We start from the raw sequence: 72,089 nt of genomic DNA on the forward strand, positions 1-72,089 counted from the left end.
TATGCAAAAACTCTGAACTGGAAAGTTGTTTGTGGCAAGGTGTTCTACCTATCTACAAGTTCGTTGAAGTATTTTCAGCAAACGAAGACAGAAATACTGCAGATTTTTTGAAAATAGACAAAGAAATACCCAAAAATACATAGCCTTGTAACCCCGAATTTGAGCTACGCTCATCCCGCTAACCTGATTTTGAGTGAGAAAGGTTTATTGAGTTTTACAGGATGACTACCCCACATATGGATGATCCTATGACTGAAGATGACTTACCTGAGCCTACCATGGAACAAAAGTTGGATCTAATCATGCTGCAATTGGAAGAAGAGCGAAGGGCTAGGCAAGCACTGCAAGCGCAATTGACAAAATTACAAAGAGCATCCACCGACAAAGAAGAACCACAAGCTGAAGATTTGATTCGACATACCATGGACGCCACCCTTGAAGCACAAACCATTCGCAAGGAATCCAAGATAAGTAAACGGAGTTTCAAATTTCGCACTTTCAATGGCATATGAGAAGGAAAGACTGTTTTATCATTCATTAGCCAGTTTGATGACTATTTCCATGAGGAAACTTATCCAGAAAAAGATAAAATCAAGTGTGTTACTAATCATCTGATAGACAGGGCATCACTTTGGTGGACTGTAGTCCGCAAGAGTATAGAATGTCCTGGTACTTGGGAAGATTTCAAGAAGAAGTTCATGCAGAATTTCCTTCCACCGCAATTTCATGAGAAGGCTATCAAGCAATGGGATTTAATTCAACAACGGGATCGTGAGCCTATTCCACAGTACACATAGCGTTTTTGGAATGCACTCCTATAGCTACGCATGCTTGAAGACGTACCAGAGACGACCCATAAGCGGAAGTATATGTCTGGACTTCTTGGACATTACTACGCTGAAGTGAACATGTTCAAGCCTGCTACCCTTGAAGACGCCATCGCACTAGCTCACGACACTGAAGATAAGTTACACGGAAGAGACAGATGACCACAGCAATTCCAAGCCAACGGTAACTATGGATCTAAACAATTCAATTCCAATTTTAGAAGGTTTAATCCAGGTCGTTTCTCATCACCATCTTTCCGCAAGAATTGGGCTAAACCACCTGCATTACCATCCACTGTCAATCCAAATCCTAAGCCTATTCCATAAGCAAATCCAAATGTACCTAGACTTCCAGCCATTGCAAATAATGTAACCAAAGCCAAGCCAATAGTATGCTATAAGTGTCACCAGCCAGGGCATCTCGCAGCAAATTGTCATTCAAAGAAGCCACCAGCACATATCAACTATCTTGGAGCCATGGACGAAGACAAGCAAGAGGATATGCCGGATTTCACTGAAGATGAGGATGATCCTACTACTACTTCCGACACTTTACCAGGTATGCCTACTCCACATTCATTGTTGACTATGAAATGTATGGTGCATGGAAAGGAAAGAACTATCTTGCATGATGACAGTAGTACTCATGACTTTATTTCAGAAAAATTGGTAAAGGAATTGAAATTACAGACTGTACCTATGCATTATCGCATAAAAGCTGCATTTTTAGGCACTAGGTACAATGGCACACAAGAAGTACAAGATTTAGAAATTCAAATTGGTTCATATACTGAAAGAATAAATTTCTTAGTTGTTCCATTACAGTCAAGCGACATTATTTTAGGAATGCCTTGGAGACACCAGCATAATCCAAATATAGATTATTCCACACACACAATGAATATTAATTTTCAAGGAAAATCTATTAAATTATATGGTATGCATGCATCTAATATTTTTCCACTGCTTTCGCATACTCAAGCAAAACGTGCATTACGCAAGAATACTAAATCATATCTCATTTGGGTGAATGAATTGCACGCAAAGGAAAATCATATGCACCCTAGGCATAAGGAATTTCTTGCATATTTTAAGGACTGTTTTGCAGAAGACCTACCACCAGGTTTACCACCTTCACGTCCAGAAGACCATAAGATTGATTTGATACCTGGCACACAACCACCTTGCAAAGCACCATATAGACACAATCAAATAGAGCAAAAAGAAATCCAGAGTCAAGTTGAAGAATTACTAAATAGAGGCTTAATTCGACCTAGCAGTTCTCCATTCGGTGCACCTGTACTCTTAGTCAAGAAAAAGAATAATACCTATCGTATGTGTATTGACTACCGAGCTTTAAATAAGATCACTGTAAAGAATAGGTATCCTATACATACAGTTGATGACCTTATGGATAAACTGCAAGGATCTTCTATATTTAGTAAAATTGACCTTAAGTCTGGATATCATCAGGTGAGGCTAGATAAATCCGATATATTTAAGACTGCATTCAGAACACAATTTGGCCATTACGAATTCTTAGTCATGCCATTCGGATTGACCAATGCACCTGCTACTTTCCGTAGAATGATGAACCGTATCTTTCTGAAATATCAGTATTGTGTGATTGTTTTCTTTGATGATATTTTGGTGTTTAGTCAAAGTGAAAAAGAGCATTATGAGCATTTATCATTAGTTTTTCAATTACTGAAAGAAAATCAATTGTTTACAAATCCTGACAAGAGTGAATTCTTTAAGACAGAAATAGAATATTTAGGTCATATTGTATCAAAAGAAGGAATTAAAGTTGATCCTAAGAAAATTGATGCAATATTGCATTGGCCTGTTCCTAAAAATGTACATGAATTACGCTCATTCCTTGGTCTTGCTAGTTTCTATAGGAAGTTTGTACATAATTTTTCATTACTTGCTTTACCATTAACAAAACTTCTTAAGAAAGGAATTGTTTAATATCAATGGACTGAAAATCAACAGAAATCCTTTGATTTACTAAAACGTGCATTAACTAATGCCCCTGTTCTACAATTGCCTGACTTTAACAGACCATTCTTTCTAGTTGTGACCGATGCTAGCGGATCAGGAATAGGAGCCGTACTAATGCAATACAATAATCCAATAGCATATTCTAGTTCTAAGCTGAAACCCTCTGAGCTCAAATATTCCACTTATGACAAAGAACTATTAGCAGTTGTACAAGCATTAAAACAGTGGAAGCACTACTTAATGGGTTCAGAATTCATGATCAAGACCGACCAGCAAAGCATTAGACATCTACTTAGCCAACCCCAAATTTCTGACCGTCATATCAAATGGGCTTCCTTCATTCAAAGCTTTCATCCTATCATTCAATACCAACCTGGAAAAGAAAATGTAGTTGCTGATGCATTGAGTAGAAGACCTGCAATTCATAATATTTCTATCATATCTTTTGATTCTTTGATTGCTATGAAAGATACATATCACCAGGATATTACTTTTCATTCTAATTGGCAAAAATTAGTTCAAAATAATTTCATTCATGTTGATTCATTGTCATATAATGATGGATTTATGTTTTTTGAAAAGAGACTGTGTGTTACTATTCCATTCCGATCTTTTGTTTTGAATGAAATTCATTGTCCCCCATATCAAGGTCATAGAGGTATTATATCTACATTACGCATGTTAACTGAAGATTTTTATTGGCCGCATATGGATGCAGATGTATCTAATTTCGTTTCTGAATGTTTGATTTGTCAAAGAATAAAGAGACATCATGGTAAACAATATGGATTACTAATGCCTTTGTCTATTCCATCTAAACCTTAGGAACATATTTCTATGGATTTCATTACTGGTTTACCAAATACTAAATCTAACCATGACATGATTTGGACAATTGTAGATAGATTTAGTAAACAAGCATATTTCATTGCATGTAAGAAAACTTTAACAGCATCACAAGCAGCACAGTTATTTTTTAAAACAGTTTTTACTAACCATGGATTGCCAAAAGTGATTATTTCAGATCGAGATTTTAGATTTTGTAACAATTTTTGGATTACACTGTTTGCAAATCTAGGCACAAAGATTGATTTCTCATCTGCATTTCATCCAGAAACAAATGGACAAACAGAAGCCACAAATAGTACCATTCTAGATCTTTTACGTGCATATACTATCTCTAAACCTCAGACATGGGATACTCATTTGCATTTATTACAGTTTGCATACAACAATACACCGCACACATCTACAAAGAAAGCACCTTTTGAAGTCATTTATGGATATAGATTATCTACACCTGTTGCATCTTTGTCTAATAGAATTCAGACTGCTGATGATATTGCTACTATGCATATCAATATTTTTTATGAGGTTAAGGATATGATTGCTAAAGCCCAACAATCATATACCAAACAAGCCAACATGAAAAGACAAGCTATGAATTTCAAAGTTGATGATTATGTTTGGCTTAGAATAGAAAAGCGTAGACTGCAAAGTGTAGATAGACATCCAGTTGTCAAATTAGCTCCTAAATTTTATGGACCATTTAGAATCATTCATAAGATTAATGACAATGCATTCAAGTTAGAATTGCCATCTCATTGGAAAATTCACAATACATTTCATATCAGTTTATTGAGACCATTTAGAGGCCAATTACCTATCCACCCTGTTTATGAAAACCCACCTTTATTAGAGGAACAAACTGAAATACTTGAACCAGAAGCCATCATAGACACTGACTACATGACCACTAGAACTGGCCGAAGGTATTCTAGATATCTAATTAAATTTAAGAACCATCCTGTAGAGGAACCACAATGGATGCACGCTACAGACTTAAATGCTTTCCCCACTCTGTTAGCTCCACATTGAGCTAATAGCAATTGAGGTCAATTGCTATCCCACCCCGGGGGTATGATGCCAGGAGGCATATTCCACGGTGGATTCCGTGCCACGGTGGATTCCGTAAACTTAGATGACCGGGGCTCATACACAAAGAGGATTCTTTGTGCGAGAAGTTGATGGGGACGCCTGTCCTTTTCGGGCGTTTCATTAATTTAGTGTGTACATGGGTGATTCCGCAAAATGCATATTAAATTAATAAACGTTTATGAGTTTAGAGTGTGCACTCGTAATAAATTAAGTTTAGGATTTATTTCTAACTAGTTGATTTATTTATGTAGCTGAAGACTGCTAGGTATTCACTTTTGTCGGTTTAATTGTATTATTTTACTAACGATTGTGAATGCTTCAGTTGATGTGTAGAGATAGCAGCAGTGGCGGAGGAAAGCATTGGAGTCTAGCGAGTATTCGACCTTTGGACTATATTTTGATAGGCGCCACGCCTATATTTTGTTATGTCTATTGAGACATTGATTATTGATTATTATTTTATATGCGCCTATGCGCACGGATATGTTATTTCTATTTTGGACATTGAGATTGGACGTGCCAAACTCTATGGGCACCGTCCATTAGCTTTATTTCCTATTTTTGTAGAAAGCAAACTCAAAAGCTAAAAGCTTGTCATATTTTTGTAAATTGGGCTATTATTGAGCATGAAGATGGAAATATACATAAAATACATGCTTTGTGAAGCACTCACACAAGGCATGGGGAGAGATTGAACCCAATTGGTCTCTTGCTTCTTGTCGTTCATGCTTTTACATAGTTTTTTGTGCAAAATGGTAGAGTTCATTGTTCTTGGGGACCTTCCGGGATTCACTACGTGAGCATTCTGTGTCCGATCTGCGCACCACGGAGGGAAAGGGAGAGAAAGAGAGAAAGAGAGAGAAGGAGAGCTGCTGACCACCACCGCCGTCATCGTTGATGTTTGCAAAGAAGATGAGAAAGTGCACAAAGGAAGAAGAGGGGCCATTGTGAAGAGGAGATGAATAATCCATCCTCGGGCCTTTACGGTGAGTACATTGCTCCCTCTTGGTTTATTCTTGTTCTTTCTTCTTTTCTTTTGTTTGTTTTTATTGAGAATGAGGTGCATTGAGGGAGAAAGAGAGGAAATGAGAGAGAGAGAGAGAGAGAGAGAGAGAGAGAAAGAGGAGAATGAATGAGAAAAAACGAGGGGGTAGAGAGAAACAAAGAGAGGGTTTGTTCTTGTTCTTTCTTCTTCTTCTATTTTGTTTTTCTTGAGAATGATGTGCATTGAGGGAGAAAGAGAGGAAATGAGAGAGGGAGAAGAAGGAAAAAAAAGAGAGAATGAGAGAAAGAGAATAAACATAAATGATAACAAAGAAAGAGAGAAAGGGAGAGAGAGAGAGGGAGGGAGAGAGGAGAATGAGTAAGAAAATACAAGGGGGTGAAAAGAAACAAAGAGAGGGTTTTACTTGAGAATGAGGTGCATTGAGGAAGAAAGATAGGAAACAAGAGAGGGAGAAGAAGAAAGGAAGTCTTGATATTCAAGATCATGAGGCGTATCTTAATCAACGTGTGTCATGTGTCCTTGCTCTCAATGCAAGCTAGCAATTAGATGAAAGTGCTACTTGTCTATAGAACACGACAATGCTTCGACAAGTTTCAATCAGAGATCATTGATTAGGCAATCTTAGACTTTGAGTAAATGATAAGAAAACCATGTATCAATCATGCATTATATTCACAAATTAATTGAATATCATATACAAAAACATTAGATGTGGCCATAAAATTTGTACAAGGAGGTGACATCTTATCCCAAGGAGGAATGCACTTATTGCAGCCAATTAGAAGAATTGTGGGCATGCAATGGATGGAGTGCATAAGCCAATCCACCACCTGGAAGGCACTACTACCTAGTCTATACCATCAATACGAAAGGACACAGGCAGCCTTTCAGACTTTCCTACAATCTTGGAGCCTGAGATGGAGATAATGATCGATACGTTGATATCCATGGATGTCAAGACATTAAATTTGCTTTCTCCATCAAGCAGTGAGTGCTCAATATCTTTGAGTGAGAGACTAGGAACATCACTTAGTGTTGAAACAAGGTTCTCATATGGTTCATGATTAAAACTAGCAAGTAGCACTACTATTGCCTCATCTTCATCAATGTTCATTTAAAGAGTTGCTAGTTGAGTTTTAAGGCTCTCGAACTTATTGATGTGTATAGTCATAGATGAGCTGTCTTTTACATCCAACTTATAAAATTGCATGAGTAATTTTATATTTGAGTTCTTTCTTAGTCCCCAAGCAATGATGTCTAGTGCCTTGTTATTTATCTTCTTCCATTCTTTGGTTTTGAGTTGGTCTTCTTCAACAAACCCATCTTCATCATCTTCCTTCTTATTATTTGCATCATCTTCAAACAGGTCCCACAAGTCCTTTTGTATAAGGTGATACATGGTCTTCTCCTTCTAGGCATGAAAACCTTCACCATTGAATTTAGCTATTTGTTCAATCTCTGCCATGTTGATAAGCTTCAATTACCCATTAAAAAAAGTTGTATTTTAATGTGTCAAGAGACACAAGAGGATCGGTGTCAATTTTACACTAGTTGAGTATTAATGGATACTAGTCGTGGTTTCTCTCACGAACTTTGTGGATGACTTATGAGATTCCTTGGGCACTTCAAGAACTATAACGAACTTCAGAGAGTACTGCTTAGTGATTAAAATCACTTTTGATAACTTCAATGAGAAGAAACAGTGAAAAATGTCAAATTTTGAAGCTTTGGATATAGCTTCCTAGATTAGGGTTTTGACCCAGACCTGGTTTTTCACTGATTTCAGGAGCTACAGTGGATTATTTTCAAAAGTTTTTTTAATGGAAATGAGGCTCTCTTTATGCTCTATAAAAACCCTATGATCATCGTCTACACTGCTGCAAAATCATCACGCGTAGATCATGTAAACACATGTAGGGACATTTTCGGATAGAATTGACAATTTTTTGTAATGTTGCATTGAATGATGGATAATGTCAAGCTTTGATTATATAGGAGGGAGTTCCTTGATATTAGGAGGATATTCTTAGAAGGAATCTTTGAAGATATTGCCTCTAGAGAGAGATCCAAGTCCTCCATGAAGGGTATGTCTTGTAGGCCACAGACTGAGTTTATGGCAGCAACTGATAGAAGTGACAACCTTGAGCTCTAGATAGGGCAATGTTGATGTTTCAAGTGATACAGAGAAGCTTCAATAGCGGTCTCATGATGTTACAAGGACACAGTGTGAAAAAGTATGGAATGCATCATCATCCGACTTCTCTATTGATCTAGAGAGTCAATGTGATCTGAGCCATTAGTACTAGTGTGAGTTGCATGGATTATCTGAAAATACTAGATTTCTGGATAATTTTAGTCTATTTTTGATATTATTTATTGTAAAAATCTAAAAAAGTTAGAAAAAGCTTCTAGATTAGGATGTCATGCAAAAAGCTAATTGCATTTTTAGCAAATTAGGGGATTTTCACAAGAAGGACAGATTGACGAATCGTGCGCATTGCGATCGCTGTAAACAGGCTGAAAACTGCAAATTGAACTAAAAGAAGAAAAATGAGTGATTTGGGAGATCCGTGATCAGGTGGCTTGGGGTTTTACCCCCCTTTCAGAGCCAATGGAGCCATCAGATTTGGGTTTCAGACAGCAGAGAAAAAGCTGATTTTTCTGATCCACCTTTTTTGGTCTACGAAGGAGCTCCAGGAGAACTAATGCCTGGAGATTGCTTCTGAGTAGTGCAAAGATTCCAGGTTCTTTCAATACATATTGTTTCAATTCATTGTGATTTGTTTGTGTAGTATTTACTACTTGGATATTCTCTATCTTCTCTTCCATCTCCTATCTCTACTTCATTCTACTTTTGATCCCCGGTGGATTCGACCTTTCGACAAAAACCCCTCCGACATTGGTGAACTCGACGTGAAAGGTTGTCACAGAGGAAGGAAAGATAATATGGGAGAACCTTTGAATACAATCTCCAGTGATGTTTTGCAATAGTTGGTGCAAAATATGAATATGCTTATGCAGGTACAACAACAACAGCAGGTGATGCAAGCTTCAGCTCAAACAGAAAGTGTTATGATGAATGCTTTGCAAGAAATTGAGCATGAGGTGAAGTTATTCAATGGCAGGAATGTATCTACATATGTATGATAGCCTCCGATTTTATCACCAAAAAGGCTAAAAGAATGTGGTTCTTCATCGACAAAATATTTCCTTTTATCCAAAATTTTTGGCATACACATCTTTGTAAAATGCTTAATGTCATATTTTGTAAATGTTGTTGGCTCATTAGTGGGTCTACACATTTTAATGCCAATGCATACAAAACCTCTCTTCCTTTGGTTTATAAAGCTCAAAGATATAGCCATGTATACACAAAATTGAAAGCCTAAGCCTAAGGTTCAAAAATCATGTAAATGTTCTCATTTTGAATAAAGAAAAGAAAGAAGGAAAGAACAGTCGTGATTATGGGTGGTTGAGGAAGTTGTAACTTCTCTCTTCCTTTATCAACCCATGCATACGGTTCTTTCTCTCTCTCTCTCGCTTGGCACAACTTCTTTCTTGATTCTTATTCTCTGCTCTTTGTGCTCTACTGCAAGATTAATGGAGAGTGAGGGTGAGGATGAAGATGGGGATGGATTTCATGTATTCCTTTTGCGTGTCAGAACTTAGGCGAGGTTCTTGCAATATTTCATGGCTATGGGCAAAGCCCAAGGCATATACTTTGCCTGTTGGAAGCTGGGTTTTGTGGGAGTTTGGAAGGGATTATTCATTGCTTGGAAGGGGTTATTCATTGGTGCGTCTGCCGGGAGCAACTAAGCCATGAGTGCTGCAAGAAAAGAAAGCCAGGGGGCATGGACTCAAGCAAGGAAGTAGAGAAGGGATTGGAATTTCAAGGCGGAAGCACGAGTTCGAACGGGTATGTGGAGCTTCCCTGCGCTGGCGCTGTTGTACCAGTGCGACTGCTGCAGCATCATCGTCATGCTATATCAGTATTATTGGTGTTGACTTTAAAATTCACACAATAGAACTGGATGGAAAACAATAAAGCTGCTGATTTGGGATACTGCTGGGCAAGAAAGATTCGAGACGATAAAACCAGCAACTACTACAGAGGAGCCCATGGAATTATTATTATTTATGACATTACAGATCACGTTACAGATCAGGAAAGCTTCAACAATGTAAAACAATGGTTGAATGAAGATGATGCAGATATTTGAGAAGGCGAAGATGACACAGTTTTTTTTTTTTTTTTTTTTGCAAAGAGGAAGAAAAAAAAGAAGGAGGCAGGTTTTTTGTGAAACAGAAGAAGAAGAAGAAAAGTCGACATCTTGCCGTGCTGCTTCCGTCCTCTTCGTTGATTTCTTTTGCTGATCCTTCACCCCTTCTATACACCACAAAACTAAAAGGCAATACATTAAAGCTCAACTAATGAAAGGCAGATATACACTATTGCATGTATCGGGTGGAGCTCTTCAAGTTTTATCTTCTGCGAGGGTATACTACAAGATCGATTTTTTTTTCGGGGAAATTAATCCATGGTCTTTCCTATGGATTAGTAGACAATGTGCTTCAATGTGGTGCTTCTCATTCCTTCCTTGGCTCAAGATTGTGGGCATACTTGTGTTATTTTGCTAAGGGTATTTTGCCTTGCTCTTTTTGAAGTGAAATTTGGAGATTTTTACAAGTGTTGATGTGAAGAAAAAGTTAAAGATGAGTGTGAAGAATATGGAGTCTTTGGACGGGTACCGATTGAGGTGGTCCAATTTGAAGTGAAGTGAAGTGAAGGTTTGTAGTTTCTTCATCAACATAAGGTGCTTATTTCAAGGCAAAGTGTCTTTTCAAAGTGTTCGCGGGAGCTCACAAGCTAAGTGGGGGAGGAATGATAGCCTCCGATTTTATCACCAAAAAGGCTAAAAGAATGTGGTTCTTCATCGACAAAATATTTCCTTTTATCCAAAATTTTTGGCATACACATCTTTGTAAAATGCTTAATGTCATATTTTGTAAATGTTGTTGGCTCATTAGTGGGTCTACACATTTTAATGCCAATGCATACAAAACCTCTCTTCCTTTGGTTTATAAAGCTCAAAGATATAGCCATGTATACACAAAATTGAAAGCCTAAGCCTAAGGTTCAAAAATCATGTAAATGTTCTCATTTTGAATAAAGAAAAGAAAGAAGGAAAGAACAGTCGTGATTATGGGTGGTTGAGGAAGTTGTAACTTCTCTCTTCCTTTATCAACCCATGCATACGGTTCTTTCTCTCTCTCTCTCGCTTGGCACAACTTCTTTCTTGATTCTTATTCTCTGCTCTTTGTGCTCTACTGCAAGATTAATGGAGAGTGAGGGTGAGGATGAAGATGGGGATGGATTTCATGTATTCCTTTTGCGTGTCAGAACTTAGGCGAGGTTCTTGCAATATTTCATGGCTATGGGCAAAGCCCAAGGCATATACTTTGCCTGTTGGAAGCTGGATTTTGTGGGAGTTTGGAAGGGATTATTCATTGCTTGGAAGGGGTTATTCAATGTACATACCTATGCTCAGAAGATGGAATTCTTTGGAGTGGCTCAATCTACATGGAGTCGGTATTTTGTACGTGTTACTGTTCATGAACTGAAAGCACGGATTACTGAATTATACTTGCATGATCCTGACTGGGTAGCCTTCAAGAAGACACTCAGGGAAGAATTTTACATTGAGGACACCGGTTTGATTACGCGCAAGACTTTTCAAGAGTGGGTTATACAACCCAATAAGGGTCTTGTGGCTACGGAATTGTTAAGAGAATTTGAAAGTCGATTTGAGAAGTTGGATCTTGCAGAATAGCAAGCTCTTGCAAGTTAGAAAATTGAATTGTTTCTACAGGCAGCTGAACCTAAGCTTCAAGAGAAGCTTGATGATTTGGTAGAGGATTAGACTACAAAGACAGGTTTGAAAATAGAGTGGAGACATGTCAAGGAAGCTGTTACTGCACTTGTGAAGAAGCATAGAAGAAGAGAAATATTGCATGTCTCTAGGTTGCCCACTATTACGGGCAAGACATTTGATGTATCTAGTAAGCCACCTACTTTTGTGGCTGACCCTATGGCTGTACCTGCTATTGTTCCATCTATTAGGGAAGATGTCTTGGATGAATTGGTCAAAGGGATGCGGGATCTTCAATTGAAGGTTGCAAAATTGGACGAAAAAGGACAAGAGGAAAGGGGACGGGCAGCATCCCCTAAGCATGGAAAAAGATGTATGTGATGTGACAGTTTGCAACACGAGAGAAAGGATTGTGCTGCCTATCAGGAGGCCTTGGTATGACAACTTATCTTTTGGAAAGATGGCAAGATCCATGCACAAGAAACGGGATTGCCTCTTACTTTGAATTTTGGAAAGGGAGGTATGCAGAAGTTGTTGGAAGACTTGGCTGTCCGAAATGCTTATGCGGCGGTACATGCTTCTACTTTTGGTCTACACTTGGATAGAATGCATGGCCAAGTGATGGTTGATCCAGAGGCTGAAATATGGACACATGCTTTACATGCAATTGAAAAGAGAAAGGTCACTGATAGTGAAATGTCTCATGTAGGGCAAGACATTCATGGCATAACTGGTTGGGAATCACCGGTGGATGCATATTCAGTATATGCATATTTAGCAAAGGTACAAAACACGGATGTACTTGTGGAAGAAAAACGAAAAAGAGATGAAGATATTGCAGGGACATCTAAAAGAATGACAAGAAGAAGTGTGGATCAGCCTAAAGCTGCAAATCAGCCACCTCCTGAGCATGTTATGGAAGAGGTCAGTCAAGAGCAAAACCAGGATAACAAACAAGAGGTCAAAAAAAAGGGCAAGCAGCCAGGATATAAGTTGCAATCTGACATTGAGACAGCCATAGATCTTAAGAAGGTTCTTGAAGAATGGATCTTAAATAGTCGGGTGGAATTTACCTTGGGAGAGGTGCTTGGCATTGCCAAGCGAGAATTTCATGATGAGACCATTGACATAATTAAAAGGAAGCATCAGCTTCTTGGTGATACCACTAGTGCATTGCTGCAATTTGAAGAGGAAACTGGTTTGTTGGGTATTCGGGCTGAATATGAGCATGAAGTAAGTACTGGATTATCTATGCAGAAAGCTACTAATCAGTGGGACAACATGTGGAAAAGAGAAGAAAGTGGCTGAAAATGCATTGTGTTGTAGCAATATGCATGGTGGAGTAAGGCAAATGCAACAATATGGAGAAGAGACTCTAGGATTTATTCCTCGAAGTCACTACACAAGAACTCATTGGGCTAGAGCTACCATTGAAATGGTAGTGAAAATAGGGGAGCGTGAAACTCCTTGTGTTGCTTTCCTTGACCATGGGTCTGAGATAAATGTCATTGAGCGGGGATTGTATGAAAATGGTGCATGGCCTGTGGACACTGATCATGGTTGGCGTATGAGGGCTGCAAATAATTCTTCAGGGGAGCTCTATGCTGCATGTCCTAATGTAAAAGTTTGTGTAAGATAATTCCTCATATGCAGTGATTTTGGGACATCCCTATATTATAGGTGTGCGTATGGAAACAAAGGTGCTTGATGATGGTTCTTCTTATGCAAGAGTTAGAAGCAAGGATGGGAGAAAAGCAGTCCAATTTCTTACTGTTTGTGTTAATCATCCTAGAAATCATGATACGCTTCGAGATTCTCCTTTGGTTCCAAATGCAAGGGAATTCAAAGACCTGGATTTTCATTAAGCACTGCTGTAATGCGGGGCTACAGTAGTGCTGTTCAGAGGGTGTACTCGCCTCTTGATGAAATGAAGCATGTATTTACTATTGAAAATTCTTAGTTTACAGCAAACAGTTCATGTTGGTTTAAGCCTATGGAAGCTATGTGTAGGGTTGAATGCATACCTATGAAACAGGCTATTAAGAAACTGAGATCATTGGGGCTGTTAGCTGAAAATGATGGCATTTCAGGTATCTTTTATGGGCTGAATATTACTGGCACTATGACTGAAATTTCAGCAACTATACATGCCGAAAATGAGGCTAAAAACAGAGTGTTGTCAGTATGTTCTTTGGATATGTATGATGTTATAGCATTGTTTGCTCAGCAGGAAGGATTAAAATGGGTTGAAGCACTTGTGGAGACAAAGTATAAGACAGTTGACAAAAAGATGAAACCAATTGCTTTGCCACTTCCACTAGAGAGTGAGGGTATGTATGAAAAGTGTCAAGGTAGCCAAGCTTACGGGATCCTAAAGATATAGGTCATTAGTTTACATCTAAAATATTACAGGAATTGAAATTTGGTGCAGAAGGGTTTCTTTTGCCTGTTGAGAGAAATTGTTTTATGCAGATGTTGGCTAGACATGGGAAGGCATTTACATTTCAACCAAGTGAAATAGGTTGTGTGGATCCAAATGTTGTCTCTCCTATGGTCATATTTATTATGCCACATGTACCATGGAACTTGAGGCCTATTCCAGTGCCTAAAGCTTACTTGCCAAAGCTGATGGATTTGCTAAATGAAAAGATTTGCATGAAGATCTTGGAGCCTTCTTCAGCCCTGTACTCAAATCGTTGGTTTACTGTGCCCAAAAAGAATGGGGCTTTGATATTTATTCAAGACATGCAATCGGTCAATAAAGTGACCACAAGAAATGTGGGTGCAGGTCCTGTGGTTGATGAATTTGCAGAGGCTTTTGCAAGCAGAGCGATCTATTCTTTGGGTGATCTTTACTCGGGATATGATCAGTTTCAGCTTGCAATTGAAAGCAGGGATATCACAACCATGAAGACTCCTTTGGGGTTAGTACGCATGTGTACTCTCCCACAGGGTGTAACAAACTCAATGGCACACATGACAAATGCTATGAATAGGGTACTCATGGATTTTATACCACAATTGACTATGCCCTTCTTGGATGATGTTCCAATCAAAGGGTGTGCAGTGGATGAAAAGAATGAAGAGATGGATGCTCATGGATGCACAAGACATTGGGGAGTTGAAGGAAGTCTTAGCTGAAGGTAGTGGCCTCAAGATCTATTCAAAATTGATACGGTCTCCATTCCATCCTAAAATGCTGCCATAATGCACTATCTATCCACATGAGAGATTGGAGTTGCTTTGTCAAAGGCTGAAAAGAGGAAAATTAGGCAGCAAACCTTGAAATTTGCCTTGAATTTTGCATAACACTATATCGACAAGGATTCAATGATGCTTATCACCAATGTGTCATGCTTGATGAAGTTCCATTTATCTTGGAAGAGTGTTATGACTCCACTTGTGGAGGGTGCTTTGGTGGATGATTAACTATACAAAAAGCTTTGAGAGCTAGATATTGGTAGTTGTCTGTTTTCTAGGATGCATTTGCATATCCTTGACCTCATGAGAGAGCTTTTGGAATATTTTCCTTAGGAGTCAATGATAAAGCACAAGTACTCAGAATTGATCTAATAATTGAAGTAATCTTCCAAAAAATTGGAGCATTCACTCTCTTGAAGATCATGGAGAGCCATGACCACTTTTGAAGCTCCAATTCTCTTCAAAAAGCATTGGTTATTAAATCTTGAAGCTCTTTCATAGTAATATATGGCTACAATGGATCAACATTGCAAATTTTGATGCTTGTTAACCCTCAAGAGGCTATTAGGAACCACAAATTGGGGAATCTTGGCTCTATACCTTCATTCTCACTATTGAGCATCTCTCATAGTGCTTGCATCTTGGACATTCCTCTTCCTTGAGTCTTGGATAGTTGGACACTTTAGTACTATTGAGGCTTCAATCTTCCTTGTGGATCCTTCATCAAGTAACCAAACTGCATTACTATGGAGCATTGCAACTATGGTATACATGGGAGTGCATGATAAGTGTTTTGATGCTAATTGGTCTATGGATGTGGTATACTTATGCCTCAAAGATTCTATCATAATTGCAAAGGATATTGACACATTGACTTCTTTTTTTAGCAATGACACTTATGGTGGCATTGAGAGCTAATTTTAAAGTACAAAAGTGGCCCGATATCCCCCCAAAAGAGGGGTTTCTGGTGAAAAATAAAGCAGTCATGGATCAAGGAGCTAGAGTTTTCCTAGATGCATTTTGATGCTAGGAATCCAACACGTGTTCGTTCATCGATAGGAGTCCATTTGGCTCCCCATTTAATGCCCACAAGATTTGGCGTTATGAAGCAACTATTGGATTCAAAAGTCAAAAAGCACATGACAGAGTCCAAGTTGATAGACTTTGATGTTAGAAAGTCACCTATCCAATCGACTCATGATTCTGAGGCCATTTGCCTCTAAAGTACACAGTCCGATAAAGGATAATGCTAAGAAAATGACTAGGTGATTCGATAAATCGGGAGATAAAAGATGATTCAAAAGTATAATTGCACATAGATTGGGTGATTTGGGTGCATTAGTGGTGGCTGGAAAATAGTGTCAGTGGCTCCACTTTTTTGAAATACAAGACATACCTAAACAGAATTTAGAGTAAGCAACTCTTATTTGATGTTTATGATGAATCGTTAGTGCATATGATAGAAAGATGATTAAAAATAGTTGAAATATATTTGTTAATATTTGTAAATTTAGAAATTCATTCATTTTTATTTATAGATATTGAAAATAATAAAACTGTAAAACTTGAAATATAGGATTTAATGGAAAACGGCATTGTTTTTGGGTTTTGGAGATTCAATGATATTCATATGGCATCAAAATGTGTATGCTAATGGATCGCACTTCAACTAAGTCATTCAAAAAAAAAAACTCAAAAAAATCAATAATTTATGTTGAAATAGATTGAAAATTTCATGAAAAATAGACAAACAAATGAAAAAAATTAAGAAGAAATGAGTTTTGCATGTTAAAAATTACAAAAAATTAGAAGAATATTTGTGATTGTATAATGAAGACAAAGCATAAGGATTTGCCTTGGTCTACCTTCATTTATATGTTAAAATATGTGTTTAAAGCTTGTTCCTATGAAAAATTATCACAAAATCTTCCACATTTGTGTAAGCAAGTAAAATGTAAATGATAAAGGATGTGGGGTTGCAATGGGAAGAAATTTGATTAAGTTGCTAATTTCTTTACATATCCTAGTATACAGACCGTGGTTTATATTAGTTTAAAGGGATTTAAAAGCACGAGTTAGCTCAGTGGTTTTCCTTAGTAATGCAACATGAAATCTTTGAAAGAAACCATGAAAAGATTGGTTTTTGTACTTCACACTAGCTAGTTTTTAGTTAAGTTTTTTGAGCACAAAGTATCATATACTTTGCATATGCAATCTAAATATGGTATTAGAAGATAAATTTTTGGATGCACTACAATTGTATGTCTAGGTGACGACTAATGTTGAGAGTGTAAAATTCCGCTTTGTTGTAGGATGCTATGATATCTTGGAAAATGGATCAAATGAAAAATATATACACTCTCCTAGATCATTATACTTATATTATGAGAGGACTCTTTTACGCTTGTGTCCTATGTTTAAGATGATGCATCTTGGGGCCAATTCTTGGGGTGTAGGAGAGGTGTAGAGCCACAACACTTTGCTTGGTGTGGGAGCTCTTTATGTATGTCATGTGAGGTGCTAGCCACCTAAATGTGTGGGATACCTCCTTTGTTATTGGAGTCGGGATGGCCAAAATCATTGGACTACAAATTAATACAAACTCGTGATTTATTTAGAGTACTGTATAGCCTCTAGATGCTCCTAAGCCAGATGAGGGAGCCAACAAGACACCTATAATGGGTTGCATCTGTAAGAGGAACTTTAGTTGCCAAAAGATTGGACTTAGGGTCCATGGGGCAAGAAATATGTCAATAATTAGACATATTAAACTCTGAGATAAGCTCAGAGATTTACCTGTGTTGAAAATAAAAATGCCATGTGCCATTTGATAGATCTCCAAGATAAGGAAGAAATTTAGGGTCCCAAGATCTATCATGTCAAACTTCGTCGGAAAATATCTTGAGTATGATTAACCTCTTGAGTAAAGCTCCCTATAAGAATAAGATCATCCACATAAACAAGATGAGCAAAACACCACTATCATCCTCAACCTAGAAGTATAGGTTGGAGTCATAAGTGGATCGATGGAAGCTACTCTATGGAAAGAATCAATAAATCCTCTAGTACCAAGCATGAGTCTACTTTAGGCCATAGAGAGCCTTTCGCAATCTATAGACATGGTCTTCCTTCCCCCTACACAAGAAAACCAAGAGGCTAGGAAACATAAGTCTCCTCCTCAAGGACACCATTCAAGAAGGCAAACTTGACATCCATCTAATAAACATGCCAACAATGGTGGGCTGTAAGAGCCAAAATAAGCTGAATAGTAGACATCCAAGTTGTAGGTTCAAAAGGCTCAAAATAGACCTACCCTTTGAGAAAAACCCTTGGAAAAATCCTAGATTTGTGCTTGTCTAAGGAGCCATTTTCAAGTACTTGGTATGATGGACCCACTTCACACCTATCACCTTCTGCTTTGAGAGATGTAGAACCAAGTCATAAGTATGATCAAGCTCAATAGAATGAAGCTTATCTTGCATGGCTTGATGCAAAATATCTTATACGAGATCTTCCTCAATTGTACTTGGCTTACTGGCATGAATAATTTATGATACAAGAGCATAGTTCAGACAAAGTAAACTATTCTATTAGGCCTATAAGCGAGTTGATTTGTGTGGACCTATAGGAGAAGTAGGAATGAAAGAAACACTGAAATCTTGCATGAGCTATCATTACCCATAATGCACCTGTCTATGAAAGGGACTCCCTGTCACCAAGGGAAGTTAAATCCTCCTTTTTTAAAGAAGGCTTCCCCTCTGATGACTGTGATCAGTCCTGGAAGACTTTGGAGGGGAGGCCAAAGGGGTGGAAGTATGCAACAAAGAAGAAGAAGTAGTTGCATCCGTCAAAGGTGGTAGGAAAGCTGGAGTAGAGGGTGGAGAAGGAGGAGGGGGAGGATTTGAAGATGAGGAAGGGGTATTAAGAGGCATCTTGGAATGAAGGAGAGAAACTAAGGGTGGGGTAAGGTTAATCAATAATGAAAAGTCACCTGGAATAGAACCATCAATAGGATCTTGAGATGCCAAAGCCTCGTCAAAGTTCACATACTTGCTCATCTCAAGCTTCTGTGTCTTTGGGTTGTAGAGTCGATAGCCCTTCGTAGTAGTGTTGTGGCCCATAAAGATGAGCTTCCTAGACTTTGAGTCAAGCTTTGTCTTCCTCTTCTTCTTGTCCACATGGACAAATGAGTCACATCCAAATATGTGTAAGTGAGTCACAAAAGATTTTCAACAAAAGAAATCATTGAAGGGAGTCATGTATTGTAATGCAAAAGTTAATGAATGGTTGTGGATATGAACTGCAATTGCCATTGCCTCTCCCCAAAGGGAACGAGGAAGACCTTGGTGCTCCAACATTGATTGTACCATCTCTATCATGGTAGGATTTGCATGCTCCACCACACCATTCTTTGAAGGTGTGTTCGAATGGGTATACTCCACCCAAACGTTATGATTCTTGCAAAACTAAAAAAAGAGATTAGAAGTAAATTTACCACCATGATATGCTCGTATGTCACAAATTCAAGAAGTAGTTTGTATCTCCACAAACACCTTATACTCATAGAAATAGGTGTATGCCTCGCTCTTTTACTCTAGAAAATAAGGCCACACATAGTGACTAAAGTAATCTATAATCAACATCAAAGACTTGGCCTTACTAAGGGAAAAAATGCCCATAGGGTTGCAAATGTCAATGTGAACCAACTCAAGTGGGGTAGAAGCCCTCCTAGTGAAACCTGGGGATGAGGCTACTGATGCTACTTGTGCCTCAAACAACTAGGGTAAAAAGTGTGAATAGGAGGGAAGTGTGGAAGCCCCTTCAGTATCTTCTTTTGAGAAGCCCATTGTATAGTGTCAAAATTGAGATGAACATAACAAGCATGCCAAAGCAACCCAAGCTTGTGGTAAGACCTTGAGAGTAGGGCTATGATAATGTAATGCCCACCCTCCTAGGATCATATCCAAAGAATGGCACCTGTAGAAGTAGCCTCCATTGTCACAAATCATGTGTAAATACCACACGGACAACACCAAGCTATGTAAGACCATGAAAAGACAATAGGTTAAAACCTAAATCTGCTACTTAAAGAACTTTGGTTGAAGAAGACATCATGTCTGGAAATAAAGAAATAGTCCCCACGCCCCCTCTGGCACTCAGATCCTAAAGCCAATCCTATTTGAAGGTTATGTGAGAAGAGGCTCCATTGTCAATGAGCCGATGCTTCTCCTGAGCGGAAGAAGCAAGAGCTATATCCTCCTTGGAAAATACATGCACAAAGATAGGTTATATCATGACCAAGGTAGCCTTTGAATCCTTCTCCTTTTTGGCTTCAAACGGGAGTGTTTTTGTTATCACTTCTGCTAGGGATGAGTGCCCTTCCCATATTATGGGCACTTGGGCTTCTTCTTCTTCTTCTTCTTCTTCTTCTCATCCTTCTTGTCCTCTTGCTTCTTGTCCTTGGCTTGTGCCTTCTTCTTCTTCCCTCCACCTATACTTGCACTAAATGCCTTGCTAGAGCTAGAACCATTGGCCCCAATCTCTTTGAGTCACTTGTCATGCTCCAAGACAAGCGGTGAAAGCTGCTCCCATAAGAGTATCTTGCACGTCCTCGATGTGATAAGGATGGCGTAGAAGACATTGAATTGAGGAGATATCAACTGAGTCAAAAGGATCATAGCCATGACTTCAGAGGATATCATCTGGCTAAGAGAGGCAAGCTCACCTATCATGTCCTCCATCTTCATGATGTGCACCTCCATAGAGGAGGAATCATCAAGATTAAGCATTCACAACTTCTTCTCAAGGGAAATCTTGTGGACAAACATCTTATGTTGATACAAAGACATAAGATTCTTCCACACTTTCATCGTGGTCTTTAGCATGTAAACATGCACAAGCACAAATCCTACAAACTCCTAAAGAGAAAGGATCAGGCTCAAGAGTTGAATCGATCCCACAAGGCTACTCCTATCCATCGAAGTCCCATCAATTGGATCCTCATTGGGATGGGGGATGGAATTTGAAACAAGATCCTAAATATTGATGGTGTAAAGTATGCACTCCACCTTACATGACCACAATGAATAGTTTCAAACCATTGAGTTTTTCTTCATTGAGTAATGAAGATAAGCTAGGCACCTGCATTGAGGATATCAAAGATGGCATCTTCATTGAGGATGGAGCCTTTTGTGAAAGATGAATAAAAGGGGGCAAGTGCAAATGTGGGACTCCTCTCACCAACTATAATCATGATAATCACATCTCCACTCAACAAGAGCATCAGGAAAGAAGATTCTCCTTTGAGTCATCAAAGCTCATGAATTGGTAAGACATATTCGATCTCACAATCACCCAAAAATCTGCGTTTATCAAAGAAAACAAGGGTTTCCTACCACTAGTAAGCTATTGTCTACATAGAAAGTTGGTGACTACAATAGAGAGTTGTTGTCTATGACTAGGAAGATGTTGTCTGCAACAATATACTATTGCTTGCACCAAGAAGAGGTCACCTGCAAAACACAATTTTGTGTTTTCTACAAAATAAAAATGTTGCTTGATGCTTAAATGCTAATACCTTGGCCTTGGAAGCTATAAATATAGGTTGAAAATCTACATTTTGAAGATTCGGGTTACTTGTCCATGATGAAAAACTGCTATTTTGCCAAAAATCTCTAGACTATGACCTCACTAAAGTGATGATACCATGAGAGAGTGTGTAACAGAAGAGAAACACAAACACAAAGAGAAGTAGAGAGAGAAAAAGAGAGGAAGTAAAGAATGAAGGAAGAATACTACACTAGCTCAAGAAGAATGTTGATATAATGGAGATGGATTGATTAGTCCTTGCACATAGCCCAAAGCATCACTGAGGGCACCAGATTAGGCTGAAGATGATAGCAGTGCCAAGCATAGAGAGTCATAATGTCAAAGTGTGCATGTGCAAGGGAAGACCAAAGAATAAAGAGTGTATTTATGTATCTACAAGTGGGAGGGATTGACTATAAATAGCCATAAATGCCAAAATTTGGATAGCTTACACAAAGAGATGCCATAAATGCTAGCCCTAGATGGCAATGACAATGTTTGAGAGGTGTAGGAAGATTATGGAAAGTAGTAATTGATGTAGAAATGCACACACATAGTTGACAAATAAAGAAAATGCACCTAACTTTCTAGAGCTCCTATGTCTCTGCCATTAGACTCTGAGATAGAAGCTCACAACCAGGAGATGATAGATCAATAGAACTAACATAGGTAGGCTAATACATCTAAGGATGATCCTAAATTAGTTTTTTAAAGGGAGAGAAGCTTAGATTTATTTTCTTCATGGCTAGTCTTAGTAAGCCCAAACACCTATCTTCCCTATGTGGATTCAAAATTTTTGTTGGGATTGAATGAAAATGTTGCTTACTTTTAATATCCCACAAAAACTCTTGAAACAATCTCTCAAAAGTATCCCATGAATTCTTAATGACGTAAAGAATTAGGCCAACAAACATAGTAGTTATGAAAAGAATACCTGTGAGGAGAATAACATAAAGAACTAGGCCAACAAACATAGTAGAGATAAATATAATAGTCTTGAGAAGAACTCACTTACCCACCAAAGAGGAACCTTCTCTTTGATTTGGACATAGTTATAGAATCAAATTCATAATTATCCTAATGTCCATGGAGTATCCTACATACCAAAAGACATTTCCTTCCTTAATAAACTTGAACACATAATTTGAGAGACACTGTTGAGGCTTGTGTAACTCTCATGCACTAATAAAAGTCTAGAACATATTAGAGTAAAACCATGACTATAATAAAAAGTCTTTTCAAAAGGAGTGGCTTTGACCATTTTTAGGGTCCCAAACCTCATCTTCAAATAGGTTGACTCAATATCCAAATTGAAATATGATTTTCTTGCCTAACTTATCTATTATATTTTCCTTCTAATACATGTGGCAATTAGAGTTGCGCATGGTAAGGAAAGGTAGGCCCTACTACAAATGCAATAGTACTATAGATATAAGGAGGGGTTGCTTGACTGCTATTGAGGGGAGACACAAGGGTGTGGGTCTCATCACTTTATGTAGATGGGGTTGAGGGTGGGTGCTCAATGTTGTTGAAGGGGAGTAGTCTCTAAGAGTAGAGGTGGGTGTGGAGTGTTTAGGAGTGGTTTCACCTATTGTGGATGGGTTGTGGGAAGGTGGATGAGAGTGTAGTTGGAGAGTGGTGTATTGAGGATTTGGGGTGGGGTACCTCTAGTTCAATGGGGCATGAGATCCCAAGAAGTTGATTGTTTGCTAAGGCATAAAGTAGCCCTTGTAGGCCACATTAATATCCTTCCTTTTCAAGACCATAAAAATTATTCCCTTCTAGGGCTAAGAGAGGTGGAAAGGTTCTTCTAGGAAGTTATCATGCCTATTGGGAGTATTCTATTGATAGTCATGGTAGGGATGGAGGAGGTTTTGATACCTATTGGGAATATTCTATTGACATCCATGGTAGGAGTGGAGGAGGTTCTCATGCGTATTGGGAGTATTATATTGACACCCATAGTAGGACTAGAGGAGTGTGCACCCCAAGTTAATCTCATGTGTAAGATCATGGGAAGATGGTTACACAAGGGAGTGGAGTGGTACACATGGATTGTTAGTTGGATAGCTTACAAGGACCACATTATCATATCTCCCTTTGATTTTTCTCTCCTTAAATGTTCCTACTTTAACCCATGACCTTGCTCATGTTGGATCCCACACTTGAACTAAAAATGTGAGGATGTGAGACGACAAATAAAAAACACTACACAAGGGAGTTGGTGCAAGAGGAAGGGATGTAGGAAAAGTGGCACATGCCCTAGGGGAGTTGAGTAGGATTTGTTAGGAGGCAAGCTTCCAGGATCGGCAATACTATTAGGAGGTGGAGAGGGACCTATGAGCTGAGGTCCAAAAGCCATTCATATGTTACTGTAAGAGCCACACAATAGCCACACCCTCCATAGCCAAGTGTTGAGTGCATGGACAACACTTATAAGTTTAGAGGATAGGAAGATAGACTTCTCTTTTCCCACTTTAGCTGTCTTTTGTGTGCAGAGAGAAGACATTTTGTGCAGATAGTTCTTCTCAATACACTAGCCTCATACCTTGGAGGATCAAATATATAGCCTATGCGATCAGTATAGGAGAGTGAGATCTTTCCCTAAGGAGGTCATGGGGCTTGCCCTAAACTTCTATATGGTGAAAGCAGTGTTACTGTGATAAGGCAATCACCAAAAATTCCTAGTCATGAGAATAGAATATAGTGGTTGTTTGAGAAAGATATTTGTCTCTTATAATCGGTCATCCAATCACTACTACCATAGGACATACGATGGGCATGCAACACAAGCGAACACTAACATCACTTTTGACAGCTAGCATCCAAGTTGCAGAGTGAGGGCATAATCAGAGCAACAAGATCAAACACCAAATGTATTCAAATATCAATCCAAAAATATGTTGATGAAATAAGGACAATACAGCTATTAGAGAGTGATAGGGTCATAAGACAGGGCTTTGGGAATAGCTAGTGCAAGATCATAAGTACTCAGTGACTGCAAGACACAAGACCAAGGTAGTACTACTGCCAAATGTAGTGACTGTAGACAATACAATATAGGCTCTATTGAGAGAGCAATTAAGATGCTAGTCAAGAGAGATTGGCAAAAGGGACTTGGAAAGGATATGGCAGTGAAGCAAGAGAAACCTTTAATACTTGGCATCTAGGGTTGTGTCTATGTTTGAATAACAGTAACAATGATTCACTCCCATTTACTACTTCTACACTCCTCAGCTCCTTAATGCACCGTTGGTGGCTCTTGACTTTAAAGGCCTTTAACACTGGTACACATGGTGGACTCAGATGCACGAAGTTAGTCTCGCTGATATCACCATCCTCCTCTATGTTGGGTGCTTTAAAGGCCACTAGTTGCTATAACTTTAACATTAGTTTGCATGGTGGACTCAGATCCACAAAGTCAATCTCGTTGATATCACCATCCTCCTTTATGTCGGGTGCATTATTAACTTGGAATTGGTCTAAGGTGGTGGAGGTGGGATGAGATGGGGTAGAGGTGGAAGGGGAGGTTGTAGAGGGTGAGGTGGGTTGTGTCACAAATCGCATAGTGGGGGGACTTGCTTGAGTTGCTACACATCGAGCACACATCATACACACAAGAGGAACCTCATTCAGGACTATAAAAAGAGAGATGGAGGCCAAAAAAATTTCTTGTTGGTTTTTTCTTCTTCTTTTACATACTATACAATGTACACAAAATATAGAAAAGATGTAATATAGTAATTCAAACAGTGTATGACCGATATTTTAATTGACTAGCACTATAACTATGGTAGCTACTATAGGTAGGTACAATAAACTAAATATAAGAAGTGATAACTCAGTGGCCATGTAAGGATCATAATGATCACTGATGTACTAAGTGTAGATGTGCGGACACATCTAACTAGGTGGTCAATTGTCAATGTGTGCATGTGTCACTCCCCCTCAAGCTCAACTATATCCTTGCAACTCCAAGTAGGCTTTGAAATTTGTGAAGCTTCTCAACACCCAATTCCTTTGTGAAAATGTTATCTATCTAATCCTGTGTGTTGTTGACATATACCAACTCAATCTTTTCTACAAGTATCTTCTTTCTCACAAAGTGGTAGTGCACCTCAATGTGTTTTATAATAGCATGGAACACTGGATTCTTAGCTAATTGTATGCTACTCATGTTGTCACAATGAATGATAATTGGACCATCTTCCTACACATCCAAACAACCTAATAATGTTTTTAGCCATATCACCTCACATACTGCCATAGCAGCACCTCTGTACTCAGCCTATGTACTCGATAAACCAAATGTAGCTTTCTTTTTGCTACTCCACATAACTGCTACACTACCAATGGAAAACATAAATCCACTAGTAGATCTTTAATTAGACATGCTGCCAGCCCAATCTGCATCTTTGTATCCAAACATCTATATATCTTTACTTGCCTCATAAAAAATTCCATAATGCAAAGTGGATTTTACATACCTCAATATGCATTTAACTACTTTCAAATGAGGCTTTCTAGGTGTATGCATAAATTGACTGACAAGGCCAACAACATAACTCAAGTCTAGCCTTATGATAGTCACGTAAATCAGACTCCCTACTGTCCTTCCAAACATAGTAGGATCTTTAATCTTATCCCTAACATCAACTCTCAACTTTACATTTTGCTCCAATGGCATTGAAAGAGGCTTACATGTTGTCAGACCATACTTAGACAACATATCCAAGCCATATTGTCTTTGGGATAGCCATATACCATCATCACATTTGATCACTTCAATACTAAGAAAGTACCTCAGCTCACCCAAATCCTTCATCTCAAACTTCTTCTTCAAAGTGTGCTTAACTTCAACAATCCCACTATCACTATCACATGTAATGATCAAGTCATCTAGATAGATAACTATGATGACCAAGCCTCCACCTCCCTTTCACACATAAAGTGAGTGGTTAGCATCAAAACATAAAAGTCAATGTTGACAAGATACTCTTTGATCTTGTCAAACCATGCTTTAGGTACTCACTTCAACCCATAGAGTGCTTTCTTTAACCTACACACATATATGGGATGCTCTAAATCCTCATAACCTGTTGGTTGCTCCATATACACCTCTTCTTGCAATTCTCCATGCAAGAAAGTATTCTTGACATCCATTTGTTGCAAAGTCCAACCTTTGGCTGCTGCCAAAGCAATCCCACATCTAACAGTTGACATCCTAAAATTGGACTAAATGTCTTTTCATAATCTATGCCATATGTTTGAGCATAGCCTTTTGCAACTAGCCTAGCCTTATACTTGCTAATATAGAAATCTACATTATGCTTGATTTTGTAAACCCACTTTAGCCAATAGCTTTCTTGCCCTTAGGCAATGGTACTAGATCCTAAGTCTCATTGGCTTCTAATGCAACCATCTTCTCATCCATTGTTGTATCCCAATGAGCATGACCAATAATATCCTCAAAGCAAGTAGGCTTAATATCCTAAATCACCTTTACCATTCAAGAAAAGCATAATGGTGAGTTATACGATCTTTCAAACCAAACTGCTAGACTTGTGAACCATTGGATCACTTAGTGGAGCCTTTACATTACCATGTGCTCTCTATATACCTGGTGTCTTGACTGAAGGAATACTAAAAGCTCATCATCCAAACTCTCTGAACCATTGGAATCTCCATCAAATCTAGATGACTAGTAGATGCATCATTACCATCCGAAACTTTTTGCTTGCCTCCTTTGTCTTTACATGCAACACTTGTAGATGCACCTAAAGATGTGGGACTATTCCTTAGTCTCCCAAACCAAGTGCTAATTGTAGATGTAATACAAGATGATATTTTTTGTCCACTACGATTGTGATTTTTACTTTTCTTTTTGCACCTAATATCATGATGATCATCATCATCCAATGCATTACACTAGATGCATACCAACTACTCATCTCATAAAAAATAACATCCCTACTTACTTTAAACTCACCTATGACAAGGTTATAACAACGACACCCTTTTTACTTCTCACACCATATTGGAGAACATGGGAATTTTCCATAAGTTTGGGACACATGGTCAAATCTTTGGATTTGTCATAACTTGAACACTATAACTCCAAATCAAGCAGTATATAGCTCAATAGATTCCATTTTTCAAGTGCTTTCCAATGATAGGTCACATCATATGGCTTTGAGAAACTTATGGACATGTTATCCAGGTTCCACCTTTTTAGTATTCAAAAAATGGGAATTGAAAGATTTCCAAATTCACTAATATTGTGTTATCTAAAGAGTATTTAAAAAAATATTTTTTAACCTTTGGATCAAGCTTCTTTTGTAGCTCATCTGGTATATGAATATATACAGTACAGTAAGATAGTTTTAAGTTGACACATCGAGCTTCTTGCATGTAAAGCATTCTTCAAGGCTCGTCCCATAAACTATAGCTATGGGAGTTTTGTTCATAATATAGATAGCAGTACAAATAGCTTCAAGCTAAAAGTATTTTGGAAAATTCTTTTCATCCATCAATGCTCGCGTAACTTTTGCAATATGTTTATTTTTTCTTTCTACAATCCCATTTTGATGTGGGATATATCTACAAATAAGTTGCCTCTTTATCCCATGAGACCTCAAAAAGTCACTAAATTCATTAGAGAGGTACTCTCCCCCTCCATATGATCTCAAGCACTTAACTTTCAAGCCTTTCTTTTTTCAATAGTAGCCTTAAAACTTTTGAAGTGCTCAAATATATCACTCTTTTTCTTCATGAAATATACCCATATCTTTCTTGAACAATCATCAATAAACATGACAAAGTATTTATTGCCACCAAGAGATATGTTTTGTGTAGACTCCCAAACATCTGTATGCACAACATCAAGTATATTTATGTTCCCATCTCTATCATGCAAAAAATGTTAACTTTCTTGCTTACCAAATTGACATGCTTCACACACTTTATGAAATTTTGCAACTCTAAAAGTAGGCAACCTTGTAACCAATTCTTTGGATTGCATTACTTTCAACATTTGCACATTTGCATGTCCAATACATTTGTGCTATATTTTAATATTTACAACCACTCCATAACATGAATTTTAGCATCTAAAGTGAACATGTGGCCAACTATATTTCCTTTTGCAACCAACTTGTACTTATAATTAAAGTCTTCTACAAAACAACCTTTTACATTAAATTGAATTTGCAACCCTTGCTCTACTATTTGGCCAAGAGATACTAAATTCTTTGTGATTGATGGCACATGTAATACATCTGATAGCCTCTTTGTCTGGCCATCATGCAAAGATAAGAGAACCTTTCTAATGTGTGAAATTGTCTGCACATAACCTGGATTTCGTAAATCTTGCATCTCTCCAAACCATTCAACATGATTGATCATGTAATTAGATGCACTTGAATCAACATATCATATATAATTATGTGTTCCCCTTCTTGTAACATCATTCATCATATACTATATAACAAACAATTGCTCATTTTTTCTGATGCATAGTTTCCTTGCTGAAATTTACCATTGTGAATATCATCCTTTTTAGCATGAAATGAGCTACAATATGACTCATTTTTCTACAATAATGACAAAAAATACTAAAATTTTCAGAACCTTTGTCCTACCAACTTCTACATTCCGTTGCTCTAGTGTTATGCAATGCTCCACCTTGAGTTGCCACTTGGGATTGGTGAAACTAGTGCATATGAAGAAGTCGAAGAAGTCTGGAGCTGGGGGTAGTGGCAATGTGTCTTCCTCCATTGAGAGGCTCCTCTTGGGAAACCTGCTTACCTTTGTTAGTGGGTAGGGGGTGTTGAGATATCGAGCTCCACTCGTGATATGCCAGGGTGACCGTTGTGCATTTATGTCACCGACTTGTTAGCTGTAGATGCGGTTGGTACACCGCCCATGAATAATAGCTAGATGACATCTATCCTTATCTACTCTAGTTCATGGCTCTATTAGTATGCCACCTTAGTTAGTTGAGTTTGGTTTGAGACCCATATATAGGGTTCTTCTATTTCTTTGTAGGAGAGTTCTTTTTGGCTTACACAACTAAGAAGAGAAAAACTGTTTTCAGCCTCCACCTTTGTGTGTATTCCCCCATTGTGTAAGTGAGAAAGCTACAAGTGAGACTCCTTCCTTCTCTCCCACAATCTTGACATGGTATTTCTCTCCCACAATCTTGACATGGTATCAGAGCCTAGTTCGTGGTAAGGAGCTCAAGAAAGCAAACCAAGTTCGCGGTGTTCTGGTAAGAGGACCAGTGTTGCTTTCATTTTTTGAGTTTGGGAGCAAGTCTCTGCACAGGTAGCATAGCCGGAAAGTGCAAGAGTGCATTGTCTCAGATTGAGAGACCCTTTGCAGTGTAGCAAGAGGGCAATATATGCTACGGGAATGGGCTTTAGCCCTCAGTTGCCCTGTTTTTTTTATTCGAGGTCATGTCGGTGCCTGTTTTGGAGGCGGAAGTTTTCCGCACGCACTCAGGAAAAGGCCTTGTTTTTTGCTGTGCGACCACTGTTCTACAGGTCGGTGAAAAGTTACTATAGAAATTGCATCATATGCCTATGCGCAGAGACATTGGGAGTTACAGAATCATCCTTGTTGCCTGTTGATGCAAAATCGTCACTAGGAAGTGACTGTGTGGTCAAATACCACTTTCGTCAGTTTTGCAGATTTGCCTTGTGAGGCTGAAGCTGTGTTCTTTGCAGTGACAGAATTTTTTGCAGTGTTCTGTAATGGCGTCTGATTCTCTTTCACAGATAGCTAATAAAGGAAAATTTGTAAGATTGAGTTCTATAGATAAAAATATAGCTGTCAATTCATTGTAACAAATATTGATACACTCACCTATTGACTCTTTGGAGTCCAGCGAGAAGAGCAATCTTTGAAATCCGTGTGGGATCAATAACAGAACAAACAACCCTGACATGGCGAGCTCTATTGTCTTTGTACATTTGTGAGATCAACTCCATCCAAGTAGTCAACTGATGATTTCCTTCCCATACATAAAACATTTTACCAGACAAGAACCTGAACTTCATTTTAGCCAAGACCTCCTTCTCAAATTCTGCATCCACTTCACGCCATAGAGAAGACCAAGTTGACACTATGGCAAGGGTCACTAGTGTTTCTTCTCCTTTATACTTACATACAGACACAACAAATGAGCCCTTCTCTAGTAAATAACCCTCATATTGAAATGCACTTTTTAAAGAGGACATGTCTGTACGAATCCCTCTAACAATAGCATGTGCAATCATACGACACAAGGGGATACGAGGGCAAACTTCTTGAGATAGAAGTCTACATTGACTTATTACATCTCCACATCCTACCATTTGCATATCAATATCAGAAACCTAGCTTGTTGCTTCCTCGTCTTCCTCCTGTACCAGTTGAGACCCTTGCCCCACCACTATGTCATCTCCTTCTTCACTTTCTTCTTGCAGTTGAGGATCGGAAGTCCCCACTACAACACTCGAAGTCTTTTCACTTTCTATAGTTGGTGTACCCTCCTCTAGAACTGTAGAGAGGGATGATCCATGAGTTCTTTTTTGTGGAGTGGCTAAATTATCTTTGGATGATCTTGCACGACCTTTGCCTTTGGCCTTTCGTGGAGACATGACTAAAGTATCACATAAAAGAATCAGTACATGTGTAGCGCTTGAATATATATCTATTTGTATTACTTGAATATGCACTAAGAATACCTGAGATTGGCCTTTCAAAATACTAGCAATATCTCTGCTGAGATGCTCAACACAAGTAGATATGTGTGAGAGACTGGATCGTTTGACCTGCAACATTTGAGAAACAAAAGTCTCATCTCACTCTGGCTAAAAAATGCAAGCGTTTTAAAACGTTGTTACAAAATGCAAACAAAGTATAAAACACTGTTACAAAATACAAAGCACTGAGCTTGTAGAGAGTAATCCATTATTAAACGGCCAAACATTGCAAGTATAATGGCAGATAATGTCTTAAACCAAGCAAATAATGACTCAAACTCTATTCTTGGAGTACTTGGCAACTGTCCTGTAGCTGAAATGTAACATTTTAGTTTGAAGAGCAAGTCTAATTACTATACTGGCCTTCAAACGTTGTCTGCCCAATCATAGACAAAAGCCTCATCCATTTTTTACTGCGTTTTAAAACGCACCCTAATCTAGGTGCAGTCCATGTAACATCCATGCAGCTTCACTTGCTTGCATCATAACTTTTGCTTGCATCATCTGGGCTATATCATTACTTACAATGGCATACAATGGGATCATCCAATTTCACTGTGTTTGCCCTGCATACAATGGCATCATCCAACACTTTGTGCTCCACATAAAATGGCATCAATAGCTCTGCATACATTAGCATCATCCAATTTCACTGCGTTTTAAAACACAGTCCTTTTCTATGCTTGTAACAGATCATGAGCTATCCAGTCATACTGCAGAAGTTGGAATCCTTAATAAATGGACATTACATTACGGGTTTCGCATGTTATTGCAATCCAAGCTCAAGAACTGCATTTTAAAACGCACCACTTAATCACCCAATTCTCTGGCCTATGCAGTTCCATTTCCTACTGTATGTCAACACAAGCTCGAGCTCCATGGCAGCAACTTCAACATAACCCAGAACCAGCCCTTTCCTGTACATAACCTGGAGTGTTGCCCAACCTGGAGCGACGTGCCAACAGAGCATTGATGGCCAACAGAGAAGCCCAACCAAAAGGCAACCCTTGGGAAATTTTTCACCCAAGGCAGTGTACTTGTTAGGGTTATCAAGAAAATCCAAAACTTCTTGCAGTTTATGGAAGGCGTAGAGGAGCAAATAGGGAAGGGGCTCTATTGCAGCAAATGCAAATAAAAATAGCTTCTAAAGCTGCCAGAAGTGTGGAGTATCACAGTTATGTTGCACCTCCCATCATACATAGGCGTATCAAGAGCTCAAATTGACTTGGATAGTGGATGGACTGTCAAGGTTTTTGATTTCAGGATTTCACACCTAGTCTAATTGGTGAGGATTTGCATGTCTTTGATGGCTGAAAACACACTACAGTATCAGCTTCAGCACCATACTATCACAAGCAATGTGTATAGATTTCGTGTTGTATTGCTTGAGCTTACCACAGGGGAGCAGGCTATTCATAAAGCAACCCATGGGCCTGTCAACAAAGTATGCAGTACCCAGATAGGGGAAGAGAAATTGGTAACTGTTTGGCCTGATGAGCACCGGCTACATCCTGAATCATAACACGAGTCTCAGTACAGAGATGTCATTTATAAGCGTGACACTGGTGCGATGGCCATCGATAGCAGTGAGCTGCAGGGTAGAACCATCCTTGCTGAAGCAGACCCTCTCCACTTTGCCTTTCTTGACAGCATTCAGAAACTCACTGTAGCGCCATTGGGTGCCCTCAGGAATTGAACCATGATGTGCTTCTGTGAGTTGGATTGGCCATCATAATAGCACATCATAAGTGCCAAAGATAAGCACATCTTTGTACAACGGAGCTTTCTTGAGCAAAATTCATACTTCTTGAAAATCATTGGTGGCTATTAGAGCTATTAGAGGGCCTCCTTGCAGGACTCGAAGAGGAAGCCCCATTGTGACTACGACTGCGTTTTGAAACGCACTTGAAACAAGCCATACATATGGAGCTTTCTTGAGCAAGTCTTCATACTTCTCTCCCGCCTACACGGACTGCCTCTTGCAAAGTTTAGAGGGTCGCCTTATTGGCCTTGCATCACTCGCAGATCCCCTGCTTTGCGAGCTGCAGAAGGCACATTAGCACTCTCTGATTGCCCACTGTGTGGTTATGAATTGCATTTTAAAACGCACTAGTAAACCTTCTTGGAGCTAGAGAGGGCCTTGTGGAAGCCCCAACGTGACTGAGAGTGAGTTTTGAAACTGGTGCGCAGATCGGTCGCAGATAGCTCACGTGATGAATCCCGGAAGGTCCCCAAGAACAAAGTACTCTACTTTTTAGCACAAAAACCCATGTAAAAGCAAGCACGACATGAGGCAAGAGACAAATTGGGTTCAATCTCCCCCATGCCTTGTGTGAGCGCTTCACAAAGCATGTATTTAATGTATATTTCCAATCTTCATGCTTAATAATAGCCCAATTACAAAAATATGTCAAGCTTTTAGCTTTTGAGTTTGCTTTCTACCAAAAATAAGAAAATAAAGCTAATGGACGGTGCCCATAGTGTCTGGCACGCCCAATCTCAATGTCCAAATAGAAATAACATATCCAGGCGCATAAGCGCATACAAAATAATAATAAATAATCGATGTCTCAATAGACATAACAAAATATAGGCGTGGCGCCTATCAAAATCTAATCCAAAAGTCGAAAACCCGCTAGACTCCAATGCTTTCCTCCGCCACTGCTACTTGTTGAGATATCGAGCTCCACTCGTGATACGCCAGGGTGACCGTTGTGTATTTATGTCACCGACTTGTCAGTTGCAGACGCGGTTGGTACACCGCCCATGAATAATATCTACATGATAGCTATCCTTATCTACTCTAGTTCGTGGCTCAGTTAGTATGCCACCTTAGTTAGTTGAGTTTGGTTTGAGACCCATATATAGGGTTCTTCTATTTCTTTGTAAAAGAGTTCTTTTGGCTTACACAACTAAGAAGAGGAAAACTGTTTTCAGCCTCCACCCTTGTGTGTCTTCCCCCATTGTGCAAGCAAGAAAGCTTCAAGCGAGACTCCTTCCTTCTCTCCCACAATCTTGACATGGTATCAGAGCCTTGTTCGTGGTAAGGAGCTCAAGAAAGCAAGCCAAGCTCGCGGTGTTCTGGTAAGAGGAGCAGTGTTGCTTTAATTTTTTGTTTTGGGAGCAGATCTCTGCAGGTAGCACAGTCGGAAATTGCAAGAGTGCATTGTCTCAGGTTGAGACGCCCTTCGCGGTGAAGCAAGAGGGCAGTATATGTTGCGGGGAAGGGCTTTAGCCTTTGACGACCTTGTTTTTTTTATTTGAGGCCATTTCGTGGCCTGTTTTGGAGGCGGAACTTTTCTGCACGCACTCAGGAAAAGGGCCAGTTTTATACTGTGCGACCACTGTTCTGTAGGTCGGTAAAAAGTTACTGTAGAAATTGCATTGTATGCCTGTGCGCAGAGACATTGGGAGTTACAGAATCATCCCTGTTGCCTGTTGATGAAAAATCGTCACTAGGAAGTGACTGTGTGGTCAAATACCACTTTCGCCAGTTTTGCAGATTTTCCCTTGTGAGGGTGAAGCTGTGGTTTTTGCAGTGACAGAATTTTTTGCAGTCTTCTGTAATGGCATCTGATTCTCTTTCATAGATTGTCACTGAAAAGCTTGACAAGAACAACTTCCAAGCATGGAAGTTTAGAATGACGAATTTCCTTATGGGAAAAGGATATTGGGAATTTGTTGCAGGAAATGAAGAAGAACCAGTTCTTCCTGATGTTCCCAATCAACAGCAAATGCAGGCATTCAAAACATGGCATGAGAGAGCCAGGAAAGTTATGTATTGGCTGTCTATCAGTATTTCAGACTCTATGATTGTGCATATTCAGGATGCAAGTACGCCAAAGGAGGCATAGGATACTTTGTCAAAAATGTATAGCACAAATACGCAAGCCAGGAAAATGCAGCTCAAGCAAGAGTTGCATAATGTGCAAAGAGAAAGTATGAGCATCAACGACTACCACATGAAGGTGAAGAAGATTGCAGATGCACTTGCTTCCATTGGGTCGCCAGTGGAAGATGATGATTTAGTTTCCGTGACCTTGAATGGTCTAGGAAAGGATTATGCACAGTTTCGGACATCCATTTCAGTTCATGAAAGATTTCCTGATTTTGAGGAGTTGATTGCTCTTCTAATTTCTGAGGAGTAGAGAAATGGTGGTGCATCTTCTTGAGGAGGAACTTCAAAAGAAGCTGTCTTCTACTCAAATACTGGAAGAGGTAGAGGCAGAGGTAGAGGAGGCCGATTTGGAGGCCGTGGTAGAAATCAGAATATGCAGCAAACTCAAGAAAACCAGTCCTATGGAGGAGGACGTGGTAACTCTAGAGGCAGGGGGAGCCAAAGAGGTCGTGGTGGATGGCAAAGAGGCCAAAATGCAAACAGTAATGTTGAATGCTACTATTGTGGTAAAATGAGTCATATGGCTAAAGACTGCTATAAAAAGCAGAATGACATCATGAATGGAAAACTGCAACAAGGGAATTATGCATCTTCTAGCAGACAGGGTGATGACAGAAATGAGCATTTGTTCATGGTGCAGCACATGAACAATTCTGTGACAAGTGTAGAAGAAAGCAATGATGTATGGTATGTTGACTCAGGTGCATCAAACCACATGACAGGTCATGCAGAATGGATGGAGGATGCAAGGAAAATGGAAAAACCAGGTTTTGTGGAGACTGGTGATGATACTGCACATCCTATTGTGCAGATTGGAAAAATTCCTTTGTCTATGCAGGATGGGAAAAAGAAATACCTGTCCGATGTATTTCATGTCCCGAATATCACCAAGAATCTGGTTTCTGTCGGTCAAATGGTTGAGCAGGGCTTGCAGGTCAGATTTTAATCCTCATGGATGCTTTGTTGAGGATATGAATAATAAAGGTCGCTTGATAGCAAAAGGAAAGAAGAAGGGCAGAATGTTTACGTTGGATGCAAACATGTCTGAATTGAGTGCAGCAATGTTTGCACATTGGTCATGTTAATGTACAACGACTTAAATCAATGCAGGCCCAAAATATTGTTGCAGGTTTGCCAAAATTCAAGGTTGCAGAAATGCATAAGGTATGTGAAGCCTGTCAGTTTGGAAAACAGGCAAGGAAACCATTTCCTAGACATGTTCAAGAGAGTAAGAAGCCATTGGAATTAATCCACTCTGATGTGTGGACTACTAAAGCTGCATCTCTTGGAGGCTGTCATTATTTTGTCACGTTTATTGATGACTATAGCAGAAAAGTTTGGGTGTATTTTATGAAAAAGAAAAGTGAAGTTTTTGGGCATTTCAAAACCCTTAAAGCTATGGCTGAAAAAGAAACAGGTCTGCAAATAAAATGCCTAAGGTCAGATGGAGGGGGAGAGTACCTCTCAAATGAGTTTGCAAAGTTCTTGCAGGAGCATGGCATAAAGCAGCAATATTCATGCAATTATACCCCACAACAAAATGGAATTGCAGAAAGGAAAAACAGGCATATTGGAGAGGTATCTCGTGCCATGCTCAATGAAAAAGACTTGCCAGATTTTTATTGGGCTGAAGCAGTTGCTACAGCAGTCTATATAATGAACAGGACTCCCACTGCAGCAATACATGGGATGACTCCAGAGGAGAGGTATACTGGTAGGAAACCAGATATTTCTCATTTGAAAATTTTTGGTTGCATTGCCTATGTACATGTGTCAGATGAACTGAGATCCAAGTTGGATCCAAAAGCTGAGAAGTGCATCTTTATTGGTTACTCTCTGCAGCAAAAAGGGTATAGATGCTATAACCCTTCTATTCGTAAGTTTACAGTGAGCAGAGATGTTGTTTTTGATGAGATGAGTAGCTGGTATAAACCAGTAAATGTGATTGATGATGTAGATGCACAGAATGGTAATGCTGCACAAAACTCACAGCAGCAGTCACAAAATATTAGTGGACCTGGAGCGTCCTCTAGCAGTGGTTCACATTCTTCGCCATGGACAGGCAGATTGAGATCAGGAGAATCTTCTCAAAGTAATGTAGATAGTGGTATGCAGGTATCACGAAAAGGAAAAGAGAAGGTTGATCAGCCCATGTTTGATGTGAATGCAGGTCACTCTTATGTGGATGGTGAATCCAGTGGCTCAGAACAGAGCATTGATGATGAGTTGGGTATTCCTTCTATTGTTACACCTGGAGTAAGGAAGACCAGGGATGTTTTGAGAGCACCTGGGAGTGAACCTACTTTGCGCAGGTCTACGAGAGCTAGGTATCCTGTGGATAGGCTGAAATATGATGGATTTACAGCCACTCACTATGCATATATGGTCAAAGTGATACAGGAACCAGAACCCACATCTTTTGAGCAAGCCATGGGAAAAGAAAAATGGGAGAAAGCCATGGATGAGGAAATGGATGCCTTGGAAGAAAATGCTACATGGGAGTTAGTACCTTTGCCTAAAGGTAAGAATGCAATTGGCTGTAAGTGGGTTTATAAGGTAAAGCACAATGCAGATGGTTCTCTGAACAAATACAAGGCAAGATTAGTAGTCAAGGGGTATGCACAAACATATGGCATTGACTATGAAGAAACATTCAGTCCGGTTACAAGGATGGCAACCATAAGAGCAGTCATTGCTATGGCTGCATCAAAGGGATGGTCTTTACATCAGATGGATGTAAAGAATGCCTTCTTGCATGGTGATTTGCAAGAAGAGGTATATATGGAGCAGCCACCAGGTTATGTGCATGCTGTTCATCCTGAGTTTGTTTGCAGGTTGAAGAAAGCCTTGTATGGATTGAAGCAAGCACCTAGAGCATGGTCTGACAAGATAGGACAGTATCTTGTCACTATTGGCTTTCAGATTTCCAAGGCAGATTTCTCACTTTATGTGAGAAAAACAGAGAAAGGTATTATGCTACTTGTCATTTATGTTGATGATTTGATTATGACAGGTGACAGTGATGAAGATATCCTTCATGTGAAAATGCTATTGAAGCAGAAGTTTGAGATGAAGGATTTGGGAGAGCTGCGTTATTTCTTGGGCATTGAGGTGATTAGATCACCAAGTGGGATACAGCTCTTGCAGAGGCAGTATGGATTGGACATGCTGTCCAAATATGGGATGACAGGCTGTAAGCCTATTTCAGTTCCTTTGGAGCAGAATGTGAAGCTGACACAGATGCAGGTGAGCTTCTAGAAGACCCTACTATGTACAGACTCATAGTAGGAAGTTTGATTTATATGACTATTACCAGGCCAGATTTGAGCTATGCTGTTGGATTGGTAAGTCAGTTTATGCAGGCTCCAAGGAAACCACATTTGGATGCGGCTAGACGCATACTCAGGTATGTGAAGTCCACATTGCAGTATGGACTATTTTATGAGACTGGGGTTCAGATACAGTTGCATGGATACACTGATGCTGATTGGGCTGGTAGTATTTCTGATAGACGATCTACCAGTGGATATGTGTTCTCTTTTGGGAGTGCTGCAGTCACTTGGAGCAGCAAGAAACAACCTACAGTTGCCTTGTCGAGCACAGAGGCTGAGTACAGGGGTGCAGCAATGGCTGCATGTGAGGTAGCTTGGTTGCATAAGCTACTTTATGATATGCATCAGTCTACAAATGGACCAGTTGTCATTTATTGTGACAACATGAGTAGTATACACTTGGCAAATAACCCAGTCTATCATGCTAGAACAAAGCACATTGAGGTGCATTATCACTATGTGCGAGAGAGGGTTTTACTAGGTCTTATTGATCTAGTTTATGTCAGCACAGAGGATCAGGTAGCTGACATATTCACGAAGGCATTGGGCACAGAGAAGCTGCGCAAGTTCAGAGACCTGCTTGGTGTGCAGGAATTGGGATTGAGCTCGAGGGGGAGTGTTGAGATATCGAGCTCCACTCGTGATACGCCAGGGTGACCGTTGTGTATTTATGTCACTGACTTGTCAGTTGTAGACACGGTTGGTACACCGTCCATGAATAATATCTACATGATAGCTATCCTTATCTACTCTAGTTCGTGGCTCAGTTAGTATGCCACCTTAGTTAGTTGAGTTTGGTTTGAGACCCATATATAGGGTTCTTCTATTTCTTTGTAAAAGAGTTCTTTTGGCTTACACAACTAAGAAGAGGAAAACTGTTTTCAGCCTCCACCCTTGTGTGTCTTTCCCCATTGTGCAAGCAAGAAAGCTTCAAGCGAGACTCCTTCCTTCTCTCCCACAATCTTGACACTGCTATCTCTACACATCAACTGAAGCATTCACAATCGTTAGTAAAATAACACAATTAAACCGACAAAAGTGAATACCTAGCAGTCTTCAGCTACATAAATAAATCAACTGGTTAGAAATAAATCCTAACCTTAATTTATTACGAGTGCGCACTCTAAACTCATAAACATTTATTAATTTAATATGCATTTTGCGGAATCACCCGCTATGGAATCACCCATGTACACACTAAATTAATGAAACGCCCGAAAAGGACAGGCGTCCCCATCAACTTCTCGCACAAAGAATCCTCTTTGTGTATGAGCCCCGGTCATCTAAGTTTATGGAATCCACCGTGGAATATGCCTCCTGGCATCATACCCCCGGGGTGGGATAGCAATTGACCTCAATTGCTATTAGCTCAATGTGGAGCTAACAGAGTGGGGAAAGCATTTAAGTCTCTAGCGTGCATCCATTGTGCTTCCTCTACAGGATGGTTCTTAAATTTGACTAGATATCTAGAGTACCTTCGGCCAGTTCTAGTGGTCATGTAGTCAGTGTCTATAATTGTTTCTGGTTCAAGTATTTCAGTCTCTTCTTCTAGTAAAGGTGGGTTTTCATAGACAGGGTGGATAGGTAATTGCCCTCTAAATGGTCTCAATAAACTAATATGAAATGTATTATGAATTTTCCAATGAGATGGCAGTTCTAACTTGAATGCATTGTCATTAATCTTATGAATGATTCTAAATTGTCCGTAGAATCTAGGAGCTAATTTGACAACTGGATGTCTATCTACACTTTGCAGTCTACGCTTTTCTATTCTAAGCCAAACATAATCATCAACTTTGAAATTCATGGCTTGTCTTTTCTTGTTGGCTTCTTTGGTATATGATTGTTGGGCTTTAGCAATCATATCATTTACCTCATCAAAAATAGTGTTATGCATAGTAGCAATATCATCGGCACTTTGTATTCTATTAGACAAAGATGCAACAGGTGTAGATAATCTATATCCATAAATAACTTCAAAAGGTGCTTTCTTTGTAGATGTGTGGGGTGTATTGTTATATGCAAACTGTAATAAATGCAAATGAGTATCCCAAGTCTGAGGTTTAGAGATAGTGTATGCACGTAAAAGATCTAAAATGGTGCTATTTGTGGCTTTTGTTTGTCCATTCGTTTCTGGATGAAATGCAGATGAGAAATCAATCTTTGTGCCTAGATTTGCAAACAGTGTAATCCAAAAATTATTACAAAATCTAGAATCTCTATCTGAAATAATCACTTTTGGCAATCCATGGTTAGTAAAAACAGTTTTAAAAAATAACTGTGCTGCTTGTGATGCTGTTAAAGTTTTCTTACATGCAATGAAATATGCTTGCTTACTAAATATATCTACAATTGTCCAAATCATGTCATGGTTAGATTTAGTATTTGGTAATCCAGTAATGAAATCCATAGATATATGTTCCCAAGGTTTAGATGGAATAGATAAAGGCATTAATAATCCATACTGTTTACCATGATGTCTCTTTATTCTTTGACAAATCAAACATTCAGAAACAAAATTAGATACATCTGCATCGATATGCGGCCAATAAAAATCTTCAGTTAACATGCGTAATGTAGAAATGATACCTCTATGACCTTGATATGGGGAACAATGAATTTCATTCAAAACAAAAGATCGGAATGGAATAGTAACACACAGTCTCTTTTCAAAGAACATGAATCCATCATTATATGACAATGAATCAACAGGAATGAAATTATTTTGAACTAATTTTTGCCAATCAGAATGAAAAGTAATATCCTGGTGATATGTGTCTTTCATAGCAATCAAAGAATCAAAAGATATGATAGAAATATTATGAATTGCAGGTCTTCTACTCAATGCATCAGCAACTACATTTTCTTTTCCAGGTTGGTATTGAATGATAGGATGGAAACTTTGAATGAATGAAGCCCATTTGATATGATGGTCAAAAATTTGGGGTTGGCTAAGTAGATGTCTAATGCTTTGCTGGTCGGTCTTTATCATAAATTCTGAACCCATTAAATAATGCTTCCATTATTTTAATGCTTGGACAACTGCTAAGAGTTCCTTGTCATAAGTGGAATATTTAAGCTCAGAGGGTTTCAGCTTAGAACTAGAATATGCTATTGGATGGTTGTCTTGCATTAGCACGGCTCCTATTCCTGATCCGCTAGCATCGGTCACAACTAGAAAGAATGGTCTGTTAAAGTCAGGCAATTGTAGAACAGGGGCATTGGTTAATGCACGTTTGAGTAAGTCAAAGGATTTCTGTTGGTTTTCAGTCCATTGATAAACAATGCCTTTCTTAAGAAGTTTGGTCAATGGTAAAGCAAGTAATGAAAAATTACGTACAAACTTCCTATAGAAACTAGCAAGACCAAGGAATGAGCGTAATTCATGTACATTTTTAGGAACAGGCCAATGCAATATTGCATCAATTTTCTTAGGATCAACTTTTATTCCTTCTTTTGATACAATATGACCTAGATATTCTATTTCTGTCTTAAAGAATTCACTCTTGTCAGGATTTACAAACAATTGATTTTCTTTCAGTAATTGAAAAACTAATGATAAATGCTCATAATGCTCTTTTTCACTTTGGCTGAATACTAAAATATCATCAAAGAAAACAATCACACAATATTGATATTTTAGAAAAATACGGTTCATCATTCTACTGAAAGTAGCAGGTGCATTAGTTAATCCGAATGGCATGACTAAGAATTCGTAATGACCAAACTGTGTCCTGAATGCAGTCTTAAATATATCGGATCTATCTAGCCTCACCTGATGATATCCAGACTTAAGGTCAATTTTAATAAATATAGAAGATCCTTGCAGTTTGTCCATAAGGTCATCAATTCTAGGTATAGGATACCTATTCTTTACAGTGATCTTGTTTAATGCTCGGTAGTCAATACACATCCGATAAGTATTATTCTTTTTCTAAGAGCACAGGTGCACCGAATGGAGAACTGCTAGGTCGAATTAAGCCTCTATTTAGTAATTCTTCAACTTGACTTTGGATTTCTTTTTGTTCTATTTGATTGTGCCTATATGGGGCTTTGCAAGGTGGTTGTGTGCCAGGTATTAGGTCAATCTTATAGTCTTCTGGACGTGATGGAGGTAAACCTTGTGGTAGGTCTTCTGCAAAAAAATCCTTAAAATATGCGAGAAATTCCTTATGCCTAGGGTGCATATGATTTTCCTTTGCGTGCAATTCATTTACCCAAATGAGATATGATTTAGTATTCTTGCGTAGTGCACGTTTTGCTTGAGTATGCGAAAGCAGTGGAAAGATATGAGATGCATGCATACCAAATAATGTAATAGATTTTCCTTGAAAATTAATATTCATTGTGTGTGTGGAATAATCTATATTGGGATTATATTGGTGTCTCCATGGCATTCCTAGAATAATGTCGCTTGACTGTGATGGGACAACTAAGAAATTTCTTCTTTCAATATATGGACCAATTTGAATTTCTAAATCTTGTACTTCTTGTGTGCCATTGTACCTAGTACCTAAAAATGCAGCTTTTATGCGATAGTGCGTAGGTACAGTGTGCAATTTCAATTCCTTTACCAATTTTGCTGAAATAAAGTCATGGGTACTACCGTCATCATGCAATATAGTTCTTTCTTTTCCATGCACCATACATTTCATAGTCAACAATGAATGTGAAGTAGGCATACCTGGTAAAGTGTCGGAAGTAGTAGTAGGATCATCTTCTTCTTCATTGAAATCTGGCATATCCTCATGCTCGTCTTCGTCCATAGCTCCAAGGTAGTTGATATGTGCTGATGGCTTCTTTGAATGACAATTTGCTGCGAGATGCCCTGGCTGGTGACACTTGTAGCATACGATGGGCTTGGCTTTGGTCACATTATTTGCAATGGCTGGGAGTCTGGGTACATTTGGATTTGCTTGTGGAATAGGCTTAGGATTTGGATTGACAGTGGATGGTAATGCAGGTGGTTTAGGCCAATTCTTGCGGAAAGATGGTGATGAGAAACGACCTGGATTAAACCTTCTGAAATTGGAATTGAATTGTTTAGATCCATAATTACCGTTTGCTTGGAATGGCTGTGGTCGTCGATCTCTTCCGCGTAACTTATCTTCAGTGTCGTGAGCTAAGGAGATGGCGTCTTCAAGGGTAGCAGGCTTGAACATGTTCACTTCAGCGTAGTAATGTCCAAGAAGTCCAGACATGTACTTCCGCTTATGTGTCGTCTCTAGTACGTCTTCAAGCATGCGTAACTGTAGGAGTGCATTCCAAAAACGCTCTGTATACTGTGGAATAGGCTCACGATCGCGCTGTTGAAGTAAATCCCATTGCTTGATAGCCTTCTCATGAAATTGCGGTGGAAGGAAATTTTGCATGAACTTCTTCTTAAAATCTTCCCATGTAGCAGGACATTCTATGCTCTTGCGGACTACAGTCCACCAAAGTGATGCTCTGTCTATCAGATGATTAGTAACACACTTGATTTTATCTTTTTCGGGATAAGTTTCCTCATGGAAATAGTCATCAAACTGGCTAATGAATGATAAAACAGTCTTTCCTTCTCTTATGCCATTGAAAGTGCGAAACTTGAAACTTCGTTTACTTATCTTGGATTCCTTGCGAATGGTTTGTGCTTCAAGAGTGGCGTCGATGGTACGGCGAATCAAATCTTCAGCTTGAGGTTCTTCTTTATCAGTGGACGCTCCTTGTAGCTTTGTCAATTGCGCTTGCAAGGCTTGCCTAGCTCTTCGCTCTTCTTCCAATTGCAGCATGATAAGATCCAGCTTTTGTTCCATGGTAGGCTCGGGTAGGTCGTCTTCAGCCATAGGATCATCCATATGTGGAGTAGTCATCCTGTAAAACTCAACAAACCTTTCTCACTCAAAATCAGTTAGCGGGATGAGCGTAGCTCAAATTTGGGGTTACAAGGCTATGTATTTTTGGGTATTTTCTTCTTCAATTTTCAGAAATTCTGCAATATTTCTGTCTCTGTTTGCTGAAAGTACTTCAACGAACTTGTAGATAGGTAGAACAGCTTGCTGCGAACAACTTTCCAGTTCAGAGTTTTTGCATACGAACAAGTCTTCTATGAGTTTTAAGCACTAGTCAGTTCTGATTTAGTCTGACTTGAAGAGTTGCAGACTTAGCAGACTTGCAGAGTTGTTGACTTGCTAGACTTAGGCCGACTTGCAGAACTTGCAGTACTTGATTTCTGTCGACTTACGGAACTTGACTTCAGGAGTGCGAGACCCGGAGTTACTGAACTTGTCTGCCCAGTGTGACTTGCAGAAGATTGTGTGACTTAGCTTAATGAATTAAGCTTAAGCTTAATAAGCTTAGTAGCTTAGGCTTATTAGGGAGGGAGAGTCGACTGAAAACGGCGCAGATCATGGAGGTCAAGAGGATGTGTTTGATGACGTCGCGCGAATTTCGGACAGCCTCAGATACCTCGTTGAGAATTTTTGTGGGACTTCTTCAATTCCTAAGTCTTTAAGCTTGAAGACTAAGCTTTTTTGAAGAAAAAGATATGGCTTCTTACTGTTTTATCCACGACTTGTTTATGGAGATGAGGGAGTGGTCCTCCGCCTACAGAGCCTGGTCCTTCGCGATCTGATAGTGGAAACAGGGGTTCTTGATCGCCAGAAGTCTGCCTGTATCGACGGTTTGCGACGAGATTGACTGTAGAGGCCGTTTGTTCCTGGAGCTCCGCCTTCGCCCGAGATTGGTAGCGATTGGAAGCTCTTGATCTCTGCTCCGCTCTGATACCACTAGTGAGCAGATCGGTCACAGATAGCTCACGTGGTGAATCCCGGAAGGTCCCCAAGAACAAAGTACTCTACTTTTTAGCACAAAAACCCATGTAAAAGCAAGCACGACATGAGGCAAGAGACAAATTGGGTTCAATCTCCCCCATGCCTTGTGTGAGCGCTTCACAAAGCATGTATTTAATGTATATTTCCAATCTTCATGCTCAATAATAGCCCAATTACAAAAATATGACAAGCTTTTAGCTTTTGAGTTTGCTTTCTACCAAAAATAAGAAAATAAAGCTAATGGACGGTGCCCATAGTGTCTGGCACGCCCAATCTCAATGTCCAAATAGAAATAACATATCCAGGCGCATAAGCGCATACAAAATAATAATAAATAATCGATGTCTCAATAGACATAACAAAATATAGGCGTGGCGCCTATCAAAATCTAATCCAAAAGTTGAAAACCCGCTAGACTCCAATGCTTTCCTCCGCCACTGCTGCTATCTCTACACATCAACTGAAGCATTCACAATCGTTAGTAAAATAACACAATTAAACCGACAAAAGTGAATACCTAGCAGTCTTCAGCTACATAAATAAATCAACTGGTTAGAAATAAATCCTAACCTTAATTTATTACAAGTGCGCACTCTAAACTCATAAACGTTTATTAATTTAATATGCATTTTGCGGAATCACCCGCTATGGAATCACCCATGTACACACTAAATTAATGAAACGCCCGAAAAGGACAGGCGTCCCCATCAACTTCTCGCACAAAGAATCCTCTTTGTGTATGAGCCCCGGTCATCTAAGTTTACGGAATCCACCGTAAAACCTCACGGAATCCACCGTGGAATATGCCTCCTGGCATCAGAAACGTAGCTGAAACACACACTCTAACCTCAAACACACCGAAGAGAGGAGAAGCACCTACCTTGTGGCTTTGATCGATGCAAGCTACAAGCCTCTGGCTCTTCACAATCGACTCAGAGAAGCAGCACCCCTGTTGTACCTGCGTTTTGAAACGCACCCATATTGACACACAAAAAACTTGCTCTCGCTTGCTTGATCGGTCCGCCTTCTCCTCTGTGCAAGGTTGTTTTGGTCCTCCTTCTGCTTGCTTGTTTGGGGGGGGGAGAGAGAGAGAGAGAGAGAGAGAGAGAGAGAGAGAGAGAGAGAGAGAGAGAGAGAGAGAGAGACCGCAGATTCTATTTAGAGGTGTCTTCTTCTCTGTCATGTGAGAGAGAGTGTGTGTGCCCGTGCGTGTGTGAAAAGACCATTAGTGTGAGAGAGTATTTGTGTGTTAGTAAATAAATAACACTAGAAGAGAGAGTGTGTGTAATGATTGTTGTTGAGAGAGAGAGAGAGGTGGAGTTAATGACCATCAGATGTGTTTGTGGCCATTACTATGAATATTTAGTGCAGTGGGGGACTACAGTTCCTAATTAGAGGTGTCCTTTTTTTGTTGCAAGAGAGGGAGAGAGAAAGAGAGAGTGTGTGTGTAACGACCATCAATGTGAGAGAGTGTTTGTGTGTGCTAGTAAATAAAAACACCAAAAGAGAGTGCGTGTAATGATTGAGTGTGTGTGTGTGAGAGAGAGAGACAGAGGTGGAGTTAATGATCACTAGACGTGCTAGTGACCATTAGGTGTGTATATTTAGTACACACCTATCATTATGGCAAAAGTAAAGGTTATTATTAACATGACTGTTTAACCTTGACAATTACTATTTTCATATTGAGATCTATTTTCATATCACCATCTTATTACAGTTACTTGAAGAACAACTCTTCTCTTGTTCCCTTTGCATAGATTGTTCTTCAACTCTATTGAGGTTCTAACTGTGTCTATTGGCTTCTTAAGAAGACATTCACACAGACAGGACTATTTATCTATTTAGCAACAATGCCAAACAATGTGCAAATCAAATATGGTAGTTTCAGTACCTTGTCAATAAGGTATGACTCATGTTTCTGTGAGGTGGCATTGGAAGAGCTTAAGAGTCACTTTGAGATTGGTGATGATATTGATGTGGAAGTGCAGCATGCAACAAGCCAGCCAGGTGTGTACACGACCATGCCATTGATGAGACTAGAAGATGGTAGCAAGGGATTCATACTAGATGGTGGACAAAGCAGTGTCTATAGTCTCCAAGTTAAGCATATCCCTCTTATAAAGAAAATGACTGACTCAATGAGTGTGCAAGTTCTACTAGATAGGCTTCCCTTATCTAGTTCTCTTCATGTTGCATACTCATCTGTCAAAGAGATACAAAAGGTGGATGAGCTACCAATTACATACAATGGATACATTATGTTTGAGTTGCCACCTAAGCCGATCGAGGGCAGCTCAATGCATGGAATGGACCAAAAGAATGATGGGCACACATGGGCAGAGTACACTACTATTTCTCAAGATTTCTTCAATGGCACGATGAGGATGAGCAGATGTTGTGGTTATCTTAGATGCTTCTCCTTGGAATGTCCATATCTAGAGAGGACTGGTATTGCTAATGAGACCTAGTCGAAAGGTAAGTTGAAGTGGCCTCCTTCATCAACTGGCCCTTTGCAGCCTGAGGTTGGGACCCTGAGGTGTACACATTGTGGAATGTCTCCTGAGTGTGTAAAGGCTTGTGTTGCATATATATACTATTGTATTCCCTTTGACAAAGTGAATACCACAAGATGTGCTATTCATGTTGGTTTTCATAATCACCCTGTGCAAGATGGCTCGTGTCGACAAAAGCAAAAGCAGATTGAAGACATGGTGCAAACTCGTGCACAAATAAATCCATCCGTGTCATGTAAAAGCATTGAAGTGTCTGTTGGTCAAGATCTTGTGATGGAAATGTTGATTTCAAAAGAACATTGCTCCGAGGATTTCAATGAAGCCAAGTTGCATGAGGTGCTGGAGAACCTTACCCCATTGTCTCATAGAAGAAGGATGCAAAGGTCAGTAAATATTGCTAGAAGAGACAAGCAACATGCTGAAGGCGGGCTTGATGCAATTTTGGCATTGAAAAGAAAGTGCATGTACCCCTTCTTTCACAGTATTTTGTTTCCGCAACAGCTTGGAGATAATGTCATGCCACACATATTCAAGATGTCTACAATTGGACCAGGCTCAGGAGTTGACCTTGTTAATAGAATGCAACCTGGTGGATCTTTGGGAGATCAATGGATCCACTTTGACCATGTGCATAGGGTGAAAGGTTGGAACACAATGGGAGCTCATGTTTATGATCCCCATATTCGAGAAATAATGACCATTGCAACCTGCGAGTTCAAAGTGGAGGATGAGCATGCACAAGTATCATTTTGGCAAATGTTAAATAATGTTATGATAGCAAATGCATTCTCTATCCCAAAATTTTGAGGTTTTATGGTGGCAGATGCAGCACAAGCAAATTGGCTAGCAATTAGAATAGTCTACAATGGAGGACCAAGCAACATCATGCATGGCAGGGAAAGGACTTGCTCGTTTCATTGGGAGATGAGCATGGTCATGCATGCAAAGAGATGTGTCAAGGCCCCATATCTAGAGGAACACAAACTTCTTTGTAGAAAATGGAAGGTTGCAAGGACAGAGCAAGAAGCCAAACAGTGCAAAGAGGCACTCTTAAAGTTTTGGTCTCATGTCCATGTAAAGGATGGAGAGCTCCCTGGATTGATGGCTTGGTTCCACTGGTGGGATGTCAGGGTTTCCCCATGGGGAGGGATGTTCATGGAGCAGCATGAAAATGCAGGGTTTGTGCCAACAACAAATTTATCAGAATGTAAGCACTCGAGCATGTGAGCAACTCATGGGCAATCTAAGTATGTCTCACTCTATGAGGCATGTAGTGCTGATTTGGCATTGGCTGTGTTGCAAAGTGCACACTACAAAGCATTTATGGAAGGAAAGCACCTTGGTAGTGGACCAACCTTGCAAAGATTGAAAGAAAAAAATTTGTGTGGAGAATCAAGTGGTTCTAGTCAAAAGCTGATTGATCTGACACATGCAGTGCTCTCAGAGGCAAGTGTGCAATCACCAGAGATGTTTAAACCACAACAAGAGACAAGAAGTGTTAGAAGGAAAAGGGGTAACGTAGACCCAAGAGTGATCTTGCCAACAGATAGCCATAGACCTGAATATTCAACAGTGACTATTGGCAAAACGATGGGGTTTAGAGGTGATGGAATGGAGCAGAATTTGCAAAAGGAGACAGAAATTGCCTTGAAGATATGCAAAGAGAGCACAGTCCACCCTACGCATTGGGCCATCAGAAGAATAGAAGTACATAGTCTTGTGACTTGTTTTGGCTTCTTGGAGTCCAAGAAGGCTAGATGTGGGAAACTAATTAACCCTCTTGGTAAGAATGCAACTGTAGGTGTGCCTGCACCATGTTTCAAAGGAAGGAGACGTTATAGTTCTGATGGTACAGTGGGACAATTCATATGGTTTTGTGGAAATGATGTTCTCCATACGTGGAAGGTGGATAGCTCAGTGATGGGAATACCAAGAGATGCTCCAGCGACATGGAAGATTGCTCAAAGCACCATGGTAACAGAGACAGAGAAAGCAAACTTGCAAAGAGCTGGATTTGTTCTTGCAGAGAATGATGAGGTTGTGGATAGCTTCATAGTTCCACTTGATAGGCCACCTCCAAGCCATGAGCGGCCACTGTGGAGGAATGGAAAGCCTGTGAAGTGGAGAAGCAAGTTATCTAAACAGTTTCAAGAACGAATAAATAGGGCAAAGTCAATGGTTGCAGAGGTTGTGAAAGAGAGTATTCTTACTCTTGGTGAAGCTCATGTTTACTTTCTAAAGATAGAAGGCTCAATAGCAAATGGGTTGACCTATTCTATCACTGTGTCACAATATCCAAGATGCTCATGTGAGGACTTTAGTCAGCGAGACACGAAGAATTTGGTATGCATGCCATGCAAACACCTATACTATGTCTTCATAAAGGTCTTGGGACTCAATGAAGTCGTGCATCAATTCATACACCAAGCAGCTCTTACTAAGGTGGAGCTGGCTCAAGCAGTACTTCCAAGAGTTGGATAGTGCGCTTTTTGGTCTTGTGGATGGCCAAAGCTTTGAGGAAACATTTCCCTAAATGTTTTTTCATTTAAAAAAAGTATCCTTTCGTCTTAAGGGTTTTATATAGGCAGATAAATCACTATGTTTAAGGTATTCGAGGCTAGGGTATTTTTGAATTCAACATACGGCCTTTTCTTTTTGGACATGTACAGCTCCTTTAATGAGCTTTCATCTATTATGTCCATTTTGTTAGCTTCATCCCACGATATGGAATGATATAAGAAATACTTTTGTAATGTGAACTTGTTTTGTTCATTGGGAGATTGAAATTAGTTCCTCATCTATGTTTCAAGATCAGACTATTTTCTTACCACCTTTTTTGTGAGATGAACATGGATTACACTTTTTTGTGTCATTATTGGGATGAGTTATGTGAGCTCTATGTGCGTGTCTTCATTATATTTAATTTTAATCTACAATTTTTACTTGTATACGTCAGTGATGCTCTAGGGGTAGGTATGTTAGAAGGTAGCTTGTTGCTTGAATTTTCATGCTCGATTTTCTAGCCTTGCTCGATTTCCATTGCTTGCTTTTCTAGCCTTGCTTGGTTTTCATCGCCCGCTCTTTGGTTTTCCTAAAAAATAAAGGTCGCTTGATAGCAAAAGGAAAGAAGAAGGGCAGAATGTTTACGTTGGATGCAAACATGCCTGAATTGAGTGCAGCAATGTTTGCACATGGGACCGATGTAGTTGCAGATATTGATATCTGGCATAAACGCATTGGTCATGTTAATGTACAGTAACTTAAATCAATGCAAGCCCAAAATATTGTTGCAGGACTGCCTAAATTCAAGGTTGCAGAAATGCATAAGGTATGTGAAGCCTATCAATTTGGAAAACATGCAAGGAAACCATTTCCTAGACATGTTCAAGAGAGTAAGAAGCCATTGGAATTAATCCACTCTGATGTGTGGACTACTAAAGCTGCATCTATTGGAGGCTGTCATTATTTTGTCACTTTTATTGATGACTATAGCAGAAAAGTTTGGGTGTATTTTGTGAGAAAAAAGTTAGAAAAAGATTCTAGATTAGGATGACATGCAAAAAGCTAATTGCTTTTTTAGCCAATTAGGGGATTTTCACAAGAAGGACAGATTGACGAATCGTGCGCGTCGCGATTGCTGTAAATAGGCTGAAAACTGCAGATCGAACTAAAAGAAGAAAAAGGAGTGATCTGGGAGATCCGTGATCAGGTGTCTTGGGGTTTCACCCCCCTTTCAGAGCCAATGGAGCCATCAGATTTGGGTTTCAGACAGCAGAGAAAAAGCTGATTTTTCTGATCCACCTTTTTTGGTCTACGAAGGAGCTCCAGGAGAACTAATGCCTGGAGATTGCTTCTGAGTAGTGCAAAGATTCTAGGTTCTTTCAATACATATTGTTTCAATTCATTATGATTTGTTTGTGTAGTATTTACTACTTGGATATTCTCTATCTTCTCTTCCATCTCCTATCTCTACTTCCTTCTACTTTTGATCCCCGGTGGATTCGACCTTTCGACAAAAACCCCTCCGACATTGGTGAACTCGACGTGAAAGGTCGTCATAGAGGAAGAAAAAATAATATGGGAGAACCTTTGAATACAATCTCCAGTGATGTTTTGCAATAGTTGGTGCAAAATATGAATATTGCTTATGCAGGTACAACAACAACAGCAGGTGATGCAAGCTTCAGCTCAAATAGAAAGTGTTATGATGAATGCTTTGCAAGAAATTGAGCGTGAGGTGAAGTTATTCAATGGCAGGAATGTATCTACATATGTACATACCTATGCTCAGAAGATGGAATTCTTTGGAGTGGCTCAATCTACATGGAGTCAGTATTTTGTATGTGTTACTGTTCATGAACTGAAAGCACGGATTACTGAATTATACTTGCAGGATCCTGACTGGGTAGCCTTCAAGAAGACACTCAGGGAAGAATTTTACATTGAGGAGACCGGTTTGATTACGCGCAAGACTTTTCAGGAGTGGGTTATACAACCCAATAAGGGTCTTGTGGCTACGGAATTGTTAAGAGAATTTGAAAGTCGATTTGAGAAGTTGGATCTTGCAGAATAGCAAGCTCTTGCAAGTTAGAAAATTGAATTGTTTCTACAGGCAGCTGAACCTGAGCTTCAAGAGAAGCTTGATGATTTGCTGGAGGATCAGACTACAAAGATAGGTTTGAAAATAGAGTGGAGACATGTCAAGGAAGCTATTACTGCACTTGTGAAGAAGCATAGAAGAAGAGAAATATTGCATGTCTCTAGCTTGCCCACTATTACGGGCAAGATAGTTGATGTATCTAGTAAGCCACCTACTTTTGTGGCTAACCCTATGGTTGTACCTGCTATTGTTCCCTCTGTTAGGGAACATGTCTTGGATGAATTGGTCAAAGGGATGCGGGATCTTCAATTGAAGGTTGCAAAATTGGACGAAAAAGGACAAGAGGAAAGGGGACGGGCAGCATCCCCTAAGCATGGAAAAAGATGTATGTGATGTGATAGTTTGCAACACGAGAGAAAGGATTGTGCTGCCTATCAGGAGGCCTTGGTACGACAACTTATCTTTTGGAAAGATGGCAAGATCCATGCACAAGAAACGGGATTTCCTCTTACTTTGAATTTTGGAAAGGGAGGTATGCAGAAGTTGTTGGAAGACTTGGTTGTCCGAAATGCTTATGCGGCGGTACATGCTTCTACTTTTGGTCTACACTTGGATAGAATGCATGGCCAAGTGATGGTTGATCCAAAGGCTGAAATATGGACACATGCTTTACATGCAATTGAAAAGAGAAAGGTCACTAATAGTGAAATGTCTCATGTAGGGCAAGACATTCATGGCATAACTGGTTGGGAATCATCGATGGATGCATATTCAATGTATGCATATTTAGCAAAGGTACAAAACACGGATGTACTTGTGGAAGAAAAACGAAAAAGAGATGAAGATATTGTAGGGACATCTAAAAGAATGACAAGAAGAAGTGTGGATCAGCCTAAAGCTGCAAATCAGCCACCTCCCGAGCATGTTATGGAAGAGATCAGTCAAGAGCAAAAACAGGATAACAAACAAGAGGGAAAAAAGAAGGGCAAGCAGCTAGGATATAAGTTGCAATCTGACATTGAGACAGCCATAGATCTTAAGAAGGTTCTTGAAGAATGGATCTTAAATAGTCGGGTGGAATTTACCTTGGGAGAGGTGCTTGGCATTGCCAAGTGAGAATTTCATGATGAGACCATTGACATAATTAAAAGGAAGCATCAGTTTCTTGGTGATACCACTAGTGCATTGCTGCAATTTGAAGAGGAAATTGGTTTGTTGGGTATTCGGGCTGAATATGAGCATGAAGTAAGTACTGGATTATCTATGCAGAAAGCTACTAATCAGTGGGACAACATGTGGAAAAGAGAAGAAAGTGGCTGAAAATGCATTGTGTTGTAGCAATATGCATGGTGGAGTAAGGAAAATGCAACAATATGGAGAAGAGACTCTAGGATTTATTCCTCGAAGTCACTACACAAGAACTCATTGGGCTAGAGCTACCATTGAAATGGTAGTGAAAATAGGGGAGCGTGAAACTCCTTGTGTTGCTTTCCTTGACCATGGGTCTAAGATAAATGTCATTGAGTGGGGATTGTATGAAAATGGTGCATGGCCTATGGACACTGATCATGGTTGGCGTATGAGGGCTGCAAATAATTCTTCAGGGGAGCTCTATGCTGCATGTCCTAATGTAAGATAATTCCTCATATGCAGTGATTTTGGGACAGCCCTATACTATAGGTGTGCGTATGGAAACAAAGGTGCTTGATGATGGTTCTGCTTATGCAAGAGTTAGAAGCAAGGATGGGAGAAAAGCAGTCCAATTTCTTACAGTTTGTGTTAATCATCCTAGAAATCATGATACGCTTCGAGAGTCTCCTTTGGTTCCAAATGCAAGGGAATCCAAAGACCTGGATTTTCATTAAGCATTGCTGTAATGCGGGGCTACAGTAGTGCTGTTCAGAGGGTGTACTCGCCTCTTGATGAAATGAAGCATGTATTTACTATTGAAAATTCTTAGTTTACAGCAAACAGTTCATGTTGGTTTAAGCCTATGGAAGCTATGTGTAGGGCTGAATGCATACCTATGAAACGGGCTATTAAGAAACTGAGATCATTGGGGCTGTTAGCTGAAAATGATGGCATTTCAGGCATCTTTTATGGGCTGAATATTACTGCCACTATGGCTGAAATTTCAGCAACTATACATGCAGAAAATGAGGCTGAAAATAGAGTGTTGTCAGTATGTTCTTTGGATATGTATGATGTTATAGCATTGTTTGCTCAGCAGGAAGGATTAAAATGGGTTGAAGCACTTGTGGAGACAAAGTATAAGACAGTTGACAAAAAGATGAAACCAATTGCTTTGCCACTTCCACTAGAGAGTGAGGGTATGTATGAAAAAGTGTCAAGGTAGCCAAGCTTATGGGATCCTAAAGATATAGGTCATCAGTTTACATCTAAAACATTACAGGAATTGAAATTTGGTGTAGAAGGGTTTCTTTTGCCTGTTGAGAGAAATTGTTTTATGCAGATGTTGGCTAGACATGGGAAGGCATTTACATTTCAACCAAGTGAAATAGGTTGTGTGGATCCAAATGTTGTCTCTCCTATGGTTATATTTATTATGCCACATGTACCATGGAACTTGAGGCCTATTCCAGTGCCTAAAGCTTACTTGCCAAAGCTTATGGATTTGCTAAATGAAAAGATTTGCATGAAGATCTTCGAGCCTTCTTCAGCCCTGTACTCAAATCGTTGGTTTACTGTGCCCAAAAAGAATGGGGCTTTGAGATTTATTCAAGACATGCAACCGGTCAATAAAGTGACCACAAGAAATGTGGGTGCAGGTCCTGTGGTTGATGAATTTGCATAGGCTTTTGCAAGCAGAGCGATCTATTCTTTGGGTGATCTTTACTCGGGATATGATCAGTTTCAGCTTGCAATTGAAAGCAGGGATATCACAACCATGAAGACTCCTTTGGGGTTAGTACGCATGTGTACTCTCCCACAGGGTGTAACAAACTCAGTGGCACACATGACAAATGCTATGAATAGGGTACTCATGGATTTTATACCACAATTGACTATGCCCTTCTTGGATGATGTTCCAATCAAAGGGTGTGCAGTGGATGAAAAGAATGAAGAGATGGATGCTCATGGATGCACAAGACATTGGGGAGTTGAAGGAAGTCTTAGCTGAAGGTAGTGGCCTCAAGATCTATTCAAAATTGATACGGTCTCCATTCCATCCTAAAATGCTGCCATAATGCACTATCTATCCACATGAGAGATTGGAGTTGCTTTGTCAAAGGCTGAAAAGAGAATATTAGGCAGCAAACCTTGAAATTTGCCTTGAATTTTGCATAACACTATATCGACAAGGATTCAATGATGCTTATCACCAATGTGTCATGCTTGATGAAGTTCCATTTATCTTGGAAGAGTGTTATGACTCCACTTGTGGAGGGTGCTTTGGTGGACGATTAACTATACAAAAAGCTTTGAGAGCTAGATATTGGTAGTTGTCTGTTTTCTAGGATGCATTTGCATATCCTTGACCTCATGAGAGGGCTTTTGGAATATTTTCCTTAGGAGTCAATGATAAAGCACAAGTACTCAGAATTGATCTAATAATTGAAGTAATCTTCCAAAAAATTGGAGCATTCACTCTCTTGAAGATCATGGAGAGCCATGACCACTTTTGAAGCTCCAATTCTCTTCAAAAAGAATTGGTTATTAAATCTTGAAGCTCTTTCATAGTAATATATGGCTACAATGGATCAACATTGCAAATTTTGATGCTTGTTAACCCTCAAGAGGCTATTAGGAACCACAAATTGGGGAATCTTGGCTCTATACCTTCATTCTCATTGTTGAGCATCTCTCATAGTGCTTGCATCTTGGACATTCCTCTTCCTTGAGTCTTGGATAGTTGGAGACTTTAGTACTATTGAGGCTTCAATCTTCCTTGTGGATCCTTCATCAAGTAACCGAACTGCATTACTATGGAGCATTGCAACTATGGTATACATGGGAGTGCATGATAAGTGTTTTGATGCTAATTGGTCTATGGATGTGGTATACTTATGCCTCAAAGATTCTATCATAATTGCAAAGGATATTGACACATCGACTTCTTTTTTTAGCAATGACACTTATGGTGGCATTGAGAGCTAATTTTAAAGTACAAAAGTGGCCCGATATCCCCCCAAAAGAGGGGTTTCTGGTGAAAAATAAAACAGTCATGGATCAAGGAGCTAGAGTTTTCCTAGATGCATTTTGATGCTAGGAATCCAACACGTGTTCGTTCATCGATAGGAGTCCATTTGGCTCCCCATTTAATGCCCACAAGATTTGGCGTTATGAAGCAACTATTGGATTCAAAAGTCGAAAAGCACATGACAGAGTCCAAGTTGATAGACTTTGATGTTAGAAAGTCACCTATCCAGTCGACTTATGATTCTGAGGCCATTTGCCTCTAAAGTACACAGTCCGATAAAGGATAATGCTAAGAAAATGACTAGGTGATTCGATAAATCGGGAGATAAAAGATGATTCAAAAGTATAATTGCACATAGATTGGATGATTTGGGTGCATTAGTGGTGGCTGGAAAATAGTGTCAGTGGCTCCACTTTTTTGAAATACAAGACATACCTAAACAGAATTTAGAGTAAGCAACTCTTATTTGATGTTTATGATGAATCGTTAGTGCATATGATAGAAAGATGATTGAAAATAGTTGAAATATATTTGTTAATATTTGTAAATTTAGAAATTCATTCATTTTTATTTATAGATATTGAAAATAATAAAACTGTAAAACTTGAAATATAGGATTTAATGGAAAACAGCATTGTTTTTGGGTTTTGGAGATTCAATGATATTCATATGGCATCAAAATGTGTATGCTAATGGATCACACTTCAACTAAGTCATTCAAAAAAAAAACTCAAAAAAATCAATAATTTATGTTGAAATAGATTGAAAATTTCATGAAAAATAGACAAACAAATGAAAAAAATTAAGAAGAAATGAGTTTTGCATGTTAAAAATTACAAAAAATTAGAAGAATATTTGTGATTGTATAATGAAGACAAAGCATAAGGATTTGCCTTGGTCTACCTTCATTTATATGTTAAAATATGTGTTTAAAGCTTGTTCCTATGAAAAATTATCACAAAATCTTCCACATTTGTGTAAGCAAGTAAAATGTAAATGATAAAGGATGTGGGGTTGCAATGGGAAGAAATTTGATTAAGTTGCTAATTTCTTTACATATCCTAGTATACAGACCGTGGTTTATATTAGTTTAAAGGGATTTAAAAGCACGAGTTAGCTCAGTGGTTTTCCTTAGTAATGCAACATGAAATCTTTGAAAGAAACCATGAAAAGATTGGTTTTTGTACTTCACACTAGCTAGTTTTTAGTTAAGTTTTTTGAGCACAAAGTATCATATACTTTGCATATGCAATCTAAATATGGTATTAGAAGATAAATTTTTGGATGCACTACAATTGTATGTCTAGGTGACGACTAATGTTGAGAGTGTAAAATTCCGCTTTGTTGTAGGATGCTATGATATCTTGGAAAATGGATCAAATGAAAAATATATACACTCTCCTAGATCATTATACTTATATTATGAGAGGACTCTTTTACGCTTGTGTCCTATGTTTAAGACGATGCATCTTGGGGCCAATTCTTGGGGTGTAGGAGAGGTGTAGAGCCACAACACTTTGCTTGGTGTGGGAGCTCTTTATGTATGTCATGTGAGGTGCTAGCCACCTAAATGTGTGGGATACCTCCTTTGTTATTGGAGTCGGGATGGCCAAAATCGTTGGACTACAAATTAATACAAACTCGTGATTTATTTAGAGTACTGTATAGCCTCTAGATGCTCCTAAGCCAGGAGGACATGAGGATGGTTTCGTGGGTATAGGAGGCACCTACTAGAGCCCTAGAGTTAGTGTCGAGCCAACATGCACTCATATGCTCATGCTGACATTGAGATGTCTATGAACTTGACAATAGTACTCATAGTGATATGCCTATGGCAATTATATGCTCCTGTTCGGTAGTGATGCTTATGTTGGTCATGAGATAATAATGTTTGACAAGGTTATGCTCTTATTGGCAATGCAGTTGGCTATGGTGACAATGGCTTGGATCATATTGGCAATGACTTCCAACCAACAATGATTTACAAGACAACTTTCAGCTCATAATAGGCTTATACATATTACTATAGACTTCTATAGGTATTTGCAAAGGTATTTGTGGTTTGGAGAATTATTTGCAGGTTTATTAGGGTGCTCATAGGTCTCCAAAGGTTCACATTCAGTTTCATCACTTGGTTAGATACTACAAGATATGTACTGTTCAAAACATGCCTCTCATAGTTGCAAACAGGGTATTAGACTATGTAGTTCATCCACACATTTCTTATTTTCGTTCAAAATAGCCGAAATCACAGTGTACCCTGAAACTGCTGTCCGCAACCTTGCGGCTCTAAAACGGGGCCTGAAACGGCCTCAGATGCCCAAAATAACAGCGGAAGAGCCCTAAAGGGCATATCTGTTGAATACACAGCGCTCTCCACGCACACCAAATCTCACTGCAATTTGAGATTTTTGCTCTACCCTGCTTCCGATGCCTCCACAGGCACTATCCAAGAGAGAGAGTGGAAGAATGGGAGAGCTTCTTACCCTTGGCTTGCTTGCTCGAACTTTGCTTCTTCTCCTTCACTTCAGCCTTCGAAATCAGCCTCTCTCAGTGGAGTGGCTCTAATACCATGTTAAGAATCGCGCAGTGGGGAGACTTGCTCAAGATGCTGCGCCGAACACACACAGAATGCACAAGGAGAAGCTCACTCAAGAGACAAGAAGAGAGATGGAGGCCAAAACGTTTCCTTGATGGTTTCTTCTTCTTCTTCCACACACTTTACAATGTACACAAAGTATAGATAAGATACAACATAAAGGAAAGTGGCCTACCAAGTCAAACAATGTATAACCGACTACACTAGTCGACTGGCGCTATAACTATGCCAGCTGTAAATAGGTGTAACAACCTGAATATAATAAGTAACGAGTCAGTGGCCATGTCAGAGTCATAATGACCACCGACATGCTAAGTGTAGACGTGTGGACCCATCTAACCAGGCGGTCCATCATTAATGTCCACATGTGTTGAGCTTGTCATCTCAACATACTTGTTATTATATCTCTATGCTCATTGCATAGAGGGATCAATACCTTTGAATAGAGTTAGAAAACTCCTCAATTAGAGCTCCCATTAGAGAGTTACAACCACTTTTGTTTGCAATGATCCTATGGGACAAGCTACATTCCCCTTCTATCCAGCCATAGAAAGTTTCTCTCAGACATAATTTTGAAAAATTACTGTGATAAATATTTTTATATATCATCGTAGAGAGCACTTTCCCCTTCGATTTGAATCATAGAGCTCCCTGATTGGAGCTCCATAGCCAAAGTTAACTTAGATTTTGTGACTAGGGATTTGTTTGGACTACACCTTTAATGGCAAGGGACAAGTGTTCAAAAAAGATTAGTGACCAAGAATGTAGAGCCTTGCTCTACACTTTACAGTGGCTTAATGTAAGGGATGTAGAAAGGCGTAAGGACTTGATAGATAAAATACACCAAGCATGCTTTACCCTTAATCAGGTTGTTGCTAATGCTGATATCTCAAATTGAAGTATCCTATTGAAGTAAGGGCTAGATTATCATGGCCATGGGCAATGGCATGATTGTTAATTGCAGCACAAGAAAAATAAGAAAAAGTGAAAAAGAGCAAGTCCCAACCGAAAAGAGGTGTCCTGAAAGGAAATCGCACACAACAGAAGAGGCAAGAAGGGAAATGGTTGAAAGCACAAGGGTGGTCTCAAGAGCTAAGGCAAAGACAAAAGTGCACTTTTAAATTCAAGGCACCCCCAAAACTTGTTCTAAAAGAGTTCCAGGATCCCTCCTATGAAACTGTGAAGGTAGATAGGCGATAGGAAGAAAGCTAGGAAGATAGGAGGACAATGGAAAAAAGGGCCTAGGCTGGCCATGTAAAAAAGGGTATAAGGGGATGACAGCCCAAAAGGGACTTAGGGTTTTATATATAAAGTTGAAAAGTGTATGTGGCAAAGTGGAATCATCTTCTTCTCTTCTTATCTCCTTCTTGCTTGCTTGTGTGCAGGTGTGTAGAAACCTTTTTGTACATCTAACCTTGGATTCTGGTGAATCTTGCTAGCTTGCGTGACCAAAAATCATTGGTGCAAAGAGATTTTTGTTGCCGCTATTTACATGCCAACAAAATTGGATGCGATCCGCATGTGTTCGATTCCTAGAATGAAACGCTCGAATGCCCTACATCTATTTTATTCTGAGAATCGGACTTGGTCACTCAGAGACCCCAATAATCAGACCACTACCATACATCCAATCTTGAGGATTGCACACTCAAACTTGACCTTGTTTGATTTTGAAAATCAGACTCTTGGACCACCCTGACCGATTTTGGAAATCAAACATGCTCAAATCGGACACACCCTGTCCGATTCCTAGAATTGGGATCCCATAATCGGATAGAGCAAATTGGACACGTGTCAAATTGAATGTCTGATTCCTGAAATCAGACACTACAGAATATTGAACTCTGTAGAATTGGACCAGATCTTGGCACATCAAAATTGAAAACTTTAGTGTGTTTGGGGTGACAAAGAGTACCACCCGCAGCATGAGAACTCACTGAAATCCCTACAGGAAAATTTGACCCTAGAGATTGCAGTTGAATGGCCAGGCTCAATGCGTTGACACTCATATCAGCATATTTGACACACTTAGAGCCGTAGGCTAACTAGCAGACCCCATTTGGCTAGGAATCAAGCCTAGAGCCCCATTAGACCACGTATATAGACGAGAGTGCGAGAGCTACAAGTATCACTTTGTATTTGCACTCACATTGTTTTCTATCACTTGAAGTGCACCTAAGAAAAGTTGAAATCTTGATTTTGTATGTTGCACGGAAGAGAGCACGCATGCAGACACACACCGAGTGAGTGTAAGTTGAGGAGTGTTTGTAAATAATAAGGAACTCACTCAAACCTAGCAATCTGAACAAACTCACTAGTAGGAGAAGACCCTGAAACGTAGCCAGGTGATCAAGAACCCCAAGTGTAGGACCAACACCATTGGAGGAGTGGATTTTCTCGACTTGATCAATCTCATCGACAACCTAGTGGACCACAAGACCCTAAACATGGCAAAGTCAAGCACTAACCAAAGACATGAGGAAAAGCTTGACCTAGGCAGTTTCTTGATAGAAATCCAGTGGCTAGTCGCCAGTTACGATCTATAGACTCGGATAGACCACCACAATAGGACATTCAAGGATATCATAGCGGACCTTAAGGAGAATAAGAGACTATTGTGGGAAGCTTTGCAGAGCATAGTGGCCTAGCACCAAGAACATTGAGCTAGAAGCTTGTGACAAAACATAGAAATGCACGAGATTCAATGAGTGCTAGCCCTAGCAAGCAGAAATAGGGTAGAACCTAATGTAGAGAGGGAAAGAGTGCTAGAAGGAAACCTCACATTGAAATAGCTTCTTATGAAGCAACTGCTAGATAACTCGTCAACAGAGTAGAGCGTCACTGCAATGACAACCTCATTGCTTGCAGGTTTAGGAGTTAACCAGGGTTTTAAGAGCTAATCAAGAATCCCTATCACAGCTAAGCAACTAGACAAGTACCAGCCAAATGATGACCCATAAAGCTTTGTAGAGTAGTTTGAGAAAGTTGGCGAGATCAACAGCCTCACCGACCTTGCTCTACGCTTGCAAGCTTTTGGTCTATTCTTAGGAGATAAGGGCAAGACTTGGTACATGAGCTTGGACGCCGCTGAGCAGGCTGACTTCAAAAACCTCATGAGTCTCTTCATTAAGAGATTCTTTGAGCTCGGGTACTCTGATAACCTTTTGGTGCGGTGTGGTTGATGAACATTAAGCAGAAGGACAAAGAGGACATAAGAGACTACGTCACCCACATGCGGAGTCTCTTCAAGAGGATCCCAACTAGTGAGTGACCTACTAAAAGAGCAATCTCCACAGTCTTCATCAATGGGATACAAAGCAAGGAGCTCTACAAGGCCTTGGCAGGCAATTCAAGCTTGCAGCAAGACGCAAAAGCTAGGGTCTTTGACAAGGCGATCAAAGTGGACAACGAGCTCAAAGAGAGAAGCTCCAGGAGCTCAACCCGAGAGGAGACTAATGCTAGAAACTCTAAGAGAGTTTTAACTTCAAGTGAAAAATTAGGCCCAATTACTCAAGATAAAGGAAAGGGCACGGATGCAAGTCAAGACCTAGTGGAGATGAAGATGGAGCTAGCCAAATTACAAGAAATGATGAGACGACGCCCTCACATCCAATGCATGTATTGTGGCAGAAACCACCTGTCAGCCAAGTGACATGACCCAAAGTCCCGACCTTGCGCCAACTGTGGTAGGTTCGGTCACGATGTCATGCATTGAAAACTATGAGGAGACTCCTGTAATTGCATCCATACGAATAGCCTTACTTAGCGAATAGATTGCAAAACTTCTTCGAAAGGGGAGCCCCATTGGTCTCCTAGCGCCTAATGATGCCAAACCGGCCATTCCTATAATGGAGATAAACCCCACAAGCATACCTAAATCACCTAAACCCTATGTAACCCAACCATCGAGTGACACTCCAGTTGACTATGTGGAGGAGTCGTACGATGAAGATCCTTATGTGCACCCCTATGTGTCGTATGATGAAAATGGCAATGCAATCCTTATGGATTATCGATCTATACCGATGATGGCGTTAGGTAGAGATAGAGGCAGAGGCTTTGGAGGGTAGACCCAAGAACCAATCTCATGTTGGAAGTGTGGACACCTAGGACATATCTCCTGACATTGCCCCGAACGGGAGTAGACTAATCTGTAAAAAGTCTATATTAGATGCCCAGAGTGTGGAATCACTCACCTATTTGCAAAATGCCCTAGATGAAGACCACCCTCTAGTGTGACAAATAATCCATCTGTACCATTGGGGGTGTTTGGAGTTGAGACATTTAATGGAGAGGACACACCCAGCCCATTGCATGTCATGACCCATGCATAGACAAAGCAAGCTGGTATATCACTGCCTGGACCCAATAACTTAGATGCAGGCTCAATCGGAAAGAAAAGCTATAGGAAAAGGAGAAAGAGAGCTGGTGCACAATGCATGCTAAAAACCAAGTGCCACAATGCTACCTACCAAAAAAACGGTGATAGATGCAGAAGCAGAAATGTTAGCTCCAAAGACGGCCGAGAAGGGGAGTGCAAAGGTTGGGCAGTACCCCAACCCAAAATGCCAACTCCAGGCCATCGAAAAGGTCAAGGAGTGGGTAAAAGAAGCCCAAGAGTTCTTGAAGGATGATGAGCCCATATTGGAGGATGAGCTTGATAATATCTCAAGTGTAAGCATGCTAGCCTCGCCTCCATGACCATAGTCGAGAGACGCGGCTGTGCCACAAATAATGCTGCTTAAATAGAGCTTCCACACTATAGGCTAGCAAACTAGTCAGGGCTATTGGCCAAGAAACACAAAGTTAAAAGAGAGACAAGCAATCAATGATTTCTTCACCACACTAGTGACCACCCCGGTGACTCTAAGCCTAGGAGATCTACTTAGGCAGCATCTGATGCTATGGCAAGAAGTGAAACAGTGGATTGAAGGACAAATGGAGCAAGGGGCAACTGATCTACGTGATCATGATGCGGTAACTCAGATGCCCAGCCTAATGTGCTGCACTCAATGCCAAAGTTCTTGCACGTCAATGCTTTTTGGGATGGTACCAAAAGGCATGCAATCTTACTGGTCCTGGCTTTAGGAGATACCACAAGGAAGGGAATTGTGGATACGAGAGTAGGAGTTAGTGTGCTAAGCCAGGCAATGCTCTAGGAAATTGGGGTAACCCGCCTATTCGGAATGCTAGGTTCAATGTCACCCTAGCCAATGGAATGAAAGTGTGGCCATTTGGTATACTAAAGAATTGGCCATTAAAGATCACAGGGATTCAATTCTTTGTTAACTTTATAGTCATGAAAGGAGTGGATTATGACATCCTATTAGGCTGGACCTAGATGATGCACAATGCCCGGGTCATAGAAGAATGGGGCAACAGTCTGGTCTTCTTAGGAAATAGAATGGAGGTAGTAAGAGTAGAGATGGATACATGGAAGATCACACCAATCGATGCCATCTCTACCATGTTGAAGGGTGACATGCAGATTAGAAAATCTTACGGGCCATTGACCAAATATATCCCCTATCTCGAGGATGAGTGAGTGGATGCATGTGATTGGCATGATAGATCTGCCATTCTTAGACAATGAGGAGTATGAGCAAGCTACCAAGATAGTTGATAAGCCTAGAGATGCACCCTGAGTGCCAATCTGCATGATGGCCAAAAGCCCGAAGGGACGATCCAACCCCATTGAAACTCCATGTCCCAAGTAACAAGCAAGAACTCCTGGAGATCCTAGAATATCTGACAAGCAAGCTAGCAAGCAATCTAGCCACTAATCTTAAACCTCTCATAGAACTCATGGATGAACCTAAGCGGCGATGGACCAAAGTGCATGACTTGAACTTAACGTATAATTAGACCTTAGCCCAATGAGAAGGAAAGGATTGCGATCGAGCCTAGCTAGAGCACATAAAGGCAATCGATTATGAACAAGCAAACATTGCCCAGCCAAGCACTTTGCTAGTGCTTTAGGATAGAGTCACCGTCCGAACTAAGACCACTAGAAGAGACTCCGAAGATAGAGAATTTGATTCTAAGTCGCAGGATAGTGTGCCTAAGGTGCCACAACCACCTAAGACTAGATGCACCAAAGGGGACTTGCTAGTCCACTTGAGGTGCCAAAGGTTGAAGGAAGAGTGAGACAAGCAGCCTAGAGACACTCAGGTGGAGGAGCAAAGGAAACCGCAAGACCTGCCAAAGTGATTTACTAATTTTAGGAAAGGTGACATGGTAGTGAACTTGCAGGGATCCAAACGACAAGGGCAAGCAAGAAAACCAATACAAGGACGCAATCAAGGTCAAGGAGGTTGATTTGGCCAAGGAGGGTGAGACACCTGACCTATATTTATTGCCAATGACTTGACCAAGGAAGAGGAAGAAAGTCTCATTGCTCTCTTGCGAGAGTGCATGGACATCTTTTCTTGGTCTCTCGATGATTTGAAAGGGATAGATTCGAGTGTCGTGACTCATAATATCCCCATGACCCCTGACGCAATGCCGATCAAGTAGTGACCATACCTTACAAATCCCAAGCATTCTCATGCTATCAAGAAGGAAATTGACAAGCTGCTAAGGACAAGATTCATTTACGAGATTGAGCACATGGACTGGGTCTCGCCCATAGTATTTGTATTGAAGAGAAATGGAAAGATCAGAGTGTGCATCAACTACAAGAAGGTAAATGCTGCTACCAAGAGGGACAATTATGTTAAATGAGAGAGTAGGATTGGAGCAACAGAGAGTGAGCAGTCATCAATTCATCCCATCTTTTCTTTATTCTCACATGTAACTAGTAGACCTGAATAGTTACAACTAGGTCATCTACTCAATGTACTAACTGTGGTTAATTCAAAGACCACCGACTTATTAAATGTCCCACACTTGCTGTGTATAGTTGGACATACAGTTAGAGTGTCGATCACACACATAGATAAATAGAAAAAGCTTGAAGTCTTAACACTCCCCCTCAAGCTCAAGATAACTCTTGTACACCAAGTAGCTATCAGAATCGACTGAACTTCTCTTTACCTAAAGACTTGATAAAGATATCTACTACCTACTCATCCATCTTCACATACATAAGATCCACTCGGCATGTAAGAACCATCTCACGGATGAAATGGTAGTGTACCTCAATATGCTTTGTTTTGACATGGTAAACTGGGTTTGTTGCCAAAAGTATGCTACTAATATTGCCACAAAATAAAGACACTAGAGCATCCATGTGCATATCCAAATCAAATCAGCTTAAGCAACCATGCAATTTCACAGGCTGCCAAAGTAGCACCTCTCTACTTTGCCTCAAAACTAGACAATGCAAGAGTCGGTTGCTTCTTGCTACTCCAACTGATCATCCCACTTGCAAAGCTGAAGGCATAACCACTTGTAGACTTGCAATCATATAAGCATCCTACCCAATTTGTATCAGTGTAACCAATGAGTTTTAGGGGCTTAACCTTCTCATAGAACAACCCATGATCCATAGTAGGCTTTACATACCATATAATCCATCTAATAGCATCCAAGTGTGGATTTTTGGCTTTCTTCATGAATTGACTTATGAGAATATCAACATAACTCAAATCAGGTCTTGTGATAGTCAAGTAGATCAAGCTTCCAACCATCTGTCTGTACATAGTGATGCCATCAATTTCAGCTCCAGTGTTTATGTCTAACTTAATATTTTGATCCAAAGGTATATCGTGTGGCTTACATTAATCCATGCCATTCTTTTTCAGCATTTCCATGGCATAGTGTTTTTTCATCAGCCATAAACCATTATTTGCCTTTATCACCTCAATACCCAAGAAGAATTTCAGCTCACCTAAATCCTTCATATCAAATTCAGATTTCAGCATACTCACGACATTCTGTATTCTAAAGTCATCATCACATGTGATTATCAGATCATCCACATAAATAACAAGCACTACCAATCCTCTATCTGTCTTTTTCGTGAGTAGACTATGATCATCCCTGCCAACCATGAAACCCAAACTTTGCAAGTAACTACTGGTCCTTGCATGCCATGCTCTAGGAGCCTGTTTCAGCCCATACAAAGCTTTCTCCAGCTTATAGACATAGTGCAGAAACTTAGGTTGTGCATACCCTTCAAGTTGATCCATGTAAACATCCTCTTCCAAGTCACCATTGAGGAAAGCATTCTTAACATCCATCTGCTGCAATTTCCAGCCTTTTGCAGTAGTCAATGCAATCATTGTTCGTATGGTTTCCATCTTGGTGACAGTGCTGAAAGTTTCTTCGTAGTCTAGACCATACTGCTGAGCATATCCCTTGGCCACCAGCCTTGCTTTGTACCTCTCTACACTACCATCCGACTTGCATTTAATCTTATAAACCCATTTGCAACCAATGGTCTTTTTCCATCTAGTAGTGGAACAAGATCCCAAGTGCTATTTTCAACCAAGGTAGCCATTTCTTCATCCATGGTTGTGTACCAATTCTTATCTATCACTGCTTTAGCATAAGTGGCAGGCTCTTTAACCTCCATAACCTTCATCATATAAGCATAATGATTTGTAGAGTAACCATTGTACATTTGTCTATCCACTTGATACTTAACGCTTTGTGAGTATCTGAGTTGTGATGCACTACTAGATTCCCCTCTCTCATGAGGCGGAATGTGCATGCTCTGTCGAGCACCAGGTGTATACATAGTAGGAATACCAAGTTCTCTATCAAGAGACTATCAACTGAGTCATAGCCTGAATTCATCATGCCAGGTGTATCATCAAAAACTTTTTCTTTTCCTTTGCTGTCCATCATGTCATATCACCCCCTCATTGACATAGTAGTGTTAGTGGACGATGAGCTATAACTCCGCAATCTCCTTGTCCATGGAGATACAGGGGATGATACATTCGTAACACTAGGACCTATCAATGCAGTACTCTACTATGAACCAACTATGGAAGCATGTGCAGAAGGCATGTCAGATAGTACTACTGTAGGTGATGCATATTAAGTCGCCATCTCATCAAATATAACATCCTTGCTCACAAGTGTCTCCTGAGTAGAGAGATCAAAACATTTATATGCCTTCTTTTCTTGCTCATAACCAATAACAACACACTTATGTGCTTTCGGATCCAACTTCCTTCTCTTTTCATCAGGAATATGCATATAAGCAATACAACCAAATACTTTCATGTGACTAACATCAGGTTTGTAGCCATACAACTTTTGAAAGGATGTCACATCATGAATCCCTGCAATGGGAGTCTTGTTCAAAATGTACACGGCTGTCATAACAGCCTCAGCCCAATAGTAAAGTGGCATATTCTTCTTATTCATCATAGCATGGGCAACTTCCATCAATACCATGTTCTTCCATTCAACTACTCCATTCTCCTGTGGAGTATAACTGCATGTAAGCTGCCTACGAAAACCATTTTCAGTCAAAAAACTATCAAACTCATGTGATACATACTCCCCACCATTGTAGGATCTCAAAGAAGAGATGTAACAATCAAATTCTTTCTCAACCTACTTCTTGAATTGCTTAAAAATAGCAAAAAAGCATCATTTTCTTTCAGTATATAAGCCCAAGTATAGTGGCTAAAGTCATCTATGAAGATCACATAGTATTTAGAGCCTTCCATAGATACATTATGGGCTGGACCCCACACATTAGAATGGACCAACTACAGAGGTCTTGTGGTGTTTCGTACATGCCTGACAAAAGGCAATCGTGGTTGTTTACCAAATTGACAAGCATCACATACATGACCAAGATCTTTGTAGGTAAACTTCAGTAGTAGGCCAGTAACAAGCTTTCTCTTATGCATCAATTGCAACCGTTGAATATTTACATGCCCCACTCTCTAATGCCATATTTCTAGGTCTCTGATTGTGTCTGAACCATGAGCATACATTGTTGATTTTAGTTGTGGTAAAATGGCATCTAATGTGAACATCATGTCATGTCTATGACAATGAGCAATCAATTTGCAACCATTACCAAACTCTTCAATGAAGCAACAATGCTTATGAAAATAGACTTGTAAATTCTACTTAGTCATCTGACCCACAAACATCAAAATCTTCATAATAGATGGGACACGCAACACATCATGTAGGTTCTTCTTCTTGCCATCCTGAATCACCAGAGGTGCCATGCCTTTGTTCTCATCAATTAATATGATTCGATGCTCTTGAATCAATATACCAAACATAATCTACATTCAACTTCTTAGCAGCCTTGTTCTACACATAAGTCATGACAAACAATCAATCTATAGAATCATCCTTTGTATGGTTGGACGATGCATAATGTCCATGCTGCTTGCCCTGCTTCTTCCAGCAGTCCTTGGCAATGTGTCCATACTTGCCACAGTAATGACAATCCTTATCCTTGTTAGGATTATTAGAGACACGATGTGGCTACCAGGAGCCTTTGCCCCTAGGGCTTGATCTCCCCCTGGCTCTTAAATTGCCACCTCCTCGTGCATTTGAACCCTGTTGGGTATTACTGCCATGAGACATATTCTGTGGTGCTCCTTTGTTGCCATGAGTAAATCCCCTACCATGGCTACCACGGCTGCATTGATTCAAGTAAAAGACATCATCCTTGCTCTTAGAGATGCTAGAACTAGAATCCAATCCCATTTGACTTCCTCATGAATAAACAATGCCACAAGCTCATTCAAATCTGACATTTTAGCCTGCACAGATATGGAAGTATCAAAGATTTATATTCAAGCCCAAGCCATTTAATGCAACTACAACCATGTCTTCATCCTCCACCTATGTGCCAATGGATGCTAACTGGTTTGCAATGGTCTTAATTTCTAGTGACATAGTCTTGAATAGACCTACCCTTTCTCTCCATATTATTGAATTTCTGCTTCAGCTATATCTTCCTAGCACTTGTGGTAGTGCCACAGTACCTGATCAAGGTATTCTTGCATCCTTTGGAGAGCCGTAGTTCATAATCTACATTACCATAGCATCCAAAATACATAATGATAGCCAATGTAGAACTCTGTGTGCTCTTTCCATCCAAGCTCTATAAGCTCTCAACTAATCTAGAGTATGATTCCTGTTAGTAGGAAATTTGGGTTTAGCCTCTACTCCTGTTACCAAATTCCAATATCATTTTCGTATCAGGAAATTCTCCATGCAAAACTTCCAGATGACGTAGTTGTTGCTATCAATTTTCTCACCCACTATCTGGGTTATGTTATCTATTCTGTTTGCATTTTCCATGTTGCAAACACTGCCTAACTTCCTGCAAAAACCAAGGTTTCTTAACTGATTAGTTTCAACCTTCCAATTCAATGACAATTTTTAGCAGCAGCCCACTGTTCAAATCAGAGTATTTCAGTCCATAAGCATGTCAACCATATCCCAAATCAAGTGGCACTACATCTAGGTATAACAACCTATTTGTATGGACTGCATTTACTACATACTCTGTATATAAACACACTAATTGGGAGTGAACAGACAAGCAGTCTGTGAACATCAACTTGTGCATAACCCAAAGCCTTTTTTCACCCAAAGAAAGGCCATTTATGCCTTAACATAGCCCACAACATATCAGACAATTTCCACTACATGCAAGTATCCATACATGTCCATCTGGCCATGGATGTAACATCATGTATGGAAGTAAATATACTTCCAGCTAATAACAATAGTTAATACCCTACTATAACTAGTAGTAAAGTAATCCAAATTTGGGCATTAAGTCTTAACAAATTATCCTCTGCCATACATTGAACTTGTGCTTGAGAGAGTAGTAGGCAAAGAGGCCTACAGTTTTCTCAATGGATTTTTAGGATACAATCAGATGCAAGTGCACCCTAACGACATGCACAAGATCGCCTTCGCCAGCAAGTGGGGTTTCTTTGCCTACATAGTCATGCCTTTTGAATTGACTAATGTATCTTCTACTTTTCAGAGGCTCATGTGTGCAATATTCAAGGACATGCTTAGAAAAGAGTTAGAGGTCTTCGTTTGACAATTTATGTGTTCACTTCAGCTAGAAGGAACACTTAGACAAACTCCGAGCAGTCTTTGAATGATGTAGACTATATTGTCTCTCATTGAACCCCTTAAAGTACAGTTTTGGGTAAAGTATGATGCATCCTAGGGCACGTGGTGTCTAAGAATGGCATTTGCCACTAACTTCTTGAAGGTCAGGGTTATTGTCGATCTTCCACCCCCAACCAATTACAAGGGAGTTTAGTGCTTCCTTGGCCATATAGGGTACTATCAATGGTTTTTGCTAAATTATGCATTGATTGCTAGACCCCTGTATAAGCTACTAATAATATTCGAGTGGACCGAGGATACAAGGAATTGAAGAAGGCTCTAGCCACCGCACCAATCTTAAGAGCCCCAGACTGGAACGTAACCTTTCATGTTCATATTGACACTTAAAAATTCACAGTAGAGCAGTTATGTTGTGCCAACCTGGTGATCACAATCTAGACTATCTGGTGAGCCTTGCTAGTAGACAACTCACAGATACAGAAACAAATTACTCCACAATCGAATGAGAGGGGTTAGCCATGGTGTTTGAAGTAAAGAAAATTTGGCATTGTCTTCTGGGTATGCCCTTTATTTTCTTTGTTGAACATCAAGCCTTGCTGTATCTAGTGAACAAACCTTGTGCCATAGGATGCATAGCTCAATGGCTACTTTTTCTTCTTGAATTTGACTTCTCTGTCATCATATGCAAGGGAAAGCAGCACTATATGGTTGATCATGTGTCTTGCATACCCATGGGAGAAGCCGCTGGACAAGGCATTGGAGACAAATTGCTAGATGCACATCTATTTGCCCTACCTAGTGAAAGAGATCTCTTTACAACTGATTTGATGCCATATTAGGCAGATGACATAGTCCAAGTGCTTAAGCATGGACTACCTAACCGACCTATAGAAAAAGCCCGACGGAGACAAATCATTCTCAAAATCCAACCCTATCAATTAATAGCAGGCCAACTTTATCGGCTAG

This window comes from Lygodium microphyllum, chromosome 14 (assembly GCF_053477565.2).
Source record: "Lygodium microphyllum isolate KBCC chromosome 14, Lygodium_microphyllum_v1.1.10, whole genome shotgun sequence".
Taxonomy (NCBI): Eukaryota; Viridiplantae; Streptophyta; class Polypodiopsida; order Schizaeales; family Lygodiaceae; genus Lygodium; species Lygodium microphyllum.